This window comes from Tasmannia lanceolata, unplaced genomic scaffold (assembly GCF_043159265.1).
Source record: "Tasmannia lanceolata isolate RefF3 unplaced genomic scaffold, GAP_Taslan_0.1 ptg000029l, whole genome shotgun sequence".
NCBI classification, from domain to species: domain Eukaryota; kingdom Viridiplantae; phylum Streptophyta; class Magnoliopsida; order Canellales; family Winteraceae; genus Tasmannia; species Tasmannia lanceolata.
The window spans coordinates 5712162-5780501 of record NW_027518706.1 but is presented as its reverse complement, the minus strand read 5'-3'; the positions used below and the strand labels follow the sequence as shown (position 1 = coordinate 5780501).

The following is a 68340-nucleotide window of genomic DNA, read 5'->3' as shown; positions in this document are numbered from 1 at the left end:
AGTGAACTTGTGATGCGCCAACTGGGATCTTTGGCGGCAGTCATTTATCTGGAAATCCTTGTGAGGCCGATGCCAGAAAGTGGCTACTTGACCCCCACCCTTCGTCTGAACCAGTGGAATGAAAACAAATACCTAACTCTATGTTTTTTTTTTAATTGACATTGCATTAATAGTCAAAAAGTATTGGGCAGGGACAAGATGTCCCACACATGATACTTAAGAGTGGTCCGCAGACCCACTACAAAGCCTATTAGATAGGTGGGATAACCGGCAACACGACTAACATGGACTCCCTAAGGACTCCTTCCTTTGCTAGAATATCCGCCGCCTCATTAGCTGACCTCCTACGATGCTCAATCCTTGGCTCCAATAATCTTATTAAGTTCAAAATCTCCATAATTAATGCTGTAACCACAAAATTTACAGATGCTGTAACCACAAAATCTACAGATGCAAGAGGAGACAATGTGTTATACCTTCGTGGATGAGTAGTTGCTAAATGTTCGGCTTTATCACACTCCTCAGAGTGTTATACCTTCATTCAAGGGTGGTTGCCGATTGTCCAGCTCTAGACAATCTTGGCAAATGGTTCACCCAATCTTTGAAATGGCAAAGGGGTTGCGCACATGGTTTCAGGCTGTGGCAATGATGCCCAGCGGTAGTGGGATCCAATCGAACAGGGGCCTGTCCAATTGGCCAACTCCAGAGTATTTTGGTCCGTTTTGAAAGGTTGGATAATTTTGAAAAAAAATGCACTTTTCATGGTACTTTTGCTTCTTTCATTGGAATATATTTTATCTCATGGGTCTTTGGGGTGTTTTACTGCTCTAGCTCATTTAAGAAGCACGATTTGATTCATCATTGGAGTGTTGGGCCATTTTTTGTTGAAAAACATTAGTCATGGGTTTTTTGGAAATTTATTTACAAAATTTCTCATTATTTTCTAATAATATTAGAGATTTTATTGAATAATTACTTCTCCAAATTTTTCAAAAATTATAATTTTTTAACCATTTACATGATTAGCATTTCTACACAACTATTTTGAATAAAAAAACTCATGGTCATAGGTACTAAAAAGGCCACCTGTTATTTGGGTGACATGTACGAGACCACTTGATTTAAAATAACATTCCTATATACTCTGTCAATAAATATAAAAATGTTATCCAGTAATTTTTTTGGTTCAAGATGCTAATTTAGCCTTTGTTGCACTACATTATATACCTAATAAGTGAGAAATATTTTATAAAAGTCATTGAGGATAGACAGGATGACAAAAATTGATAAAATTATTACCTAGAGCAATGTACCCAATAGTTCCCTTTAATCCAGTTGTGCTGCTTTGATCTTCAGATGAGCTCTGAATGATTCTTGGATAAAACTTGGCTAACCCAAAATCACCCACATGAGCATTCATGTCTTCATAAAAAAAAATGTAGCTTGGCTTTAGATCACAATGAGCAATCGGTGTATGGCAATGATGGTGAAGATAATCCAGCGCAGAAGCTATGTCAATTGCTATGTTTAATCTTTTAATGAACTTTAAACTTCCTAATTAATTTTGCCCATCTAATTTTGAATGCAACCACTTCTCTAGACTCCCATTTGGCATGAACTCAAGCACGAGAGCTTTGAAATCATTACCTCCATAATCGATGCTTGAACAAGAAGTTATGATCTTCACAAGATTTCGATGACGAATGTTTCTCAATGCGTTGCATTCAGCTATGAAACTCTTTGACGCCCCCCTTAAGTGAGGGTTGAGCACTTTGACAGCAACAACATTTTCAATGCGACTGAGGATTCCCTTATAAACTGATCCATAACTTCCCGTGCCTATCAAATTGGCTGACGAAAACCCATCTGTTGCTTTACAGAGCTCTGCATAAGAAACCTTTAAATGCCGGCCCTCCATAGAAGATAGGGAAGATGGTTTCTTCCTTGACTTTCTTACCCAGTAAAGTGAAGCAGGGACACACAAATAAGAAAATCAAACATACAATCGCACTTACTACTAGGATGGTTACTCTAGAAACATGGGCTTTTCCTCGTCTGTCATTAGCTAGCACTGGGCGTGTAGGCAACTTTAATTCTGGGATACCACCACAAATATTATCATTTCCCGTGACTGAAATTGCACTGGCATTTCCAAAGACCCCTTGTTTTGGAGCTTCACCCTCAAAATGATTGAAAGACAAGTTTAGATACTGTAGAAACTTAAACCCCTCTAGATATTTTGGAATCTTTCCTGAGAAGTTATTGTATGAAAGATCAAGGGCTTCAATGGATGTTAATGTAGTAAAAACTGACGAAACATCTCCTTGGAAGGCGTTACCCTGCATATAAAGTTCTCGCATGCTCTTACAATTTGCAAGAGTCCTTGGGATTTCACCTGACAATTTGTTCTGAGAAACATCCAATAGCGTTAGAATTTCCAAGTTACCTACTTCTGATGAGAGAGAGCCAAGAAAAAAAATTTGAGACAAATCGAGTGCAATTGATAGCGAAGAAAGGCCAATAATTTGTTTTGGTATCGTACCTCGATGGTTCTTTCGAGAAAGGATCAATTCTAAAAGTTTTGTACAGTTTGCAAGAGATAGAGGTATGCTTCCTTGCAGGTTGTTATATCCTAAATCGAGGTTGGTCAATTGAGTAATATTTCCAATATTGTATGGGATTTTCCCAGACAGCTATTATTTCCCAAGTAGAGGTGTTGTAGGTTCTGGAGCATCCCAACTGAAGTGGGAATAGAACCCGTGATGAAGGTTGAATATATAGCCAAACTTTGTAAGTTGATGAGATTCCCGATCTGACTAGGGATGTTACCAGAAATTTAGTTTTCTCCTATTGACAACCAATAAAGGTGAGTTGAGAGATTGGCTATGGAGTTGGGAAATATGCCAACAAAATGATTTCTATGTATGAACAACTTATTTAGGTTACTACAGTTGGTCAAAGAAGTGATAAATTTCAAGTCATCAGCTCTACCAAGGCCTAGGTAATTATAGCTCAAGTCAAATCCGAGTAGATTATTTGCCCATCCAATATTTTCAGGCACTGGTCCGCTAAACTGGTTCCCTTCCATTCCAAGCCATTCAAGACTTGAAACATTGGATAATGAATTTGGAATGTGTCCGGTAAATTGATTGCCTCCTAAAAGTAGATATTTGAGTTTAGGAAGAGAGAATCCTATGTTGGGTGGAAGGGTTCCGTGTAACTGGTTATATTCCACGGCAAACTCCACAAGAAACGAGAGATTATTAGAAAAAGAGGAAGGAACCGTACCAGATAATAAATCTGAAGAAAGGTTGATCCTTTTCAAGTTATTAATTCGGGCCAGGTCATCTGAGATGTGTCCCACCAAATTATTTTCAAATAAATAGAGAGTGGTGAGAGATGAAACGTTCCCTAGTTGAGGTGGAATGCTCCCTGTAAGATGATTATGAGATAGAAACAACAAGGATAGCTTCGGTAGAGTGCTAAGTTGGATGGGAATTTTCCCTGTCAACTCATTGAAACTCAAATGGATGACTCTGAGGTCCCTACAATGGGTGAGATTGGATGGAATTTCCCCTCCCAAGGAATTATGGCTCATATTAAGATGTCGCAGTCTGAATAGACGGCCAATATCTTTGGATATTTGGCCATAGAAGCTGTTTCCTTGGAGTGGATTTCCGTAAGGAAGGTGAGGTTGGATATGGCAGGAGATAGAGTACCCACCAAGTTCTGCCCACTAAGGTTCAATACAGTTACCCTTTGATGCCTCTGACCGCACATGATTCCATTCCCCTGGCAGAAATGGAGAGTATGGTTCCATGATGATAAGGCTCCAAGAGGATCACTCATTATACCAACCTTGAATGAGAGCAGAGCCATTCGATCAGTTTCGTTTCCTAGGTTGAAAATTACTACAAGTTATATCAACCTTTTTTGTGAGGAAGAAAAATCATTGCTTTCTTGGATTGGGTCGGCCATCAATTGACTTGACTTCATCAGTTTATTTATTAGGTCTTTAGATTAAATAACATGACTCGCTCAAAGCTTTTGGCCTGTATGGAATCTAGAAAGACGAACAGTTATTAGAAGCATGGTTTTAAATTTCGACCGAAATCCGAAATTTCGGACCATGGGAATCTAGAACGATGAACAGTTATTAGAAGCATGGTTTTAAATTTCGACCGAAATCCGGTGAGGACCGAAACCGAAATTTGGCGAAATTTTGAGAATTTAGGTCCAAAATTTCGAGAAAACCCAATTTTTTTTTTTCAAAAAAAGAAATGTTTCAAAATTTTGTATGATATTTCAGAATTTTGGTCCTTTATGTCAAAATTAATTAAATAACCTTTTTAAATTATTACCAAATTTCGACCGAAATTTCAAAATTTCAGGGGTCCGAAACCGATACTGAAACCAAAATTTTAAACCATGATTAGATGACCCCCCTCTAGTGTGTGTTCAAACTTAAAGCCAATCTGTCAAATGGGACCGAATTACTAAGAGAACATTCGGTTTGACTGATTCAAGGATGTGGCATTACAGTTTCCAATCATGAGAAGGTGGATGATCACCACTTGGACAATGGAGGACCTAAGAATAAGGGGACCCATCATGGGTAGTTACAAAAAAGGTTCCCGGCCTCCAAGAGAACATTGGGTAATGAAGAACGGTTATGAGAATAAAGCTATATAAGGAGACGTTTGTCTCCATGGAAGAGGTCACAAAACCAAATCCAAACATGTTTTTAGAATTTTATCTTTTCTTTTAAGCACTTGTATCCTTTACTTTTCGTAACTGTAGCTATACTTGGATTAAGTTAGCAATGAATTCATCTTCTCTGGTGATTCTATCTCTTTAACTAAACTATCCCTCGCACTAGCGTTCTGTCTGTGTCACTTTTGTCATTTAGCTTGAGTCCAACGATCTGCTGACCCTGAGAGTCTCTATGTTTAGAAGTCACGAGTACACCTGAAAAGTCCTTTCCATCTGTGTAAGTACAGAGGAACCCGCACACACTTTCACAAGCTCCACACGCACACACCAATATTATTTATGTATAATTGATACCATTGATCTTATAGACCGTCAGAAAACTTCCCACGTAGCTCTGATACCAATTAATTCAGAGGCGTTGAGGAGAAGCACTTTTAGGATAAGGGGCTAGGATCATCCGATCAAAATGGGTTCAAGGGCAATGGAGCACGGATGTGAATGTTGATCAGTTCAATGGATCCAATCACTTGTCCGTGGTACATTTCGGCATGAAAACCAAAAACGGTTACTACACACAAGTGTAGATAAGTTATCTACACACTAGCTTAAAATACAGTTGAGGGCGTATTGTTTGGGTGATCCAAAGCATTCATTTGATGGGCCATCACATAGATAGGGTGTCCACAAAAAATCAGCTTCTTAGGATCATCCCAACCCTACGTCCATTTTACCTCCACAAATCGTAGGGTTGAGATGATCCTATGGAGCTAATTTTTTGTGGACACTCTATCTATGTGAGGGCCAATTAAATGAATGCTTTGGATACCCCAAACAATGTGGGCCCCCACTATATTTTAAGCTAGTGTGTAGATAACTTATCTACAGTAGTGAGTAGAAACCTTTTTCTCAACCAATATTATATATTATCCAACGCTCTGGCCAATAATTTGGGAGGCCCAGATCATTTGACACATTGCCATATTATATAGTAGAGGCACAGGTGTAAGAACCATTATACTGTGTCCCCACCCCAATTTTTAGGGTGGGACTATTCCCTATGTCATTAAAAAAAGATAAAAAAAAGAACCATGATGCTAATTATAGGGGTGCCACTCGAGCCCGGTTCAGTCGGTTTGTGACCAACCTAACCGAAGCAGAGGTCACATGATCTCAACCCTAGCCCGACCCAATCCGAACCGCAGGTTGAGGAGGGTCAACTCTAATCCAAACAGCCTATAAATCTATCAACCCTAGCCCAACCCATCTAACCCGATAGAGGGTCGGGTTCGGCTTGGTCGCGACAAAAACAGAAACAAAATATTAAAAAAATGTATATTAGGGGGCGAGGGTTAACTCTAACCCAAACAGCCTTTAAAAATATCAACCCTAATCCAACCCATCTAACCCGATAGAGGGTCGGGCTCGGCTTGGTCGCGACAAAAACAGAAAAAATAAATATAAAAAATGTATATTACGGGGACAACATCGGGTTCGGGTCAGGTCAGATGGCGAAGACTTCAAAACCTAAACCCAACCCAGAATTAAATCGAGTTGGCTTTTACCAGCCCAACCCTAGGTAGGTTAACCCATCAGGTTCAGGTTAGACCCTACGCAAGTTGCACCCCTGACAAATTCGCATTACAATTGCTAGAAGACCAGAGGCAACCATGGGCATCTCATTTTGGCCTGCAAAAACACAAGAATACCTAGAAGAAGGGAAAATCCCATTTAGCGAAACAGACCCGCATTTTGGCCTGCAAAAAAATAAGAATACCTAGAAAAAGAAGCTTCCGCCTATTCTCAGAAGAATGAATTTTCGCCATCTTTTTATGGCACGGATTCAATTCGGGTGATTCTCATTCTCCCATTTCTGCCTGTTTCATCTGCTCTTCCAGCAAGAGAAAGAGAATAGTTGCCGAACAAGCCCCATACAAATAACTACTCCAATCTCATTCATCATATAAAATCTCTTCCTATATTTCCTACATTTAATCTTGGCAGACAAGAATTTAGGATTAAGTAGATACAGGATCACATTATGTATGAACACCAGCAAGTAAGGGTATATCATATCAAACAGTAAGCAAACTATGTATCACACAGTAAGAACACACTGTATTTTGCTCAGATACATACATCATCATCATCTCTGTGTACCTTTTTTTTTGTCATCATCTCTCAGAGGTCGGCCGAGGTGGTGCCCTGAATGACTGAACCTCGTCACTGTCCTCCCACGAGCACGTCTTTAAACCGTGAAATGGGGCCAAGCATCCAATTTATATCTTCTGCAAATGTTTTTTCTTTTTTTTTCAAATGGCAATAATTATATATAGCAAATTTAGGAGGCCAAGATGGACCACCCATATCTACAATAGGAAGAAAGAAAGAAACAGGAACGAAGAAAAAACAAAATACAGAGAAAACCCCTTCTCAGGGAGGAAGGTGGTCGAACCACATAATAGAACCACCGGAGACACCACGCTTAGCTAGCGCATCCGCCTTATCATTTGCCGATCTTCTGACATGTTGAAAGCCGACAGCGGATCCCGCAGTTAAGTCCTCAATCTCATAAAAAATGAAAAGAAATCTCCACGGAGGAGCCACCCCACCTTTCAGCCAACGAATCACATTTAACGAATCTCCCTCAACAATTGTCTGATCCATCAACCTTCTATCAATATTAAAAATGCCAAAATGTGCCGCCCTCACTTCCGCATATGAGGAATCAGACACACCAATAGAGCCGTAGTATGCCCATACAACATCCCCCTTATCATTGTGACAAACCCCTCCCACTCCTGCCGGATTGCCGGAACTCGCACCATCGAAATTAACCTTATACATGTTTTGAGCAGGGGGCTTCCACCTTTGCAAAATAAGATCTCTGCGCTCAACACTAAAGCACACCTCCCGCCAACCTTCCCAAAGATCAAAAGCCGATACAAACCAGAAGGATGGGAGGCATCTCACCCAAGATATATATAACTAAGGTGATGATCTTCAAGTAAATCCAATGAGGATTCATGGCTTTCCCCTCAAAGACTCTAGAGTTCCTCTCCTTCCATATAGACCACCACATAGCTTGTAAACAAAAATTCCACAAGATTTTTCCTTTTTCCTTCCAAGGAACCCCTCCCCATTGGTGCAATAGCGACAGAATAGATTCTGGAAAAACCCAACAAATCCCAAATCTCATGAAGATGAATTGCCATATGATCCTAGTGAACGAACAATGCATAAACAAATAATCCACAGATTCCCTATCATGCAGACATAGTGGGCAATGATCAATAAGTCACATACCACGGTTTCTCAGAAAATTAATAGTTTGTATTCTATCACGACAAACCGCCCAACCAAAAATACAAACTCTAGGTGGGCAGTGAAATTTCCATACCTTTGCCGAACATGAAGGGTTAGAAATGGGCATAATACTTTTATAGAAAGATTTAACCGAGAAAGTCCCAGAAGGTTCCTCAATCCAAAGCCTTTTATCCTCCCCATTCCTTTTAATGTAACAACCCTCAAGAAGGGCCCGCAGGCTAGAGACCAATTCCACCTCCCACTCAAAAAATGATCTAAACCCAGGGTTCCACACAAGAACACCCTCATTCCACTCAAAACAATCGCTAACAAAGGCCTCCCTATTTGAAGCCATATTGAATAATCTCGAAAATCGACACTTAAAGGACACATCCCCACACCACACATCCTGCCAGAATGATATTCTATCACCCCTATACACTCTAAATCTAACCTTTAACTTGAAAAGAAAAGACATTTTTAGAATGTCTCTCCAAACCGACAACCCTTTTTTTGCAAACAAGTCCAAGGATTCCCATCTCCCCATATCACATCCATACTTACTACTAATGACCTTGACCCACCAACGATCATGCTCATCCCCAAATCTCCATAACCATTTACCCAAGAGCGCATGATTAAAATCTCTAATTCTCCTAATACCCAAACCACCCAACTTGATGGGGACACAAACCTCCTCCCATTTGACCAAAGCAATTCCTCTCTTATCCTCATTCCCACCCCACAAGAATCTCCTCTGGATCTGTTCAATCCTAAGGGAGACACTAACAGGGCATTTAAATAAAGACATGAAGTATATATGTATATTGGACAACACCACCTTAACCATCACAAGCCTACCCTCACGAGAAACAAGATTCCTTTTCCATGTACCTAATCTTCTCTCGATCCTCTCAACTATAGGAACCCACAGATCTTTATTCGGTCTACCAACCCTAACGGAAGGCCCAAATATGAGGAATGCAACGAGTCCAGCTGACATCCCAGAATCACAGCAATTTCCTCAGCCCTCTCCTCAGGAATATTCAAACAAAGCAAAAATTTTAGACATGTGGAAATTAGATTTTTGGCCCGAAATGAGCTCATAGCATCTAAAAATGGCTTTTAAGTTTCTCACTTGCCCAATCTCCGGCTCACAAAATAATAATGTATCATCAGCAAATTGCAAGTGGGAGACCTCCACCTCCTCCAAGCCGATCCTGAATCCTCTAAAAAGATTAAGGCCACTTCCCATCGCCAGTAACCTACTAAGGATTTCCGCCACAATGACAAACAAGAAAGGGGATAAAGGATCCCCTTGTCTAAGCCCTCTAGACGACTTGAAGAAACCCTTTGGAGATCCATTAATGAGAATAGAAAACCAAGCAGATGACACACAACTCTTCATCCACGAACGCCATAGACATCCGAATCACATACGCTCAAGAGAGTAATCCAGACATCCCCAATCCACTCTATCATAAGCTTTCTCCATGTTCAACTTACACAAGATGCCTTGCTTACGAAGTTTACGATATGAGTCAATAGCCTCATTTGCAATCAAGGAGCAATCTAAAATTTCTCTTTTTTCTACGAAAGCACATTGATAATCTGATATGATTGATGGAAGTACCATTTTTAAGCGATCCGCTAAAACTTTAGCCAAAACCTTATAAAGGCATCCAACAAGAGTGATAAGCCTAAACTCCGTTATCCTACTAGCACCTTCCACCTTAGGAATTAGAGCAATGAAAGTAGCCCCCGAACCTCTATCCAACTCCATACCTTGATGGAACTCATGAAAAAACACCACTAGGTCACCCTTGACATATTCCCAACAAGATTGGAAAAATGCCAAACAAAAGCCATCGGGCCCGGGAGCCTTATCTCTACCCAAAGAGAAAACAGCCCTCTCAATCTCATCGACCTCAAATGGATCCTCCAATTTCCTACTCTGATCACATTCTAAATGGTTAAAATCCACCCCGTCCGGAATAGGCTTCAATATACCATCTGATGTATATAAGGCATTATAAAAGCTCAATATAGCACTCGAAATATCTTCCTTTCCGGAAACCACCGCCCCATCCACCATGAATGAGACAATCCTATTACCCCTTCTTCTAGCACTTGCCGTAGCATGATAGTAAGCTGTATTTTTATCACCTTCCTTCAGCCACTTGACCCTCGACTTTTGCCTCCAGGATATCTCTTCATGTAAAAGAATACTTTTATGTTCTTCCCGAAAACGCCCCAATTCCCCCCTAGAAACAATGTTCCCCAACCCCTCTTCCTCTAAATCTCCTAGATCTACAGTCCTACTTTCCAACCAATTCTTTCTACAAGAGTCAGACACTCTTTTCTCCTTAATCCATTCCTTCAAAATCTTCTTAACAAATCTCAATTTTCTCCCTATTCTTACGTCTGCAGGCCCCTCAAAATTTTCAGAGGCCCACCATTTTCCCATCCTTTCTTCCATATTCGGATCCTGGAGCCATGCAATCTCAAATCGAAAAGGTGGGGGGCCCTAAGATTCTAACCTCGGAACCAGAAGAATAGGACAATGATCTGAAACCGAATGAACCAGGGATTTTTGTATCACCTCAGGAGTCAAGCTCATCCACAGCGGACATACAAGGAACCTGTCAATCCTACTGTGACTCTCCCCTCTATTCCACGTGAACCGAGCCCCAGATAACGGAAGATCGATTAACTCATGCTTAGAAATGAAATCAGGGAACAAGACCATATTTCTATTAGACCTCGTGCAAGCCACCCTTTCACACACAAATCTAATTTCATTAAAGTCTCCACCTAGACACCAAGGATGGGACCATCGCGCCCTAATCCCATCTAACTCCCCCCATAACAACCTTTTCTCCACCCTTAGAGACCCAGAGAAAACAACCCTCACCGCGTCTTCCACCCTTTCCAGAACTACAGACAAGGAGAACTCTGCAAATGTAATAAATGCAAACATCAACATTTTCAATTACCAGATTTGGGCTGAGTATAAAACACTCCACAAGATAGAAAATGTATACCAAACTGTAACTTCATGGTTAGAACTTCGAAATAATCTAATAAACCCCAGTTTCAATGTTTGTTTTGGATTCTGACTCCAAAACTGATTATTAGACCGAAAATTGCATTTGATTTTGAGTGCAATAATAAGTTTTGGAGCCAAAATCCAAAAATGAACAAAGCCGATGGATTCAGAGGCTGAGTCAAGCAATTATGAGAATCATTAAGGCCCTGTTTGTTTTTTATTGGAGAATCGATTTTGAGTAATTTTCAGTAATCAGTTTTGGACTCTTAATTGATTCTCAAAATCCAAAACAAACCGGACCTAGTTGTGATATCATTTGTTGTGCTGGCATGTGACAGTTTGATATATTGTTACATGACTAAATGGGTGCACATTGGCTGAGATTAATCTGTTTAGATATTTGTTATTTTTTTATATGTTCTCTAGTTGTTTAGTATAAGTAGGAGTCTTAGAGACAAGGTTTATCTAGATTAGGGGTTTTTTATATATAGCATGGACAAAGGAGTCTTAGAGGCAAGGGTTATAGATATTTTTAGATATGCTTTCTTAAATTCAATGAAGAAACTTGTTCAAGAAAGTGTGTCTTTGTGCACAAAGGAGGATTGACCCTTCGCTCGAAGTGAATCAAGAGACCAATCTTCCCTCTAAAAAGATCAAATCTGTTCTTAACTGAATCGGGCTCGTAACAGATACAGGGCAACATGGTATCAATTATTTACAGGAAAGGAGGTAAAGTTGGGATGAAAGAAACTGGAGCCTTGCTGTTCCCTCCATTCATACCTTGTTGGAGCAGAAGGGAAACTTTTTTCTGATACGGGTTTCACATGAAAGCCAGTCGCGAGTAATGGTTTTTTAGAATTCTGGTTTTTATTGTGGAATGTATATCATGACATCTAGTCTTTATGTCGCGAATAGTGCTCATTGAAACTCCTTCGTCATGGAAAACTCTCTTGTGAGTTTCCTATTCGAAATCTAGGCTTAAGAAAGTTCCCTTAAGAGAACTTACCCATGTGTCTAAACTCTAAAATCAACAATCATATGGTATACCTGACATGACTCATTGCTCCAGTTCACACTTCTAGAGTAAGCACATAATAATACTACCATGAGACACAGATTTCATCTTAGTGGCCATAAGTTCAGCTTAGGTTCATTGTTCAGGTGCTTGTTTCAGATGTTTGTTCTGTAGTCTTCCTGTCCAAGATGCCATGCTTTTGGCTAGCATTGGTAGTGAAGGGAAAACCAATGAACTCTGCTATTTCTCAATCTTTTTAAAGTGATTGTATGTGGGAGAGTCAGGAAGAATTACAAAGGAGTCATCTAAGTTGAAAAAACCTAAGATTATTTCTTGAATAACAATACTGAGCCCATAGAAAGTTTTAGGGATGCTCATGAAGCTGGTATTGGGAAAGCCAATTAAGCATTCAAGTCTGTGGTAATAATATTAATATCCACTATAAAAACCATGTTGCAATTGTTGCCACAAAATAAGTTGGGATTTAATCATCTAGATATGATATTCCCATACTCAACTCAACTAAGCCTTTTGTCCCAAACTAGTTGGGGTCCCATACCATGACATAATAGCACAAAATTTACAGATTAGAAACTAAATAAGATTGAACTTGGAAAAAGGTGTAAGTACTAATAATACATTAATTACACCATCTGGAGACTTATATACTCAAAATTTAAATTACAAAAATGCAACGGTAACAAATCATGAGAGTTAATTAGGCAAGATTCTATCAATGTTAAAAAACTCATACTCGTACAAGAACTTGCCCAATGTAAAACTGAGTCAACTAGGGAATGTCTATGACTGGTGCAGTGAGATTTTTATTGACTTGGACGAGCAAAAGGTGTTTTTGGTCAAATTCGTAAAGCCTGTGGAAAGTACCCGGCTGCTTTCTGGCCCTTTTGATGAAACAGTGAGATGGCAGTTTATTCAACAAAGATAAGTATACGATACCAATAACGAATCAGATCAGGTAGGGCCTATATTTTATCTAGGTATCATAGCAGATAGCATTTCACCTCTTATCACCATACAATACAATAATTACATTGCTCCCCACTTGGGTTTTGTTTTTGTCTTTTGAATGGCAACAGTTTTATTAATAGATAAGATCTAGATGATCAGATACAATTCAAACCAATGAAAAGAAGATGATAGAAGAAAGTAAATTGGTCCACCACGATTCTATCAACTCCGGCTCTAGAGAACCTATCAGCCTCACCATTAGCTGGCCTCCAAAGATAATGAATACTGATCAAGTGCCCCTCTATCCAATCCATATCTCTTCTTTTGCGTCCGCACTTCTCCATAGAAAGTACACTGACCTAATCCAGGGGATCATACTAAGGGAGTATCTTTCAACAATGAGACGGTCAAGGTCCTTTTCTTCCAAAGGACGAATGCACGTCAATAGGGCCCGTACTTTTGCATTGGTCGCATTCGAGCGCCAAAGGAATAAAGAGGGCATACTTGGTCCCACCATCTGACACATATAAGGCCCCCAACGCCGGATGCCCATGGATTCCCTAGACTCAACCAATCAAAGTTAAGATTAAAATAACCTGGGAGAGGGGAAGTCCATGTGAGAGTCACCCTAGGCGAGGGGGTCCTACTAAGACGAACACAATCCCAAGATCATCTGAAAGAATTGCTCTCGATGCTCTGAATTCTGGAAGGACGCTAGCCCATTGAACTAACAAGGAGAAGACATGCTGGCTAAGTCGATGACAGTTCTTGGCCACCCCTTTAAAAATATGGTGATGCAGCACCGTGAAGAAAAATTGAGGAAATGGGAGAGAAATAGACGAAAGGGAATAAAATTAGAAGAATAGGGGAAGAAGAGACGAAAATAACCTGAAGAAGAGACGAAATTAGGGAGAAGTAGAAGAAGAATAGAAGAAGAGTAGACGAAGACTTGAGGAGAAGAGGAGAGGAAATTGGAGGGGAGAATCTCAATCAATTCAATTAATCATCAAAGTTAACAACAAAGCTGTAAAGAGGCCTATAAATAGGCAAATACATCCTTAAAGATAGAAACCTACTAAAATAAGAATTCCTAAAAGACTAAACTTCATAATTCTAAATTACATGGAAAAAAAATCCTGGAAACTAAAATAACATGGAAATAAATTTCTAAAAGTCCTATTGGGCAAATATGCCTCTTATTGGGCCTACAATATGCATCATTCTCCCCCACTTGAAAAGAACTCGCCCTCGAGTTCTAATCCGCCTGGATCAAATAGGTAGACGACTCACTCAAGTACCATGAGTCTCAATCCTCCGAACTCTGGAATGCTGGACAACGCTCGTAATGACTGGGAAAATGGTATGGAATGCGAGCGTAGTAATACAGAAGAAATCATCCATGCATAATCATAAAGACGCGAACCTCTCTTGACAATCAAATAAGCTTGGAAGATGGCAACATACTCGTCCTGGATCGGCGTGATCGGCAAAACAACTATAGGTGGTACCAATCGGGGAACATCCTCCACATAATCAACATCAACTGGTAGCTCAGTAGGCGCAGGAGAATCAACATGAAAGTCATCCGCTGGTATCTCATCAGGCTCAGTAGAATCAGTGATACAATCAACGTCTAGGGCTGAAGCTGGGTAGTGATGTCAAGCTGATGGACCTCATGATCAATCTGCGGAACAAGATCATCTGTGTCGGCAAAAGTCTCGGCAATCTGAGCAATCGGCACAAATATAAGGCAATCCTCTGTAATATGCTCGCGATCATCTGTTTCAGGTAATGGCTCAACAATCATGTCACTTGGCGTTGACTCAGGACGATGCTCGATCAACTCTGTCAAGGAAAAACCCTCACGTGGATCTGCCACAATATCTGCCTCAGAAGTGTGAAGCTGTCTCTGCAAATCTGACTCACATATACGACGCACTGAATTTTCAGCTACAATTTTAGCTTCGTATATATAATGACGGTCTTCTTTTAGTCGTTCAAGGAGGGCTTCGACTTTACTTTCAACACTACACAACACTCTGTATTCTCGTTCACGATTCAATCTTTTTTTATTTAAATAGTCGAGCGCATAAATATTCATAAACGCATCACGAACATCCTCCCAACGACAGATTGGCTGCTCACGTCTTCTATGGCGGTTCGTTTCAATGTGGCTCCATGAGCATCGGGCTTGTCGTCGCACAGTTTCTTTAGCCCAGTAGATGGTCTAGCGATGATCATGGCCATTGTACTCGATCATGATATGCGTCTAAAGCATCAATCCAACGTAAACATGCATCCTCATAATAGCGAAAGTGAGTGTGGCCATTCCAATAGTTTTCGTCATACCAATCAAAAAACGGAATAAATGGTGGAGTCATAGAGATCGATGATGGAAACTGAAATCAACCGTCTGCTCTGTATGGCATGTCGAAAGAAACACATTATCTGTTGCGGATCTGAATCAGAAAAATGAGATGGGTAGAGAGAGAAAGTAGAGAAAGAGAGAGAGACTAGAGAGAGAAGGAAGGGAGAAAAAGGAAAACAGATAAGTGAATTTCTGATTTTTTTTGTTTTGTTTTGTTTTGTTTTTCTCTTTTCTTTTTTTTTCTTTTTTTTCTAGAGAGGGGGGTGCCTCGGTTAAAACAGGGGGGATTAATTAGTGTACAAATATTGTAAGTGGGGTGCCTAGGGGAAGAAGGGGGTGGTAATAATAGGCCCTGTTTCTTTTTTTCACTTTCACTCACGTGACAAACTTTGGGCTGGAAAATAGCCTGTTTTTACTTTCGTTCTTTAGTAGCGGAGATGGTAACTTGCAAGGCAAGTTACTGTTGGTACTTCCACTTTCTAAATGACAGGTCTAGCAACTTATCTGTTCTTCTCTCATAAAGAATGGTAATTTATTGCTGGACCCACATGGGAAGCCTCCCTTTATTTTATTTTAATCACACGTACACAATGAAACTCTTCCCTGTATTTTTAACGTACCCAAATAAAAAGGAAAAGATAAAGTAACTTTATACATACTTTGCCATATCTGCTACTTTATCTTCTACAAGAAAAAAGTAACTTTCTAACTTTCTGTGTACGTTATTTCACCCTTTACCTTCTTATGTAACTGTACTTCCAAACAGATATATATGATTTGATGAAGGCTACTTCAACAAGTGAACTGGTGGTCCCTACCATCCATGAACTCGTATGGATTTTCTTGGGACTGATTAGATGGGGTTTATGAATGAAAGATGAAGTGGGGTAGTTCTGTGAAAACAAAGAAGGGGCGTGAGAAAGGAGATTGATCATGGATGGGTTAGGATCGGTTAGTAGGGACTGATTTTGGGTGAGAATCTTGGCTGAAAATAATAAAAAAAAAAAAGGGTTTACAACGAACCTGTATTTCTGAGATTGAGGCTCGATCTTCGAAGGCCAATTTTTTTAAGTCTTTGATCTTTGGCTCTGATACCAAATTGATGCAGCACCGTGAAAAAAAATTGAGAAAAGGGGAGAGAAATAGCGAGATTCAGAACCACTGTTTAAACAATTGGAAAGTTTGGCAGAAGACAATTCTCAGACCACTCTAGCCAATTAGGTAACACAAATTGCATTTAAACACCTAACTAAAATAATTAAGTTATAAACACCTCTAAACTAGAATACAAAGGAACATTGAAGACAAGAAAAACTGCTTTCACAGTGTGCACTATCATGTTATGAAGCCTTAGGCTTAAGTAGGCCAGTTCTTCAAAATAGTGATCTGTGGAGTGCCCTCCATTTTGATGGAATAGACAACATACATTCAGGTTCTACCTTTTCTTACGAACACAACAATCAATTTCACATGAGGAACACTAAGACATTAAAAAGTACAGGCGAAATCATGATTCTAGATTTGTTTAAAGGCTATTTTTGGCAAAATGCCTTCTCCGATGGTCCCTAGTAAATCCCTTCTAACTTTTTCATGTGTTTGTCAGAAGAAGATTTTTTTACACCCCCTTTTCTATCACTTCCAGCCCCTTTTGTTTGTCTTTTTCCTGAAATTTTTTCTTCAAGTCTTTCCCTGAAAACTGTGGATGGAAATGATGAGACCTTAGGGGGTGGAAATATCATTTCCTGAATTTATTGTAGTAGCATTTTTTTAAAAAGTAGTTGCATTCATCAACCTCTGGAATCAAGAATATCAGAATGCATTTTTTTATTATTAATGGAATCATGTTATGCAAGCTCATGTCTGAGAATCAATTTTTTCTATTTTCTAGAGCAAAATGACGTTTGCCTTTGACGAAGACTTAAGGAGCTGAGGTTTAAAGCTGATAACCTAAATTCTCGGTGGCAACAAATAGTCGCATCTTATAATTAAGGATTTGTAGGAAAAAATTGGTCAAGTACTTGTTAAAATAATGAGTAAAAAAATAAATGACTCATACCGGTAATCTGAGCTCTTTCACTTTTATTATGACTATAATATGGCTAGCCAATTTCCAGTTCGGGCCACTTGGCCAGCTGATTGCCCATAAAGAGCCAGCAACACCGCGGGTTCGCAGAGCCTGACCCACCTAGTCTGCCCGGCATTATGGTTTCCCACTTGTGTTTTTAATCTATGGTCCCTTGAAAGTACATATGTCCATGTATGCAAACAGATAGAAAGCATGCAAGGACATGCATCCATGTCTCTAGCAAAAGGGGATACCCACAAGTGATGCACAGAAATAAAGAGATCATTAAAAAGAACACATACATGCACATATAGTAAAATCCAACCAACAAGAAATATTCAGATGGCTCCAAGGATGTGGTCCTGAACACATGTATGTGCAGTTCTGGGCAACATAAACTAGATGCATCGATGGACAGGAAAAAGTCAGATTTGCCCTTGTTTTTTTGAAAGGTAACAGTAAACATTCCATTCACCAGAAAAATCAAGTTACAACTCGGAGGGGACAAGTTGACCCAAAAGAGAAATAGAACATGATCGCCTGCGATCAGAGTACAAGTAAAATATCAAAAGCCTAGGATACATAAAGCCTAAAATCCCAAGGTGTTATCATGCAAAAATCAAGAGGCTACCCGACACCATCGTGATGGGTATTAAGCACCACAGCCACGGAACGTAGATCAACCCCATCCTTCGCAAGTCAGTCAGCCATTTCATTGGCCGACCTTCTCATATGTTGTATTTTGGGGCAAATAACACGAACCAAGTCCTGTATTTCAGCGGTGATGTCTTCAAGTTTCCAAGCTAAATTGGAGAGTCGGAAACTGGTGATGGTGTGACTACAAGATAAATTGTAGATCTGATTAGCCAATGGGTCCAACCTGTTGACATCCCTAATACCTTTTTTTTTTGAAATAGATACCGATTTAATTAAGGATAAAGAATTACAAAAGCACTTCGACGGAGCACGCGCACACTTGGGGGGGAGGGGGGGGGGGGGGGGGGGGGGGAGGGAAGGGAGGTGGGGTGGGGTGTAAAAATTGCCCCATACACATGAGACACTTGATGCTTCTGATTTGGCATTTTGGCCGAGCGATCAGCCAATTCATTAGCCCTCCTAGGAATGAGAGAAAATGAGAATACATCATGCAAAAGGATTCAGAGACATGGTTGGCTCCACGCATGAAACACATCACATTAATGGATATTCATGCATAGACTACACGAACAGAGGGAAGAATTCATCCTTCTCTCCTCTTGAGAGGGTGAATTGCTATTATTTGTGGATATGGTACAGACATGAGTGTCGCGTATTGACACGGACACGGCAAACCCCCAAAATTTAGAAACGGGGATACAGCTAAAATAGAAAGTAGATATAATCATAATTTGTGGAAATGGATTCGTATGTCAAGTTTTGACATGGATACGAGCTGTCCGGCATGACGATATCTAAAAATCTAAAAAAGGTGAAACGTACATACATATAAATTACCAATTACTGTATAATTTGTAACAATATAAATATGATAATCATTTAACAAATTAATAAATCTCAACTATAATCTAAAACAAACATGAGATAATCAAACAACAACACATTCATCAATTTAATCTAGTTCTCTTTCGTCTCCAATATACAGCGAGTAAGGGAGACCAATATGATATAATGAACATTGTATTGGTCCGATTGGAGTAAGAGTTTGTTTAGAGTTTTAGGTTTAGGGGGGGGGGGGGGGGGGGGGGAAGTGGGATGGGATGGATATAACAACAAATATTAGTTAAAGAAGAGCCGAAAAAGAGTTTATAATAAAAGAAGAGTTAATAATAAAAGAAGTATATACAATATTCTATAATAAAATAGAATGTCACACTTGGCACGGTACAAAAACGTGTCCACACTCCCATATTAAGTCTAACACTTCTAGCATCACATTTAAATGTGTCTAAAGGAGTGTCGACGGGTGTGGACACGACATGACACGTGTGTCGGTAATAAATTCAAAGTGCCAGCGAAATCATAGGTGAATTGGTACTGCATCCAATCTCCGAAAAAGTCCCTATTGTTTCGATTAATCAAATTTTGGAATGGGATATGGACTGAATCCCTATGAATAGGAGCAAACCTTATTCCATGGTTGTGCAGACAATGGCATAAGAAATATAAACCACTTAAGAAATGCATACAGATTCTTGATTTGAAGGCCAGAAAACGTTTGTAGGTGGCAAATTTGGAATCATGAATGCTAACCGTTAGGAGGTTCTTCGGCAATAATTATGTCCGGGTCAATGTTGGCATGGATAATATGACCATCAGTGCCACGGCGAACAGTTCCTTTTATGCTCATCAAGCAGTGTTCCTACTCCACAGAATGAGGACACAAATTATAACAAGATATTTATCCATAAAACAAAAAATGAAGATATATCCACCAAACAGAAAATATTAATGCAATTATAACCTACCTTAGAGGGCTGAAAAAGAGTATGCAAATCATGACGCGGTCCTGGAGTCGCATTCAACCTGTTTGTCTTCACCCAACATATATCCTCACATCTCCGAAATCCCCACAAAATTACCAATGAGAAAAAAATACCATACAGACAAAAAAGAAGCACATAAGAGGGAATGAAAGGGTCTATTACAGTTGAAAACATTACTGCATTCCAGCAGGGGGCAATGCAATGAAGTTTTTTTTTTGTCTGTATTCTGTGTGAGCATAAAGTTCAAAGCAATTCATTTTCCAAAAATAAATAAATAAATAAATGAATAAATTCCAAAGCAATGCAATGAAGTTGAGAGATGTTAAGAGATGTTATCATATTAATGCTATCAGATATTTTCTATAGGGTCCTCTCTTAGCTGTGGTAATCAAGATCAATACTCAATTCAGATGTAAGTGAAATAGTAATTCCTGTAAAACTCAACTAACACACCTTCTTTAGGCAAAGGCGTCCCTGCTCAAGACCCACGCCATCACCAACCCAAAGGAAGATAAATGAAGGAGTGTCAGCAATTGCCTGAAAACATGGTAAGAGCAGGGTTAAGGCTTCAGAGAAAAGCACAAGGTTATAAAATAATATGAATGGACAGCAAATTTGCATATGTAATTATGTAAATAGATTTGAGAGAAAATAAAGACATCCAAAAGCCATATCATATACGCCAACACTGAAGTGAAGAAACTTAGGACAAGTAAATGGTGTACCTCAATTTTTAGATTTTGTATTTCTTCTAGTGTCCAGTACTCCAGAACCTGAGAGAACCCGATGGACATATTCCTCCCATGGGGGATCGACAAGAATGACATCGAACTTGGTGCCAAAAAATTCAGGGGACAACACATGCTCACGCAGGTCGCACTTGTAATACATGGGTGGGGATGAAGATTTGGCCACAATTTCATCTTTCCTCTGAATAAGTTCCCTCAGCTTTGGGTAATCCTCCACAACACTGGTAAGTTCTAGCCCCCTGATGAAATTCTGTGGTCGCATACCAGTATCCACAAAATTTTGGGAGTAGTCATTTTGCTCTCCCCTTGAAGGAGCTTTACCAGGGGGAGCACTAATCCTAGGTGGACCCCAACCCATTGGAGCATTATCATGAGGTACTCCACGTCCAATTGGTCCTATTATATTAAATCCAGGACCAGTTATGCCAGTAGATACTCCTCTTCCAGGGCCAAATTGATTAAAATACATTGCATGGTTTGGGCCAGTCCCCATATTAGGAAGGAATCGCGGTCCTGACAATCGTGGTGGTGGTATGGGAGAAAGTCCAGGTGGGGCAGCCAACGCATTCATATCAAAACCTCGAGGTCCAGGCCAAACAATTGGCCCTGGAGATGGAGGAATGAAAATCGGTATAATTGGTGGGCCTGGAGCTGCGGACATGTTTGGGCCAATGGGCAGCATGGGTCCAGGTGGCAAGCTCAAGTGACCAAAGGGAGGTCCCACCATAGGCACTGGGATTACATGTTGCCCGTCCCTCCCCTGAACCCCTCCTCGTCTTCCTCTCCTGCCTCCTTTTCTTCCTTGAAGAATGCTCGTATTGAAAGACCCCGGTCCCTGGTTATTTCCAAATGGAGCAGTGAACCCCTACTAGAAGTCTGGCCTTCACTAGTATGCCTAGAAAACATGGATCCAGACTCCTCTCTCTCATAATCGAGAGACTTGGGCCTGATCTCTATCACATCCGAATACTCATTTTTAGTTCCAACACTCGAGGTTTTCATGCCTTCAGTCCTGGTTCTGTCTTTTCTATAAGAAGGTCTACCATGAAGCTTCTCATTATCCATTCTATCCCGTTCACGCCTCTGTGAGTCCCATTCCTTTTTATAGTCAAAATCACCATCCCCATCTTTTGCCTCTTTATCATTCCTGCTCTGCTGCCTCTTCCTCCAACTATCTTTAGAACCTCCCCAATCCCTATCTCTGCCTTTGGATCTATCATTTCCGTAAGCTTCTTTTTCACTTTGCCTCCCTTTGTGGATAATACTTCTTTCATTGTCAGATTGAGAGAAACCTCGATCAATTTCATCCGACTCTTGACGATGTCTCTCAATTCTCTCCGGGCTTCGTGACCTTTTAGTGCGCCTCACTTCCCTACCACTTCTATTTGTATTATCTAACCTCTCTCGACTTTCCGCTTCATCACGGCCACTATGAGCAAGGTCTCGTTGCTGTCTGTTCTTCTCAGTTTTCTCTCCATGGGCTCTGGAGCTCAGCCTATGGGCGCTAGACTCAACATCCTTCACCATTTTCTCTCTGACACTCATCTGCCTATTGTCTCTAACACCTTCTGATCTTTCTTCTTGTGCCTCTGACATGCCTCTACTTTTACTCCTCTCTCCATCAACCCTTCTCTCTTGTTTCTTGATCTAACACCCTTATCAATGTTTGAATCTAAAGCCCTCCTTTTACTCTCTTGTGATTCAATTCTTGCATCAACATTTCTCTCTCTAGAAGACGCATGCTTATGATCCAAATAACCACCATCATCGGCCTTTCTGACAGATTCAGATTCATCCCATCTTCTCCTCGGATTCCTTTCCCGTTCACGACTTCCAAGACCTTTATCTCTACCACTTTCCATCCTTCCTGAATACCTCGAATCCCTATCCCGCGCATGTTCAAATGACCCATCATGGGGATTATCCGCCTTGCTTCTAATTTTGCTCTGAGAAGCCTCTTGAGAGGACGTCTTTGTGCTCGATTTCCTCAGAGAGTTCCTCTCATTTTCATCAGCTAAACAATATACTTCACTCCTTACAACATCCCTGCCCTTTCTACTAATTTCCGATTCTCTATCCTGATACACACTACTCAATATCTTCACACTCTTCCCCTCATGGGTTTTCTTCATTATCTTCGAAAATGATTCCTCGTCCCCACTGGCCCCTCTGCTTGAGCCCCCTAACTTTTTCCTAATGTCATTTTTGTCCCCGACACTCTTTCTTTTTCCACCATCTTCCCATTCTTCGTTTTCTTCTGGAATGTTGCGCTTTCTAGAGTTGCTTAACCCGAGCTTCCTATTACCAACAATCTCCCTATCTTCCTCTTCTTCAACCCTTCATGTCTGAATTCTCCTCCAAATCCTGTTCCGTGTAACTCCGAATTGATTCAAGTGCATCCATTACAAAGAAAGACTGTCAAATACAATTGATTTATATTCCTTTCTATATCCTTAATCAAGATACAATTGCAACTTCAACAATGATTAATCCACACAAAAATCACACCATCCGTCTAAGCGAAGACACGAAAAGGAAATTGATTCCTCTAGTCCAAACCAAAACCCTAAAGATTGTAACAAACCCAAGAAAACTGACAAGAATTGATCCTACATATAACCAAACACTTAAAATGAACTCAAGCAAGACCCACATTTTCAAAAATAAAATAAAATCAACCAAGACCCATAAAATCAATTGAGCCCATAAAATCAACTCCGATCAGACTTTACAGATAGGAGAGTTAGGATCATCATAAAAAGTGTATTCATAAAAAAAATCACTTCAGCCCACTTGATTCGAAGATCCAAACTGTTATTTTTTTTGGGTACCAGTGTAAATAAGCCTTTCCCATAAAATCAACCCCATAGGATGATCCAAACCTTCCGATCGGGGAGTTAGGATCATTATATGGAGATGGTTTTTGGGGAAAGGCCTATTAATATTGGACCCCATTAAGTGAACGGTTTGGATATTTGAATAAGGATCGTAATGAATTTTCTAATAAATATGTGTTATATATGGTACTGATATTGAAACCTATGCTTACAGACCATGCAAGCAATGCAAGGTCTTCCAAAACAAGAAGTTTGAAATTTTGTCTTCAACTTAGAAGAGTTGACAGCAGAGGAGAGACAAGATGCATATGCTAATCTTGTGACTATCGATGTGGAACACTTCAATGTGATTAAAGAGCTTAATGATAAAGAGAAACGGAAATGGATCTAACTTCTAAGCCAACGCCCACCAACCTAACCGGCATGGCTTCTTTTTTGCAAAATCACATAAAAAGTCCTACCAATCAACATGCATAGTTCTGATTAGGGCTGCAATAGGGTCGAGTTTTTCAAAACCCTAGCCCAACCCTGGATCCCATTATCTCGGTCCTGACCCGCCTTGACCCTGAGTTAGGGCTGAAGAACCTCAATCCATGGCCCGCCCTCCAGGGCTCAGTGCTGGCCCAGGCCCGCCCTGATTGGCCCTGATTGGGCAGGGCCGGGCCGGCCCTAATTGACCCTAGTGCACATACCTGTTAACTTATTAAGAGTGCCAAAAATAAAGCAACCACTTATCATATAGAACAAAATGATCAATAAACAGAGAAAGGGAACAAAATAAGAAAATATGAATTCAACAACATGACGGGCAACGGAGACAATTAATAATAATAATCTAAAGAAACATCAATCCAAGATAATAGAAAACATTAGCAAAAGAAACATGCATAGATGGTTCAATTCTATAATAGAAAACTCAGGGTCGGGTCGGGTCAGGGTGCCCGAGGCATTAACCCAGAACCTGACCCGACCTGAGTCAGGGTCTAAAAAAATGAACCCTGACCCGCCCTCGGGGTTGGAAAATCCAGCCCTGACACTGTTCGGGTTCAGGGCGGGTCACGGCTGACAGGGCCAAATTTGCACCCCTAGTTCTGATATTGATGAATGTTTTGTTCTTCATTTGTTTAATTTAAAGATCAATTGACTTTTATTTACATGTTATGTGCTTTCTTCACTGAACGTTGGAAGAAGAATTTGGAAAGCAGGGTCACTGAGCCTAGCCTGCACTTGTTAAGCTTGGCATATTAATTAAATACTCCCTGTATACAAGAATCTGTCTAGATATGTCAACGTATGACTGAATATTCTCTCAATTTCATTGCAGTACTTGGATACAAAAAAGGCATGGTTCAGCACATTGCGCTACTTTCTTAAGGGTTATTGTTTGTTGTATAAATGTATCCCAGCTGCATTTTTTTTTTGCTATACATACATGTTTCCCAGTTGCACATTGCAGTACTTTCTTAGATTCAAATGGGATCCATGCTTCTGTAGCAAGTGATTTCAAAGTCAGACCCTTCTTCTTGTTTGCCTAAGTAAGCAGTTGAACCCTTATACATATCTCATGAGGAACTCATTATAGAAGTTCACACCACACATGGGAATTTGGCTCCAAGTCGCCCAGCTTTTGAATGACCCAACTGGTGTTGGATGCCATGAGGCAATCGATCAGCCCCTCTTTCAAGTTAATTGAGTTGTGATTAGCAGTCTTTATAGGACATGTAATCTGTGTATATGAATAACTACTTTGCTGTTTTCTCCGCATTTTTAGTTTTAGCTTCTCATGATGAACACTAAAAAAGGTGGTTGCTATATCATTTTGCCATATTGAATACTAAATGGAATCCCTCTTTGAATGCGTGTGACCATGTTCACGGATTGGAAAGGGGCCCTGAGCATAGTTAACTGATAATGGTATAAAAATTCAAATGAAAAATCAGTTTCCTACTCAATATAGCCATTGAACCTGCTAGTTCAGCTCCGGAAATTTATTTGTCAGCTGAATTCAGCCATTTCTACAAGTACTTTTTGGTTAACAAACGGATAAAGATAGTTATATACCTTTCTGTTAACTTGGATGAATGGGCATGTGAAGACTCTGTATTTCAATTTCTAAAACTTAAACATATATGCTTGCATATTTGATGAAGATGTAAAAGTTCAAAGAAAGAAATTTTTTTTCACTAACTTTAAAAAAAAGGGTTTTTCACCATCATTTGTTGGGTTTGTCACTAATCTAATCTCTCTCCATTATCTGCATTTCTTTGACAGGTAGAGGTTGTTCAACCTGCCTTTGCACTGGGAAAGCCTCAACTTCAGGGACTCCTATACATGAATGGAGCATGGTAATGGAGATGCACCGAGTCATGGTCGTTTTTGTACATGACAACTACTTTGAGAACAACCAATTTGTTATATACTTTTAGATCAAATTAAAGTCTACCAACAATTCATGTTAAAAGGGGGGCACATAATCCTACGCGCGGGGGTGGGGTGGGGGATCATCTCCCCAAACTAATTTGTAAATAGTTGTAGACACCCAATTTTGTCAAGGTGGAACTAATGGTAGGTTGTCGCGAGGAAGAATCTCATGTCGAGTCCTAGAGCACCGGTTCCTTTTCTCTCAATCTCTCTTTAGGTTATTGAAACAGGAAAATACTTTTCGAAAATGATTTTAACTCAGAGATGCAACAAAAGCATGTCTTTACGCATCACCCGCCTTTTACGGCAGAACCAAAAAGCCCGTTATCACATGGCATGTCAGCCGAGAAGTTAATTTTGAGTAAAAAACATCCGTTTTTACCCAAAAATACTTCGTGTCCTAAAAGCTAACGATATTAGATTCATTAGAATATCCCCGGAACGAGAAATCCAACGGATTTGACCGCGCGCGATTCGGAGTCCAATCGGAGGAGTTATGGTCAGCCGAAATTCCCCAAAAGAGATGAAAAATCACAGTTTTCGAAAAAACACAAAAGACGGGAAATCACATTTCCCCATACAACCGACATGGCACTGATGGGACTCCAAATTTCGTAAATTGTGAAATTGGATTTTCCAATTTCGCAATTTGCAAAATTTGAGTGGAAATTTACAAAAATACCCCCCCAAATTCTATAAATAGAGGGCGCGTAAGCGTAAATCAGATTTTAACTTCTCTCTGGTTTAGATTTTTAACTTCTGGATATTTCTCTTCTGGTTTTTCAGTTCAAAACCTTTTCCTGATTTCCAGAAAACCCTAATTTCTTTACTTTAGAAGAGAGAAAGTAGAGAAATTCTTAGGTAGCTCACACTGGGCGTCAGCATTCCGCCGAATTTCCGAAGATCCATAGCGACATCTTTCAAATATTGTTGTTCTTCCGCCGAATTTAATAGAACTACGAGCTATTTTTTTCAATAATAGCGTCGTTGTACAAATAAATCCTATGTCCAATTCACTTGATATTGATTCATATAGGCTCCAAAGGGTTTTCTAACTCCAAATGGCTTTCCAATTGAGTTTATGAGTGTTAGAATTATGTTTAGAGGGTTAAGGAACATATATATAGGCTAGGGTGAAAACTAGTCGTTTGAGTGGCATTTTAGTAAAAACTACCAAGTTCGAAGAACTAAGCAGATCTCGGCGCACACTTTCTATCTGTTCTCTCTATTCTTGTTTGTACAATGGTTCTATCTTTAGCTAGTTGCAGTCTTGTGCGATGCACGGGGCGAAGAAAAAATTATGATCTTACGGATTTGTACAAATCAATTTAGAAATGTTCCTATTTTTATGGGATTCTTTATTGGGAAATTTTATTGCGTTAAATATTTTTTGGAAAACTTTATTGCGTTAAATGCGTATTTTGCAATTTAGATGAAATCAAATCAGAAAAGTTCCTATTTTTTTGGGCCTCTTTATTGGAAAACTTTTTTGCGTTAAATGTTTATTGGAAAAAGATACTTTACTAAGGTTTCGTGTGATAGAGGAATACGTGTGAAAAGGCGTTTCATTTTCCTATTTTTGTTTAGCTACTCTTAAAGAACTTTTGGAATTTCAAAAGTGTAAAAGGGTGTGCAACATCCCCTTAAAGAGTTTTTAAATTTCGGAATGCAGTGGGGGTGCCACGTGGTGCCACCCAGCTTACCACATTCAGCTTTATATATATAGATAGATAGATTTGTGGATTGTTGTTTGATTTGCCATTAAGTTTGAATTCCACATTATTTCTGGCAAAAGTTTTTAAGACCCAATTTACCCCGCTCTTGGGTTGCCATACCCTCACTTTGTATTTTCATAATAGTAATCTAGTTACCACAACAATTGTCAGTAAAACGTGATTCGGCAAAAAAATAGGAAAGATAAAATTTCGAGTTTTATACGCATTGGTTAAAAAAAAGGAAGTAAAAAAACGGAAACACAAGAAAATGAGTTAAGAATTTTGTCATTTACAAAATATGGTGGGGTCAAATAAGAAAGTTGGCCCAAAAAATATGTTTAAAAAGTTTAAAACGCCTTTAAAATGTGTTTAAAACATTTGGCTTAAAAAAATGGAGTTTTATTCGTAGTAAAAGTTTTAAATGGCACACTAATAAAATACCTTTTGTTTTTTGGAAAAAAAAAAACGCCGTTTAAAACGGAGTTTTGCGAACAATGGTCAGTATTGGATTGGATTTATCCATATCCCACGTGTAACTGTTGTAGTTATCCATGAGACATGTCAGTTGTGATTACTTAGATAGAATTTCCATTTTTAAAGAACTGTCAATTGAAGAGAGCATTCATTCGTTTCTTATCATCCTTATTGACCACCACAAATTAGCTTAAAATAATGGGATTTTTGCTGATTAGTCCCTACATGACAAAATAATTGCTTATTAGTCCCTCAGAATAGCATATTAGCTGAGCAGTCCTACTTTTAGAAAATATTTGCTAAAAGGTCTCTAAAACTCACGAACTTCATTTTTCTCGGTTAAATTTTTTAAAATGACAAATTTACCCCCCAACCCATTTAATCAGTTTTAGCATTTTTTGATTTCCCTTCCAATATTTTTGGAAAAAAAACTAGAAAATAAGCAACAATATTATCTCTTCCAATATTCTCGTTAAAAAAACGTTAAAAAAATCATTTTAGGAATTAAACAAATTTAAAATCCCTCTAAAATAAATTAAATAGGGTCAGTTTGAGATATCTTTTCTTTATCGAAAAATAAAGTAAGAAATTATAGGAATATTTTTTGTTTCTAACTTTTCTAAGAAATTCCTATCTTGGTTGGATTGCAAGAAAATATCTCTGATGGAAAATTATTTCTATTGAAATTTTTTTCCATTGAGGAATTATGTCTGATTAATTTAGAGGGATAACATCATAAACCAAAGGTCCCTAACTGAAAAATTGAATAGGGTTGGTTTACCTTATCTTTTTTTATGTGTAAGAAATAAGAAATTTTAGATTTTTTTACCTTTCCAAACTTTTCCAATAAAATTCCTACAATCCAACGGGGCCTAAGTAGAAGGCATTTTGTATTACGGTAGGGTTTTCGCTTTGTTTTGGGAATAAGAACTAGGGTTTGGCTTCTAATCTAAGAAGAAGAAGAAGAAGAAGAAGAAGAAGGGAGAAGGTCAAAGGGAAAGTCAATATTGGAAGAGATAATATTGTTGCTTATTTCCTAGTTTTTTTCCAAAAAAATTGGAAGGGAAATCAAAAAATGCTAAAACTAATTGGGGCGGGGGGTGTAAAATTGCCATTTTAAAATTTTTAAAGGAGAAAAATGAAGTTCGTGAGTTTTAGGGACCTTTTAGCAAATATTTTCTAAAAGTAGGACTGTTCAGCTAATATGCTTTTCTTAGGGACTAATAAGCAATTATTTTGCCATGTAGTATCAGCAAAAATCCCTAAAATAATCGCTGATGTTTTTACATTTGCCAGTGGTAAGGACCACCTGTCACATTTTTGTCACATTTTAGCAAGGGAAATGATATAACCACAACCATGTTTTAATAGTTGTACTTTCCCAGCTTGTCTTTTCTTTTAAATTTTCTTCTGGGAACTGTAATAACCTTTTGACAGCTCTTTAAATATTAAAAGACAAGATGCTTTAGTGGAATTATCAAAACATGGTAGTGCTGATATCATTTCTTAGCAAGCAATTGCCCATTTTTGTTACATGTTCAAGCAATTAGGATTATTATATTAATGTGAGTTTTGTGCAGTGACCATTCTACTCATTTTCGTCGACCAATATTATAGATTATCAGTTTACATGTGTGCCACTTTAAATATAAAAAAAAAGCTGCTTTTGTGGAAATATCAAAACATCGTAGTGCTGTTATCTTTTCTTAGCAAGCTATTGCCCAGTTTTGTTATATGTTCAAGCAAATAGGGTTGTTAAGTTAATGTGAGTTTTGTGCAATGACCATTCTAATCTTTTCGTTGACCAATATCATAAATTATCAGTTTACATGTGTGCCCCCTGGATGATTGAGATAGTTTTAACAAGACATAAAATAACATATATTGCTTTGTTGAATCTCAGATTTATCCAAAATTATTTGGTGACAAGAATACTCGAATCTTTATACGTTAGACTGTGAGCTTCGAAAAAACTCTTAACTCGACCATTTAATGTATCGTATTGGTTTAAAACTAGACCTGGGCTTTGTGCAAGTTAGCCCTTTCATCAACAATCGGTAACAATATGATGTTGAAAACTCTTGTGTGCAAGGTAGTGTTGTTGTTTTAAGCGTAATAAATAACTAAGCTTAGATCTGTCGTATCTAACTTTTAAAATTTATGCTTTTATAAAAAAAATTCATCATTTTGGGTTTTTCCACACTCAAACATGCTTGTTTCTAAAATTTGGAAAGGAGAAGTGTCACTAAAATTTCTTATTTTTTTAAAACAAGAAAAAAGGTAACTTAAAACAACACTATTCGATTTATATTGACAGGGACCATCAATTTATGATGACATCCCCCTAAATTATCAATAATCAAATTATTTCCCTCTAAATTGTGGGAAGAAAAAATTTGTGTAGGCTCCGTTTCTTTCGACGTAAAATTGGACATAAAATTTGTTTTATGTTCATTTTTACAACATAAACCAAATTTTACGTTGAAAGCGGAGCTGTAAGAAAAAATTTCGTGTGAAAGTTTTTTTTTTGTGGCAATCCAAAAAGGACCTTAAGCGCGCGCTCTCTCTCTCTCTCTCTCTCTCTCTCATATGAATATGATAAACATATTGAACTTAAAATAATATAAAAGATAAATAAATAAATAAAATTAAAACACATCTTTAGGAGGTCATACACGTTGACAAAAATGGAAATTCCAATGGGCGGATTGTGAGAAATCACAATGACAATGTCAATGGGTGATCCTCCGTTTATAATTTAGGTTCACTCTAAATCTCTCTCATTAGACATGTAGAATGAAGATACGAACACAATTTCTTTATTTGTTGTTTGTTCTTATCAAGTGGGATAAGATAAGAAGTTAAAGATAGGGAAAGATAAATGCGCCCCTTTTCATTACTTAGGAAGAGACAAATAGAAGGAAGTAATGATAGGAAAATAGGGCTGCAATTAATCACACGGAAGAAAAGAAAAGGTTGGTTTGACCTCTTGCATTGCAATGCTTCCCTTAGGATGTAAACATGCTTTTGAGGCTGGCTATTGATACAAACAAATTAAAAAAGCTCATCCTCAAAGAAATGGAAGGCAAGGAAAGAAGTAGCTTCTGGCTTAAGGAGTTAATTAAGTTACTTAGGATTCCTGATATGGATTTGAATATAGAATCACACCTAAAAAATAGTTTCAATTGGAGATGGTTTTAAACTCCAATTGAAGAGCTTTTGTTTTGGTCAACACACTATCATGAAAATGGAAATGGAAATGGAAGTGGGAGAGTGAGGAAAAACAAACTATAAATGGTTTTTGTCTTTTGTCACCTGCTGTTTGTTTTGGGGAAATGATTTCAACACACACATCTTTTGACACAGGAGGCTCATGTTTCTTGTCTTTTATATTTAAAGAGCTTTAAAAGGGCTTTTACTGTCCCCAAAAAGGACTTACCTGACAATTAAATGCTAAAAGACAAGATACATGCGCGCATGTATCAAAACATAGTTGTGCTGAAATCATTTCTCTTGTTTTTACTTCTCTTATAGTTTGACAGAGAACCCGTCAACCTCAAATCTCAATTAATCACTCCTCAATGGATTGGAATTGAAAACTTTTTCCTTATTTTCATGTGGTTAGAGTAGAGTAGAAGGTGGTGCTGTACCATTCACCCTTCCTAAAACAGGGTATTCTTCACGCATCAGGACAATAGTTCTAGGATTTATTCTTCCTAAACCTGGTTTTATATTACACATCACGGAGTAATATAAAATGCCCTTTATTCCTCATGATTAATCATAGTTAGCAAAACTCTGTTTAAAACGACATTTTTTCTTTTTGTTTTATTGTGTGCCGTTTAAAACTTTTACAAAGAATAAAACTCTGTTTTTTAGGCAAATGTTTTAAACACGTTTAAAATGCATTTTAAACGTTTTAAACACTTTTTTTCGACCAACTTTCTAATTTTAGCGCCACCATATTTTGTAAATGACAAAATTCTAAACTCATTTCTTGTGTTTCTGCTTTTTTACTATGGTTTTTTCAACCAGTACCGTATTAAACTCGAATTTATTTGTCCCGTTTTTTTTTGGTTTTGCCAAATCACGTTTTGCTAACTATGGGATTAATTGGTTTGTGCGTGATGAGTCCAATAAAGGGAAAAAAATCAAGGGGTCGCCTAAAGGAAAGAAAAATCGATGAGAAAGCAAAACAAAACCTAAAAAATTCAAAGGAGAATAAAAAGAAGAAAAAGTAGGAGAGTGTTTCTCACCAAAATAGGCATGTCTCACTCCATACAAACTTGAAGAGAGGGTTTCTCCAATACTGAATGTGAAGAAACCCATTCATCACATACAAATTCAAATGAAAGCAGAAAAAAGGATAATGAAGAATAAAGCCTTCTTCCACAAACTTATATTTAATTTCCAACATGTAGCTACCTTGTTTTAATTAAAGGCTTGGTAATCATCTTCCATAAATCTCCTAGGAAGGAATGATCAATGTATTGTAATGGAAACCTTCACACTCAAGATTTGATAGTAATTTTGTATTAATAGGTGAAGAAAATATAGATATGAGAAAAAAACATTACTTGCAAGTGGAAGCACCAAACAAAACGCATATAATATAACATTAACTTACAAATACATCAAAGAAATAACATGTAAAATAGTAATCTTTGTCCAATGGGAAACAAAACGGATGTAGAAGTGAATTTTTTTTTTCGTAGTATCTAAAAAATTACTTAGGTTAGATAAACCTTCAGTGACAAATAAGGCCCTATTTCATCATTCTCTGTGGATCCCAGCACCAAGATATATGTTTCTAATAGAACACATTTCCTTTACAACGTCTCCCATCTCCATTCGTTCTCTCAGAGATTCTGCAGAACACACCACTCCAATCCTCACTAAAGATACCAAACAGTCCTGCAAACGACGTATCTTGTCATTGTAATTCTCAGTAATGTTTGTGGCTCTTCCTTCATTATCATCTACAAGAACTAATGGATCCAAAATCTCCATCACTCGATCCGGCCAAGACAACTGGACAAATTTGTGAAGACTTAGGCCATCCTTAAACATTTCATCTGTGGGGCGCTTTCCAGTGAATATCTCTAATAAAAGAATCCCATAGCTATACACATCTCCAGTTGTGGACACATGACCACCTGCCCCATATTCTGCAATTCCACACATCTTTTACACTTTTTGTTGTGATAAAGGATATAAGATGCCAGTTGGAAACTAAAAGCAAATATGAGGTTTGATTTTGAAAAAAAGGTGAACATTTTATCAAAGAGATGATAGATAATTGAATGATCTCTTCACATTTAGAAACCTAAGTTTCATGGAAAGAGTCTAGAATTTTTAGAGAAACACATAAGAAACGATTTAGCACAATGAAAGAAAATATAGATGTTTTGTCCTATGTTGCATTGCCGATTTGTGGTTGTAGAGAATATCTTTTTTCATATTCTAAGGGTGTTTGTTCCTTCTACTTATAATGCTCATATTTTATAACTATAACTACAAAATTGGCGTCATACAAGAAAATTTTTATGATTTGTTTAAGGAGCAATTTTGAGATTTAAAGAGACAATAGTTGTGCCCATATCTTGTAACTAAAACTACAAAATTGCCCTCTACTTGGTAATGGTATACAAGGTCATTTCTTATGATCATCCCAAATAATTTTGGGATTTAAAAAGGGACATGAGTGAACATGTAGATGAAATCAAGACCATTGATCTTGTAAAACATCATCGGGTGACTCACATGGTCTTAGTACCATCCTATATGGATACCCAACAAGGTGTATACAAGGGATTACAAAAGTAAGAGTTAGATTTTTAGATGAACGGCCTTGTTGGTGTTTGGATTTTGAAAATTTATTTTGAATCTAAAACTGATTATTGTCTTCTGGTTTGGAATTTTTTCTATGGCGTAATTTTTTTTACACCATATGCATAGAATGGGTGGGGCCCACCCACTTTCCACATGTTTTGATGGGTGAGGCCTACCATTTTATTCATGTTTTGATGTTGTGCATGCATCCCACTATCTCCACCCAAGCCTATGCATAAGCTGGGTCCCAACTAGAAAAAAGGACGGATATATCACTTCCCCTCATGTTTTGATGGGGGCGTGACCTATACTTCTTTGGGCTACGAATGCTTATTTACTCATAAATCTTATGACTTGTGAGAGCTTCAAAATTAATTTGGAAGACAATGAGGTGAGGATTGAACCATCATCTCGTATCTTTAGTAACTATGATACATCAAAACATGAAAAATCATTGGATTTAATTGAGTAAATTTTTTGTGGGCAGAAAAAAATATAAATAATTTTTAAATTGAAAGTAATTTGAATTAAAATTTGTGTAATTTTTTTTTTACTTTAAGATAATTTATTGATTATTATATAACAACTATTTTTTGCCCCCTTGTGGGGCAAATTCCTAGCTCCGCCTCTGGCATAGGTAAGAGTGTCAGAATCTGACACGGTTATCTATTGTCAAATTCAGCAAACCTCAAAAAGAATGATTTGTAGATTCGCCAAAATATTTTAATCAATTGTCAAATTTTAATTTTTTACATAATAATATTATTTTAACTAGTAACATATTTAAATTTTGATAAGTTCAGTAGATATAATATTTGGTTTTTTTAAGAAAATTACTAATAGGATGGGTAAAATTCAAAATGTGTGATAATTATGAAGTTGTGGTAGTAGCATCCAGTAAAACAGAAAACAGATAAAAGAGATCTAGAACTGTCTTAGAGACTCGTGCAATTTGAGACGTATGTGTCCCACACGGGTACTTCACCCATTTAGAAGAATCAATATAACATGGGTTTCGGCCAATCAAGTCATGTAAGTGATGAATTGCATTCCACTATGTATTACTAAAAAATGCTAGCCAATTTTGGACCATGATAATTTCTCAACATGATTTTTTCATCTAAAACCAACCAAGTCTCAGTGATTACACAAGCAAAAGCACTACAAAAGTAGATTAAATTTAATTTCATACTACTTATATGGTAAAACATAAGTAGAAGTAGAAGGAAAGTGAAATGATGTCATTTTCTAAGTACAAACAAAATAGTTGAAAATGTCAAATCTTTAATTTCACTTTCATGTTGACTTGGGAGAGGCAACTTAAAAGGCAATTGTTGAAAAATCCATTAAACACAAGGAAGTAGAATGAATAGTGCACACCAACCAAACGTGTCTCGGAAAGGGAAATGGCATCATTTAACCTTCCCTTCCAAAAGAAACATTATTTCAGTCACAACATTAATCCAAAAGTCTCGTATTTATTATTAGGAATTATGAGAAACCTCCTTGACTTATAATGATCAAACACCTTAAATTTAGGATAATTGACAAATGGAACTTAGGATAGTTACCAAAAGGCTACAATTATTCGCATGACCATGTTTTCATTATGAGTAAGACTCACATTGTTTTACACTTTTCAATGAGCTACTGAGAGTTTTGTTTGGAATTGTAACAACCTTTGATAGCTGGCTAAACAATAATCATTCCTTGGATTTGTCCACATGCTACTCTTGCCTTGCCCTAGCCTCTGCATTCCTGATTCTAGATTGGCCATATATAACGTATGGCAACTATAAATATTCCTCCATCTTTTCTCTTCCGATCGAGGATTGCCATAAATTCATTCCTTGGATCTCTCTCTCTCACACACACACACACACACACCGCATTCTTACGATCCTAGATGGAATGAGGTAATGCATCACTTATTACCCTAGGATCACCAAATAGGGATTATGAGCCCTAAGTCCCTGACATGACTCTGTATAGAACCATCTAACCAGACTAGAAAAGTGCTGCTTGTCATGTGCTCAAGCTCTTTTGGAGAACATAGTTCATCTTTCTTCCAAACCACTTTTCTTTGAAAAAAATCACCAAAAGTTGAAATATTTGACTAGGGATTAATAGAAACAACTATTTATTAGAAAGAAAGCAAGGGTTCTGAGTGTCAGAACCATCCTCCACTGACATCTAGAGGGAAGTGTGTGCACCTTCAGCAGATGGCGTGGAGTGAACTTGTGATGTGCCAATTGGGAACTTTGGCGGCAGTCATTAATCTGGAAATCCTTGTGAGGCCAATGCAAGAAAGTGGCTACTTGACCCCCACCCTTCGTCTAAACCAGTGGAATGAAAACAAATACCTAACTCTATGTTTTTTTTTTTTGAAAATTGACATTGCATTAATAGACAAAAAGTATTGGGCGGGGACAAGATGTCCCATACATGATACTTAAAAGTGGTCCGTAGACCCATTACAAAGCCTGTTAGATAGGTGAGATAACCGGCGACACGACTAACATGGACTCCCAAAGGACTCCTTCCTTTGCTAGAATATCCACCGCCTCATTAGCCGACCTCCTATGATGCTCAATCCTAGGCTCCAATAATCTTATTAAGTCCAAAATCTCCACAATTAATGCAGTCCCACAAAATTTACAGATGTAGTAACACAAAATCTACAAATGCAAGAGTAGACATTGTGTTATACCTTCGTGGATGAGTAGTTGCTAAATGTTTGGCTTTGTCACACTCCTCAGAGTGTTATACCTTCGTTCAAGGGTGGTTGACGATCGTCCAGCTCTAGACAATCTTGGCAAATGGTTCACCCAATCTTTGAAATGGCAAAGGGGTTGCGCACATGGTTTCAGGCTATAGCAATGATGCCCAGCGGTAGTGGGATCCAATCGAACAGGGGTTCGTCCGATTGGCCAAGTCCAGGACGTTTTGGTCCTTCTTGAAAAGTTGGATAATTTTGAAAAAAGGCACTTTTCATGGTACTTTTGCTTCTTTCATTGGAATATATTTTCTCACATGGGTCTTTGGGGTGTTTTACTGCTCTAGCTCATTTAAGAAGCACGATTTGATTCATCATTGGAATGTTGGGCCATTTTTTGTTGAGAAACATTAGTCATGGGTTTTTTGGAAATTGATTTACAAAATTTCTCATTATTTTCTAATAATATTAGAGATTTTATTGAATAATTGAATAATTACTTCTTAGAATTTTTCCAAAATTATAATTTTTTAACCATTAACATGATTAGCATTTTCTACACAACTATTTTGCATAAAAAAACTCATGGTCATAGCTACTAAAAAGGCCGCCTATTATTCGGGTGACATGTACGAGACCACTTGATGTAAAATAACATTCCTATATACTTTGTCAATAAATATAGAAATGCTATCAAGTAATTTTTTTGGTTCAAGATGCTAATTTAGCCTTTGTTGCAGTACATTATATACCTAATAAGTGAGAAATATCTTATAAAACTCATTGAGAATAGACAGGATGACGAAAATTGATAAAATTATTACCTGGAGCAATGTACCCAATAGTTCCCTTTAATCCAGTTGTGCTGCTTTGATCTTCAGATGAGCTCTGAATGATTCTTGGATAAAACTTGGCTAACCCAAAATCACCCACATGAGCATTCATGTCTTCATCCAAAAAAATGTTGCTTGGCTTTAGATCACAATGAGCAATCGGTGTATGGCCATGATGGTGAAGATAATCCAACGCAGAAGCTATGTCAATTGCTATGTTTAATCTCTTAATGAAGTTTAAACTTCCTAATTGATGTTGCCCATCTAATTTTTGAATGCAACCACTTCTCTAGACTCCCATTTGGCATGAACTCAAGCACGAGAGCTTTGAAATCATTACCTCCAAAATCGATGCTTGAACAAGAAGTTATGATCTTCACAAGATTTCGATGACGAATGTTTCTCAATGCGTTGCATTCAGCTATGAAACTCTTTGAAGCTCCCCTTAAGTGAAGGTTGAGCACTTTGACAGCAACAACATTTTCAATGCGACTAAGGATTCCCTTATAAACTGATCCATAACTTCCCGTGCCTATCAAATTGGCGGAAGAGAACCCATCTGTTGCTTTACAGAGCTCTGCATAAGAAACCTTAAAATGCCGGCCCTCCATAGAATTAAGGGAAGATGGTTTCTTCCTTGACTTTCTTACCCAGTAAAGTGAAGCAGGGACACACAATAAGAAAATCAAACATACAACCGCACTTACTACTATGATGAGTACTCTAGAAACATGGGCTTTTCCTCGTCTGTCATTAGCTAGCACTGGGCATGTAGGCAACTTTAATTCTGGGATACCACCACAAAGATTATCATTTCCCGTGACTGAAATTGCACCGGCACTTCCAAAGACCCCTTGTTTTGGAACTTCACCCTTAAAATTGTTGAAAGACAAGTTTAGATACTCTAGAAACTTAAACCCCTCTAGATATTTTGGAATCTTCCCTGAGAAGTTATTGTATGAAAGATCAAGGACTTCAATGGATGTTAATGTTGTAAAACTGACAAAACATCTCCTCGGAAGGCGTTACCATGCATATAAAGTTCTCGCATGCTCTTACAATTTGCAAGAGTGCTTGGGATTTCACCTGACAATTTGTTCTGAGAAACATCCAATCCCTCTAGAATTTTCAAGTTACCCACTTCTGATGGGAGGGAGCCAGTAAAAAAATTTTGAGCCAAAACGAGTCGTATTGATAGTGAAGAAAGGCCAGTAATTTGTTTTGGTATCGTACCTCGGAGGTTATTTTGAAAAAGGCTCAATGCTAAAAGTTTTGTACAGTTTGCAAGAGATAGAGGTATGCTTCCTTGAAGGTTGTTAGATCCTAAATCGAGGTCAGTCAATTGAGTAATATTTCCAATACTGTATGGGATTTTCCCGGACAAACTATTATTTCCCAAGTAGAGTTGATGTAAGTTCTGGAGCATCCCAATTGAAGCGGGAATAGAACCCGTGATGAAGGTTGAATATATACCCAAATGTTGTAAATTGATGAGATTCCCGATCTGACTAGGGGTGTTACCAGAAATTTGGTTTTCTCCTATTGCGAACCGATAAAGGTGAGTTGAGAGATTGGCTATGTAGTTGGGAATTGGGCCAGCAAAATGATTTCTCTGAATGGACAATTCATTTAGGTTACTACAGTTGGTCAAAGAAGTGATAAATTTCAAGTCGTCAGCTCTACCAAGGCCTAGGTAATTATAGCTCAAGTCAAATCTGAGTAGATTCTTTCCCCATCCAATATTTCAGGCACAGGTCCGCTAAACTGGTTTCTATCCATTTGAAGCCATTCAAGACTTGAAACATTGGATAATGAATTTGGAATGTGTCCGGTAAATTGATTGTCTCCTAAAAGTAGATATTTGAGTTTAGGAAGGGAGAATCCTATGTTGGGTGGAAGGGTTCCGTGTAACTGGTTTTCTGTCACGGCAAACTGCTCAAGAAACGAGAGATTATTATAAAAAGAGGAAGGAACCGTACCGGATAATGAATTTAAAGAAAGGGAGATCGTTTTCAAGTGATTAATTCGACCCAGGTCATCTGGGATGTGTCCTACCAAACTATTTTCCCTGAAATTGAGATACATGAGAGATGAAACGTTCCCTAGTTGAGGTGGAATGCTCCCTGTAAGATTATTATTATAAAGAAACAACCAGGATAGCTTCGGTAGAGTGCTAAGTTGGATGGGAATTTTCCCTGTCAACTCATTGAAACTCAATTCGATGACTCTGAGGACCCTACAGTGGGTGAGATTGGATGGAATTTCCCCTCCCAAAGAATTATGACTCATATTAAGATGTCGCAGTCTAAATAGACGGCCAATATCTTGGGATATTTGGCCATTGAAGCTGTTTTCTTGGAGGTGGATTTCCCTAAGGAAGGTGAGGTTGGATATGGCAGGAGATAGAGTACCCACCAAGGTCTGCCCACTGAGCAAGTTCTGCCCACTAAGGTTCAATACAGTGACCCTTTGATGCACGTGACTCCATTCCAGTGGCAGAAATGGAGAGTATGGTTCCATGATGATAAGGCTCCAAGAGGATCACTTGTTATCCCATCCTTAAAAGCGAGCAGAGCCATTCGATCGGTTTCATTTCCAAGTAAGGTGGTGGTGGTTGCAGAATTCGAGTGTACTACGTTCATGGCTAGGAAGAGATTTACAGAGAAGATGATTGACCAAAGCACACTAAGAAGACTCATACCTGGTAGCTCCATCCTGATTGAAGCTCTTCTTGTGCTGGGCTTATTTTTATTTTATTTATTTTTTGTCTCCCAATTTCATTTGATCACACTCGACCTTTATACAGAACGAAATGATGATCACACCAGAATAAGAGACCCTCTACTTTTTATTTAAGAAAACAATTTAATATTTAGTATTCGACTGAAAATGGTTAACTACTTGAAGATAAATTCAGCCCCTCTAACTGGCACCAGCCGCCCCTCTCACACTGATATCGACACATACATTTTGATACTGACACCACTAACACACTAATATCCACACTTATCTATTTTGATACTGGCACCACCCACACAGTTATCTATTTTGATACTGACACCACTCACACCGGGACCATTTTTCCACCGTCACTTCACGCGGCAGATAAATTAAGTTTGAAAAAGACACGAATACCCTTTATTTATCGAGTAGTATGGCCTATGGTTAACCCATCAAAAAAAAAAAAAGGTATGGCCTATGGGTGGCATTATGATCTTCCCACCCCTCCTTTGGATTTATGGAATCTTGTGGAAAAGTTTGGAAAGGGGAAAAAAATTAAAATTGCCTACTCTTTACTCATGGAAAAAATTACTTGAACCCACCTTGTTCAATTTTTATTTAGAGAGACCTTCAGTTTATGATGATATTCCTCTAAATTAACCATGATCATATTATTTCTCTCTAAATTGTGGGAAGAAAAAAAATTCTAGAGAAAATTTTTTCCAACGGAATTTTTTTTCTTTCAATCCACAACAATCCATTTCTTTCACTAAAATAATTTTGTCCCTCGATGTACTGTTTTCGTTTTGCTGTTGGGCGTACTCTTTTTTCTCCCAAAGGGGTGGAGGCACATATAGCATGAGTGGGCCATGGCCCTCCAATGAGTTGCAAAATCCCTTTTATGGTTTATGGCTCTACATGCATGCTTAGCTAGTTTAGTGGCTTTATATGCAAGCTTAGTGGCCATGGGCCCCCCAATAATCAATTCAGGCAAGTGTAAATTTGTCGATTAAATGAATTTGTGTCGATTAAATAACACGGCTTGCGCAGAGCTTTTGGCCCTCTTTGTTTTGGATTTTTAGAATCAATTTTGATTCCAAAACTGATTATTGGATGCAAATTGCGTTTAGTTTTGAGTCCAGATGATCTGTTTTGGATCAAAATCGATTCACAAAATCCAACACAAAAACGGAAGAAAAAAATTTCTAGAGAAAAAAATTTCCATCAGAAAAGTTTTTCTTTCAATCCAAACAGAGCCACAGGAATCCATTTCTTTCACTAATAGCATGAAATTGTTATGGTGGTAAGGGCTAAAAATCTATTCTAATAGGGCGGGGCCTGGGAAAGGCTAGATGTACGCAGCCTTACCCCTACTTTGCAAAGAGGACGTTTCCGTGACTCGAACCCGTGACCACCAGGTCACAATGGAGCAACCTTAAAATTGCGCCTACGCTCGGCCTCGACTAAAATCAATTCTAAATTTCCAAAACAAAAATGGGCTAAGAATATTCCATTGCTAACCATTTTTAGGGAATGAGAGTTTGCATACGTATCTGTCCACACGGATTGTAGAGCATTGGTTTTACTAGCTTAAAGGACCTATTGGTTTTGGGTTTTTAGAATTGATTTTTAGTTGAAAACTGGTTATGTCGATTCTCATAATCCAAACGAACAAGGAAAGCAAAATGAATCATATGAAAAGGGAAATCGATTTTAGGCGAGGCCTGGGAGGGTGACTGATAAATTCACACCTAAAGAATTCAGTTAGGCGAATTTATCGTTGAAGGGGCAACTTTATCAGCTCCCATCGAAGGCAAAAAAGTAGTAATTGGTGTTGGGGATTTTAAAAATAAAAGTGGTGTTGAAAATAAAAAGGTTTTAATATTTTAGAAAAGAGGTGGTTTTTAAAATGAGGAAACCTCACCAAACTTATGGTGAGCTAGCTTGCCCAATCACATGGGTCCCACATTTTGGGGAGTGATCCAAACCATTCATTTGCAAGGCCTTATCATAGATAGGGGGTGTACCAAAAATCAGCTCCATAGGATCATCCTAACCGCTCTATTTGTGGAGGACAAAAATGGGGCAGATTTGTGTCTGTCCATTCTTGTCCTCCACAAATGGAGGGGTTAGGATGATCCTATGGAGCTGATTTTTGGTACATCCCCCATCTATGTAAAGGGCTTTCAAATGAATGGTTTGGATCATCCTAACAAAGTGGGCCCCCATGTGATTGGGCAAGCTAGCTCACCATAAGTTTGGTGAGCTTAAAATATAAGATTTGCAGGCAAAACATACAAGACGAATTTTTTTGTCTCCCAATTTCATTTTAAAATATTCTTGACTCGAGTAGCGTTGGTCTTGCTCGTGTTTCACGACTTTGCTCCTTCATAACTATGTCCAAATATTCTTCCTAAAGTGTAAAAGTATTTTTTAATGGAGAATAAATTGGAGTCCTTTTCACCAAAGGTTTGGCAGCTAAGTATGAACTTGAAAAAGATAGATGAAAAAAGAAGTGAGAAATAAGATGGAATAATAGTAATGATGGCAGTCTCATTAGAAAATCTCCCTCCTTCCCCCACCATATGTTAACGCTCACAAATTTTCGTGACTAACCTTTGTAGTTAGGTCAATAAAGTACATGCCACGCTGGCATTTATTGGGTGTGTGGAGGAATGTGCCTATATGGGAATCTAGTAAGATGAACAGTTATTAGAAGACCCCCTCTAGTGCGTGTGTTCATATTTAAGCCCATAGTTGCCAAAAACTCCTTGGACAAGTGTGGAACCTGTTTCCCCTAAAATGCGTTTCTCGCGTGTGGGAAACCCGTTTCCCCTAAAATGTGGGAAACCCGTTTTAGAAACGTTTCCTAAACATGATAAAAAAAATTGGAGAAATATTTCCAAAATGCATGGGAAACATATGAGAAGTTTATGTAAAACATGTGTCAAAAAAAGAAATGTTACAAAATTTCGATCCGAAATTTCAAAATTAATTAAATAACCTTTTTAAATTATTACCAAATTTTGACCGAAATTCTGAATTTCAGGGGTCCGAAACCAGTACCGAAACCAAAATTTTAAACCATGATTAGAAGACCCCCTCTAGTGTGTGTTCAAACTTAAAGCCAGTCTGTCAAATGGGACCGAATTACTAAGAGAACACGGTTTGACTTATTCAAGGATGTAACATTACAGTTTCCAAACATGAGAAGGTGGATGATAACCACTTGGACAATGGAGGACCTGAGAATAAGGGAACTCATCATGGGTAGTTACAAAAAAAAGTTCCCGGCCTCCAAGAGAACGTGGGGTAATGAAGAACGGTTACCAGAATAAAGCTATATAAGGAGACGTTTGTCTCCATGGAAGAGGTCACAAAACCAAATCCAAACATGTTTTCAGCATTTTATCTTTTTTTTTAAGCACTTGAAACCTTTACTTTATGTAATTGTAGCTATACTTGGATTAAGTTAGCAATGAATTCATCTTCTCTGGTGTGTCTATCTCTTTAACTAAACTATCCCTCGCACTAGCGTTCTGTCAGTATCCCTTTTGTCATTTAGCTTGAGTCCAACGATCTGCTGACCGTGAGAGTCTCTATGTTTAGTCGTCACGAGTACACCTGAAAAGTCCTTTCCATCTGTGTAAGTACAGACGAACCCGCACACACCCTCACACCCTCCACACGCACACACCAAAATCAGATGGTCACACTGACTGACGGCGCAGGAGCGCCCCTCCATACACACCCTCTCTCTCTCTCTCTCTCTCTCTCTCTCTCACACACACACACACACACACACACACACATTTTATGGCTGTATAAAGTAGACACTTCAAATGAGGAAATCCGTACTCGTCAGGTCCATGAAATATAGTGGAAATGTGAAGCTAGTGATGAAGACAAGTGAGGGTCTGAGGGTTTCCATTCAAGGGGCTTACACAAGTAAGGGAGATAGGGGGAAGCTAAAGCTACACTTTTTTCTTTGCTGAATGCGAGGTGGGAAATATTGTAGGGTTAGGATTTTCTCTGTTCAGAAAAAATAAATGTGTTTTATAGGATTCTATATTTAATTGCAGAATGGTCTGATTTTGAATATTGGGTTGTGATTTAATGGGTTGTTGAATCATTATGTTTCTGGTTTTCTTCGAGTTGGATAAGCTGGGTTTTGCGGGGACCCCTACCAATTTATTAGATAAAGAGAGAGATAGAACAATAAAAGCACAAAAACAACCCTTACTCGGAACATGCGAGAGAGGGAAAAACCAAGGCGCGGCACATATGAGAGACAAACACTAAGCCTAAGAGCTCAAAATGCTCAATATGCTCAATACTTGAGAATTACATAATATGCTCAATACTTGATTCGGTGTTGCTTTGTGATGAAGGACAAGGCTATCAAATATTTTATCTAAAATCTTATGCTTTGAATGCTCTCTTTTGGTTCAATCCCTCTGTTTTGATTCAGATCTTCACACTAATTTCCACATTGTTAGGTCCTACATAATTACTTGCTGAAGAAAGCCCTGTATTATTCTTCTTTTCATTTTCATTTTTCTTTTTATCGACTTGCTAATTTCTTTAAGTTAGCTACTTTCTTTAAGTTCACTACATCAACATTTATGAATCTTCATTGCTTAAACTTTGCTCTGCGGAGGATTTCTTTACGATCTGCAGGATGATCAGCTTCTGTTGTTAGGATACAGTTGTCCAACACTAATTTGGTGGCCTTAGAGATGGTATAATTTTTACATTTATATATACATGCCCCCCTTCTTTTTTGTACTATGATTTTTTCGTTATATGTTATTACTTGGCATGAGTTAGTTGATGTTGCAGAAGCTATAATTATCAACTTTTTTTTAATATGTGCAGCCTTTGAGTTACAGAATATATAGGGGTGGCATGGGGTCATATTCAGGTTGTCCAAGATATGATAATCTCTAATCTTTGTTAGGTCAAATTGGGTCTTGATTTTAGAGAGAGAGAGGGATTAAGCTTGATTACATTCTCTTTTATGATGTTAAGGAACTTGGAAGAAAGTTTTGTATATTTTGTATTGATTTGCTCTCCATTTATGTCGACAAAAGCCACTCAGACAAATTGTCACTGTCTTGATACTCTATAATTAACTCAGTTTTGGAAGATCTGCTCCCTATCTTAATAGAAATATCGCATAGATATTCCACGATTTTTTCAATTCATGGAATAAGAAAGATCGGAAGTGAACTATCAGTTTTTACATTGATATTCTGGTTTTAGTTCTGAGTTCTGACCAAGGTTTTAAATTTCGGTTTCGGTACCAATTTTGGACCCCACTGAAATCCGAAATTTCGGAGAAATCCGAAATTTGGTATTTCAGATCGAAATTCTGGACCAAATTTCCGAAATTTAAGCCTAAATTTTGTAACACTTCTTTTTTAAAAAAAATAAAAATGACATTTTCTCGAAATTTAGGATTTCGGCCGAAATTTAAAACCATGGTTCTGATAATGTTTTGGTTTGGCTATATTGGGTAAAAATTATTTACCTAGTCGGATTTTTTTATTATCTTACGCACATTGCTTTGCTGGCATTAAGGATTTTGGAAAATGGGAAACGTTACCCAGCTTGGTTTTTTTTTGGCATTTCCAGTTGTTGGAATAGGAAATGTACGCATTCTAAATGTAAATTTTTTTATTGGAAGTATTATTGGAGAGGTTTCTGTTGATGTTCATTTCTAAGCTTAGGATGCAGAGATTTTGGTAAATTTAGAATGTTTGAAATTGATTTATTGGATGGAAAATTGTACCCAATTTGGGTTATTTTCCCTTTTAATACATAGTAGCTTTTTAAAATGAAAGGCTACAAAAAATGTCGAACTATGGCATATCCATTGTGTTTATTGTCTGTTTTTTTTTCAGCCAAGGCAAGCTAAGGATAGTTTGCACCTCCAACATCCCCACGGGCATGGGATCATGGACTTGACCATTATATTTACCATATTTTAAATTGAAATTATTTGCGTTTGTCCTCTCTATGAATTATTTGGCATCACCTTGAAGACCACCCTGGAAGATCGACTCCCCTTCCTCCTTCGACTCTAAATTCAAACGCATCGATCCTTCACCCTCAAAAGTTTCATGAATATATATATATATATATATATATATATATATATATATGGAGGAAAGTGTTGGTGAGCTTAAGCTCACCAAACTTATGGTGAGCTTAAGCGCCCAATCACATTGGGGCCTACTTTGTTAGGATGATCCAAAGCATTCATTTGAAAGGCCCTTACATAGATGGGGTGTGTACCAAAAATCAGCTCCATAAGATCATCCTAACCCATCCATTTGTGGAGGTCAAAATGGACAAACATTATTTGTCCACAAATCTGCCCATTTTTGTCCTCCACAAATGGAGGGGTTAGGATGATCCTATGGAGCTGATTTTTGGTACACACCCTATCTATGATAGGGCCTTGCAAATGAATGGTTTGGATCACCACAGAAAATGTGGGACCCATGTGATTGGGGTGCTTAAGCTCACCATAAGTTTGGTGAGCTTAAGCTCACCGACACTTTCCTCATATATATATATATATATATATAATTTTTAAAATTTTATTTTATTTAAAAATTACAGAATCCACGAATCCTAGTTTTTGGGGCTTGCAGAATCCGACACCTCGAAATCGTGTCGGATCCCAACACACGAATCCTAATCCATGCAACATAGGTGTTTATGCACCTTTTGGAAATATTTTTCGATGAGCCAAAACCTTTTTTGGCTATTTCATGATTTAGAAGACTAATCAGGATACACTTTAAAAATTAAGGATTTGTAGGAAAAAATTGGTCAAGTACTAGTTAAAAACATGAGTAAAAAAATAAGAGACTCATACCAGTAATCTGAGCTCTTTCATGTTTATTATCACTATAATATGACTAGCCAATTTCCAGTTCGGGCCACTTGGCCAGCTGATTGCCCATAAAGGGCCAGCAACAACGCGGGTTCGCAGAGCCTGACCCACCTAGGCTGCCCGGCATTATGGTTTCCCACTTGTGTTTTTAATCTATGGTCCTTTGAAAGTACATATGTCCATGTATGCAAACAGATAGAAAGCATGCAAGGACATGCATCCATGGCTCTATGCAAAAGGGGATACCCACAAGTGATGCACAGAAATAAAGAGATCATTAAAAAGAACAAATACATGCACATATAGTAAAATCCAACCAACAAGCACCATTCAGATGGCTCCAAGGATGTGGTCCTGAACACATGTATGTGCAGTTCAGGGCAACATAAACTAGATGCGCATCGATGGACAGGAAAAAGTCAGCTTTGCCCTTGTTTTTTTGAAAGGTAACAGTAAACATTCCATTCACCAGAAAAATCAAGTTACAACTCGGAGGGGACAAGTTGACCCAAAAGAGAAATAGAACATGATCACCTGCGATCAGAGTACAAGTAAAATATCAAAAGCCTAGGATACATAAAGCCTAAAATCCCAAGGTGTTATCATGCAAAAATCAAGAGGCTACCCGACACCATCGTGATGGGTATTAAGCACCACAGCCACGGAACGTAGATCAACCCCATCCTTCGCAAGTCAGTTAGCCATTTCATTGGCCGACCTTCTCATATGTGGGCAAATAACACGAACCAAGTCCTGTATTTCAGCGGTGATGTCTTCAAGTTTCCAAGCTAAATTGGATATCAATTTAATTAAGGATAAAGAATTACAAAACCACTTCGGCGGAGCACGCGGGCACTGGGGGGGGGGGGGGGGTGGGGGGGTGTGGAGGGTTGTAAAAATTGCTCCATTTTTTTTATTTTTTGAAAGCCAATGGGTCCAACCTGTTGAATAGATACCCTTTTTTTTTTAAATAGATACCAATTTAATTAAGTATAAAGAATTACAAAAGCACTTTGCTGGAGCACGCACACACTTGGGGGGGGGGGGGGGGGGGGGGGGCATGCGTGGGTGTAAAAATTGCCCGATACACATGTGAGACACTTGATGCTCCTGATTTGGCTGAGCGATCAGCCAATTCATTAGAGCTCCTAGGAATGAGAGAAAATGAGAATACATCACACAAAAGGATTCAGAGAGATGGTTAGCTCCACGCATGAAACACATGACATTAATGGATATTTATGAATAGACTACACGAACAGAGGGAAGAATTCATCCTTTTCTCCTCTTGAGAGGGTGAATTGCTATGATTTGTGGATACGGTACAGACATGAGTGTCGCGTGTTGACACGGACATGGCAAACCCCCAAAATTTAGAAACGGGGACACAACTAAAATAGAAAGTAGATATAATCATAATTTGAGGATATGGATTCGTGTGTGAAGTTTTGAAACGGATATGAGTTGTCTGACATGACGATATCTAAAAATCTAAAAATGGTGAAATGTACGTACATATAAATTACCAATTACTGTATAATTTGTAACAATACAAATATGGAAATCATTTAACAAATTAATAAATCTCAACTATAATTTAAAACAAACATGAGATAATCAAATAACAGCACATTCATCAATTTAATCTAGTTCTCTTCCGTCTCCAATATACAGCGAGTAAGGGAAACCAATATGATATAATGAACATAGTATTGGTCCGATTGGAGCTAGAGTTTGTTTAGACTTTTAAGTTTAGGAGAGAGGAGAGGGGAAGGGGGGAGGAGGGATGGGATGGATATAACAACAAATATTAGTTAAAGAGGTGCTAAAAACGAGCTTATAATAAAAGAAGAGTTAATAACAAAAGAAGTATATACAATATTCTATAATAAAATATAATGTCACACTTGGCACGGTACAAAAACGTGTCCACACGCCCATATTAAGTCTAACACTTCTAGCATTACATTTAAAGGTGTCTAAAGGAGTGTCGACGGGTGTGGACACGACATGACACGTGTGTTGGTAATAAATTCAAAGTGCCAGCTAAATCATAGGTGAATTGGTAAGTGGTAACTGCATCCAATCTCCGAAAAAGTCCCTATTGTTTCGATTAATCAAATTTTGGAATGGGATATGGACCGAATGAAAGGGTATATTACAGTTGAAAACATTACTGCATTCCAGCAGGGGACAATGCAATGAAGTTTTTTTTTTGTCTGTGTTCTGTGTGAGCATAAAGTTCAAAGCAATTCATTTTCCAAAAATAAATAAATAAATGAATGAATAAATTCCAAAGCAATACAATGAAGTTGAGAGATGTTAAGAGATGTTATCATGTTAATGCTATCAGATATTTTCTCTAGGGTCCTCTCTTAGCTGTGGTAATCAAGATCAATACTCAATTCATATGTAAGTGAAATAGTAATTTCTGTAAAACTCAACTAACACACCTTCTTTAGGCAAAGGCGTCCCTGCTGAAGACCCACGCCATCAGCAACCCAAAGGAAAATAAATGAAGGAGTGTCAGCAATTGCCTGAAAACATGGTAAGAGCAGGGTTAAGACTTCAGAGAAAAGCACAAGGTTATAAAATAATATGAATGGACAGCAAATTTGCATATGTAATTATGTAAATAGATTTGAGAGAAAATAAAGACATCCAAAAGCCATATCATATACGCCAACACTGAAGTGAATAAACTTAGGACAAGTAAATGGTGTACCTCAATTTTTAGATTTTGTATTTCTTCTGGTGTCCAATGGACATATTCCTCCCATGGGGGATCGACAAGAATGACATCGAGCTTGGTGCCAAAAAATTCAGGGGACAACACATGCTCGCGCAGGTCGCACTTGTAATACATGGGTGGGGATGAAGATTTGGCCACAATTTCATCTTTCCTCTGAATAGTTCCCTCAGCTTTGGGTAATCCTCCACAACACTGGTAAGTTCTAGCCCCCTAATGAAATTCTGGGTTCGCATACCAGTATCCACAAAATTTTGAGAGTAGTCATTTTGCTCTCCCCTTGAAGGAGCTTTACCAGGGCGAGCACTAATCCTAGGTGGACCCCAACCCATTGGAGCATTATGATGAGGTACTCCACGTCCAATTGGTCCCATTATATTAAATCCAGGACCAGTTATGCTAGGAGATACTCCTCTTCCAGGGCCAAATTGATTAAAATACATTGCATGGTTTGGGCCAGTCCCCATATTAGGAAGGAATCGCGGTCCTAACAATCGTGGTGGTGGTATGGGAGAAAGTCCAGGTGGGGAAGCCAACGCATTCATATCAAAACCTCGAGGTCCAGGCCAAACAATTGGCCCTGGAGATGGAGGAATGAAAATCGGTATAATTGGTGGGCCTGGAGCTGTGGACATGTTTGGGCCAATGGGCCGCTTGGGTCCAGGTGGCAAGCTCAAGTGACCAAAGGGAGGTCCCACCATAGGCACTGAGATTACATGTTGCCTGGTCCCACCATAGGCACTGGGATTACATGTTGCCCGTCCCTCCCCTGAACCCCTCCTCCTCTTCCTCTCCTGCCTCCTTTTCTTCCTTGAGGAATGCCCGTATTGAAAGACCCCGGTCCCTGGTTATTTCCAAATGGAGGCAGTGATCCCATACTAGAAGTCTGGCCTGCACTAGTATGCCTAGAAAACAAGGATCCAAACTACTCTCTCTCATAATCGAGAGACTTGGGCCTGATTTCTATCACATCAGAATACTCATTTTTAGTTCCAACACTCGAGGTTTTCATGCCTTCAGTCCTGGTTCTGTCTTTTCTATAAGCAGGTCTACCATGAAGCTTCTCATTATCCATTCTATACCGTTCACGCCTCTGTGAGTCCCATTCCTTTTTATAGTCAAAATCACCATCCCCATCTTTTGCCTCTTTATCATTCCTGCTCTGCTGCCTTTTCCTCCAACTATCTTTAGAACCTCCCCAATCCCTATCTCTGCCTTTGGATCTATCATTTCCGTAAGCTTCTTTTTCACTTTGCCTCCCTTTGTGGATAATACTTCTTTCATTGTCAGATTGAGAGAAACCTCGATCAATTTCATCAGACTCTTGACGATGTCTCTCAATTCTCCCAGGGCTTCGTGACCTTTTAGTGCGCCTCACTTCCCTACCACTTCTATTTGTATTATCAGATCTCTCTCGACTTTCCGCATCATCACGGCCACTATGTGCAAGGTCTCGTTGCTGTCTGTTCTTCTCAGTTTTCTCTCCATGGTCTCTGGAGCTCAGCCTATGGGCGCTAGACTCAACATCCTTCACCATTTTCTCTCTGACACACATCTGCCTATTGTCTCTAACACCTTCTGATCTTTCTTCTTGAGCCTCTGACATGCCTCTACTTTTACTCTTCTCTCCATCAACCCTTCTCTCTTCCTTGTTGCTTGATCTAACACCCTTATCAATGTTAGAATCTAAAGCCCTCCTTTTACTCTCTTCTGATTCAATTCTTGCATCAACATTTCTCTCTCTAGAAGAAGCATGCTTATGATCCAAATAACCACCATCATCGGCCTTTCTGACAGATTCAGATTCATCCCATCTTCTCCTCGGATTCCTTTCAGACCTTTATCTCTGCCACTTTCCATCCTTCTTGAATACCTCGAATCCTTATCCCGCGCATTTTCAAGCGACCCATCATGGGAATTATTCGCCTTGCTTCTAATTTTGCTCTGAGAAGCCTCTTGAGAGGACGTCTTTGTGTTCGATTTCCTCAGAGAGTTCCTCTCATTTTCATCAGCTAAACAATATACTTCACTCCTTACAACATCCCTGCCCTTTCTACTAATTTCCGATTCTCTATCCTGATACACACTACTCAATATCTTCACACTCTTCTCCTCATGGGTTTTCTTCATTATCTTCGAACATGATTCCCCGTCCCCACTGCCCCCTCTTCTTTTTCCACCATCTTCCCATTCTTCGTTTTCTTCTGGAATGTTGCGCTTTTTAGAGTTGCTTAACCCACGCTTCCTCTTATCAACAATCTCCCTTTCTTGCTCTTCTTCAACCTTATAACCCTTCATGTCTGAATTCTCCTCCAAATCCTGTTCTGGGTAACTCCAAATTGATTCAAGTGCATACATTACAAAGTATGATCCAAACCGTCCATTTGATGGGCCACAACGTTAATAGGATGTGCCCAAATATTCATTACATGGGATTATCCTAGCCCTCTAATATATAGAGGTGTACATATTATGTTCCCACATAAATGAATTTTTGGGCACGACCTATCTTCATCTTGGCAGATCAAATGGACGGTTTAGATCATCCTGTGGTGCAGCCTGTACAATACAATTTTTCTAATACGGGCTTACATCATGTAAAATCTTGTGACTCCCTTAATCAAATGGACGGTTTTGATCGTCTTGTGGTGTACTATTTTTCAAATACAGGAAGATTCTGGATTTTCATAGAAGAGGGGCAACTTTATGAAAAACTCTTAATCCTATAGATTTTGAAAAAAATTCTGGATTTCAGGCCCCCCACCCCCCCGACCCCCTTCCCGACCCTCTTTGGCTTCGTCCCTGCTTCCTGAATTCCTCGAGTCCCTATCCCGTGCATTTTCAAATGACCCGTCATGGGGATTATCTGCCTTGCTTCTAATTTTGCTCTGAGAAGCCTCTTGAGAGGACGTCTTTGTGTTCGATTTCCAGAGAGTTCCTCTCATTTTCATCAGCTAAACAATATACTTCACTCCTTACAACATCCCTGCCCTTTCTAGAGTTGCTTGACCCGCGCTTCCTCTTATCAACAATCTCCCTATCTTCCTCTTCGTCAACCCCATAACCTTTCGTGTTTGAATTCTCCTCCAAATCCGGTTCCGTGTAACTCCGAATCAATTCAAGTGCATCCATTACAAAGAAAGACTGTCAAATATAATTGATTTATATTCTTTTCTCTACGCTTAATCAAGATACAATTGCAACTTCAACAATGAAATAACGCTAAAATTCATCTAATAAGAGTGTCTAACAAGATAAACCAAATAAAGCATTAGCCCCGAATCGACAACTCGTTCCAAAACCTGCAATAAAAAGAAACAGAAAATCAAGCATCCATGGCATTTTAAACCAACTGATTAACTCACACAGACACGCATGCGCACAAAACTACCGCAACCCCAAAACCCTAACACTAATAAATAGAAAAGAGAACCCTAATAAATAGATAAAAAACCAACCAAAACCCTAAACAAATAGAAAAAATAAAATAAAAAATCACACCATCTGTCTAAGCGAAGACACGAAAAGGAAATTGATTCCTCTAGTCCAAACAAAAACCCTAAAGATTGTAACAAACCCAAGAAAACTGAAAATAAATGATCCTACATATAACCAAACACTAAAAAAGAATTCAACCAAGATCCACATTTTCACAAAAAAAATAAAAAATCAACCAAGACCCTATATAGTAAACTCGATTCAAATTCAAAGGAATCGAAATCCTATTACATAAACTAAAATCGTACAAGATGGGAAATATTCTATCTGCACGTATAAAAACCTGAAAATCTTCATCAGAATCAAATCCAAAAAAAAAAAAAAAATCTAAAATCTCTTATAGTACAAAAGGAAAGAAGAAGAAAGAAATGAGGAGAGTGAAAAAGAGAAGGGTACCTGGAATTCTATATGGGTCGGGTTGCGTTATCCGCGGGTCATGCGGGTGCGGGTCAAACGTGTTGACCCACATCCATACGGGTCAGAACTTAGGTGACCCGCATCCACTGCGGGTGGCCAACCTGTTGGTTTGAGTACATTTTTTTTTGGATGAATAAGGAAATTATAGCAGAAAAAAAAAAAATAGAACAAGAGACTTAGAAAAATGCAGGAGTACCCCCATTGCAAACGAACCCTTGTCTCTTTTATACTAGGTTGCATTTCCTCTTAATCTAGACCGTCAATTTCTCTTTTTCTTTGATCTCACGGCTCGTATGGATTGTTTCTCAATGAAGTAACACAAATGCGGGTACCCACGGGTTCACCCGACCCAACCCATGTTTTGGTGGGTTGGGTGACCTGCGGGTCAATTTTGACAGGTCACTCAAATGCCAACCCATACCCACAAATTTGCAGGTGATCAGTTGCGTCGACCCACGGGCATGGGTTGATTTTGCTTGGTCTAGTTCTCACAAATAGTACTCTCTCCTCTCTCTTTGAGCACAAACAATCCAAAGAAAGAATGGTTTAGATCTTTCAAGAAGGTGGACATCATAAAAGGTCTATTTACGAAAAAAAAATAAAAAATCAATTGTCCCACCTGATTCGAAGATCCAAACTGTTCATAGGATGATCAATTGGGCCCACCTGGCCCATAAAATCAATTGAGCCCACCTGCCATAAAATCAACTCCGTAGGATGATCCACTCCGATCAGACTTTACGGATCGGAGAGTTAGGATCATCATAAAAAGTGTATTTATAAAAAAAATCACTTCGGCCCACTTGATTCGAAGATCCAAACTACTATTTTTTTGGGCACCAGTGTAAATAAGCCTTTCCCATAAAATCAACCCCATAGGATGATCCAAACCTTCCGATCGGGGAGTTAGGATCATTATATGGAGATGGTTTTTGGGGAAAGGCCTATTAATATTGGACCCCATCAAATGAACGGTTTGGATATTTGAATAAGGATCGTAATGAATTTTCTAATAAATATGTGTTATATATGGTACTGATATTGAAACCTATGCTTATAGACCATGCAGGCAATGCAAGGTCCTCCAAAACAAGAAGTATGAGATTTTGTCTTCAACTTAGAAGGGTTGACAGTAGAGGAGAGACAAGATGCATATACTAATCTTGTGACTATCGATGTGGAACACTTCAATATGATTAAAGAGGTTAATGATGAAGAGAAGCGGAAATGGATCCAACTTCTAAGCCAACGCCCACCAACCTAACCGGCGTGGCTTCTTTTTGGCAAAATCACATAAAAAGTCCTACCATTCAACATGCATAGTTCTGATATTGATGAATGTTTTGTTCTTCATTTGTTTAATTTATAGATCAATTGACTTTTATTTACATGTTATGTGCTTTCTTCACTGAACGTTGGAAGAATTTGGAACTCTGAGCAGGGTCACTGAGCCTAGCCTGCACTTGTTAAGCTTGACATATTAATCAAATACTCCCTGTATACAAGAATCTGTCTAGATATGTGAACGTATGAATGAATATTCTCTCAATTTCATTGCAGTACTTGGATACAAAAAAGCATAGTTTAGCACATTGCACTACTTTCTTAAGGGTTATTGTTTGTTGTATAAATGTTTCCCAGCTGCATTTATTTTTTGCTATACACACATGTTTCCCAGTTGCACATTGCAGTACTTTCTTAGATCCAAATGGGATCCATTCTTCTGTAGCAAGTGATTTCAAAGTCAGACCCTTCTTCTTGTTTGCCTAAGCAAGCAGTTGAACCCTTATACATATCTCATGAGGATCTCATTATAGAGTTCCACACCACACATGGGAATTTGGCTCCAAGTTGCCCAGCTTTTGAATGACCCAACTGGTGTTAGATGCCATGAGGCAATCAATCAGCCCCTCTTTCAAGTTAATTGAGTTGTGATTAGCAGTCTTTATAGGACATGTAATCTGTGTATAGGAATAACTACTTTGGTGTTTTCTTTGCATTTTTAGTTTTAGCTTCTCATGATGAACACTAAACAAGGTGGTTGCTATATCATTTTGCCATATTGAATACTAAATGGAATCCCTCTTTGAATGCGTGTGACCATGTTCACGGATTGGAAAGGGTTCCTGAGCATAGTTAACTGATAATGGTATAAAAATTCAAATGAAAAATTAGTTTCCAAAATATAGCCATTGAACCTGCTAGTTCAGCTCCCGAAATTTATTTGTCAGCGGAATTCAGCCATTTCTATAAGTACTTTTTGGTTAACAAAAGGATAAAGATAGTTATATAGCTTTCTGTAACTTGGATGAATGGGCATGTGAAGACTATGAATTCCAATTTCTAAGACTTAATCATGCTTGCATATTTGATGAAGATGTAAAAGTTCAAAGAAAGAAATTTTTTTTCACTAACATTTAAAAAAGGGGTTTTCACCATCATTTGTTGGGTTTGTCACTAATCTAATCTCTCTCCATTATCTGCATTTCTTTGACAGGCAGAGGTTGTTCAACCTGCCTTTGCACTGGGAAAGCCTCAACATCAGGGACTCCTATACATGAATGGAGCATGGTAATGGAGATGCACCGAGTCATGGTCGTTTTTGTACATGACAACTACTTTGAGATCAACCAATTTGTTATGTACTTTTAGATCAAATTAAAGTCTGCCCACAATTCATGTTAAAAGGGGGGGCACATAATCCTACGCGCGGGGGTTGGGTAGGGGGGATCATCTCCCGAAACTAATTTGTAAATAGTTGAAGACACCCAATTTTGTCAAGGTGGAACTAATGGTAAGTTGTCGCGAGGAAGAATCTCATGTCGAGTCCTAGAGCACCGGTTCCTTTTCTCTCAATCTCTCTTTAGGTTATTGAAATAGGAAAATACTTTTCGAAAATGATTTTATCCCAGAGATGCAACAAAAGCCTGTCTTTACACATCACAGGCCTTTTACGGCAGAACCAAAAAGCCCATTATCACACGGCATAGCCGAGAAGTTAACTTTGAGTAAAAAACATCCGTTTTAACCCAAAAATACTTCTTGTCTCGAAAGCTAACGATATTAGATTCATTGGAATCTTCCCGGAACGAGGAATCCAAAGGATTTGATCGCGCGTGATTCAGAGTCCAATCGGAGGACTTACGGTCAGCCGAAATTCCCCAAAAGAGATGAAAAATCACAATTTTCGAAAAAACACAAAAGACAAGAAATCACATTTCCCCATACAACCGAAATGGCACTGATGTGACTCCAAATTTCGCAAATTGTGAAATTGGATTTTCCAATTTCGCAATTTGAGTGGAAATTTACAAAAATACCCCCCGCTGAATTCTATAAATAGAGGGGGCGTAAGCATAAATCAGATTTTAACTTCTCTCTAGTTTAGATTTTTTAACTTCTGGTTATTTCTCTTCTGGTTTTTCAGTTCAAAACCTTTTCCTGATTTCCAGAAAACCCTAGTTTCTTTACTTTAGAAGAGAGAAAGTAGAGAAATTCTTAGGTAACTCACACAGGGCGTCGGTATTCCACCGAATTTTCGAAGATCCGCAGCGACATCTTTCAAATATTGCCATTCTTCCGCCAAATTTAACAGAACTACGAGCTATTTTTTTCAATAATAGCGTCGTTGTACAAATAAAACCTATGTCCAATTCACTTGATATTGATTCATATAGGCTCCAAAGGGTTTTCTAACTCCAAATGGCTTTCCAATTGAGTTTATGAGTGTTAAAATTCTATTTAGAGGGTTAAGGAACATATATATATATATATATATATATATATATGAGGAAAGTGAAGCTACACCGCCGGCTTAAAATACAATGGGCCCACATTGTTTTGGTGATCCAAAGAATTCATTCGATTGGCCCTCACATTGATAGGGTGTCCACCAAAAATCAGCTCCATAGGATCATCCCAACCCTATGATTTGTGGAGGCAAAAATGAACGTGTAAAAACCTTCACAAATTTGTCCATTTTTTGCCTCCACAGTTTGAAGGGTTGGGATGATCCTATGGAGCTGATTTTTGGTGGACACCCTATCTATGTGAGGGCCAATCAAATGAATTCTTTGGATCACCAAAACAATGTGGGCCCATTGTATTTTAAGCCGGCGGTGTAGCTAAGTTAGCTACACCGGCGGTGTAGCTTCACTTTTGCCAAGTTCCAAGAACTAAGCAAATCTCGGCGCACACTTTCTATATGTTCTATCTATTCTTGTTTGTACATTTGGTTCTATCTTTAGCTAGTTGCAGTCCCGTGCGATGCACGGGGCGAAGAAAAAATTATGATCTTTCGAATTTGTACAAATCAATTTAGAAATGTTCCTATTTTTATGGGATTCTTTATTGAGAAATTTTATTGCGTTAAATATTTATTGGAAAACTTTATTGCGTTAAATGCGTATTTTGCAATCTAGATGAAATCAATTTAGAAAAGTTCCTATTCTTTTGGGACTGTTTATTGGAAAACTTTTTTGCGTTAAATGTTTATTGGAAAAAGATACTTTACTAAGGTTTCGTGTGATAGAGGAATACGTGTGAAAAGGCGTTTCATTTTCCTATTTTTGTTTAGTGACTCTTAAAGAACTTTTGGAATTTCAAAAGTTTAAAACGGTGTGCAACATCCTCTTAAAGCGTTTTTAAATTTTCAGAATGCAATGGGGGTGCCACATGGCGCCACCCCAACTTACCACATTCAGCTTTATATATATAGATAGATAGATAGATTTGTGGATTGTTGTTTGATTTTCCATTAAGTTTGAATTCCACATTATTTATGGCAAAAGTTTTTAAGACCCAATTTACCCCGCTCTTGGGTTGCCATACCCTCACTTTGTATTTTCATACTACTAATCTAGTCACCACAACAATAGTCAGTAAAACGTGATTCGGCAAAAAAATAGGAAAGGCAAAATTTTGAGTTTTATATGGCATTGGTTAAAAAAGAAATGAATTAAAAAAACGGAAACAAAATGAGTTTAGAATTTTGTCATTTACAAAATATGGTGGGGTCAAATAAGAAAGTTGGCCCAAAAAAACAAGCAATTGCCCATTTTTGTTACATGTTCAAGCAATTAGGGTTATTATATTAATCTGAGTTTTGTGCAATGACCATTCTACTCTTTTTCGTCGACCAATATTATAGATTATCAGTTTACATGTGTGCCACTTTAAATATTAAAAGACAAGCTACTTTTGTGGAAATACCAGAACATGGTAGTGCTGATATCATTTCTTAGCAAGCAATTGCCCAGTTTTGTTACATGTTCAAGCAAATAGGGTTGTTAAGTTAATGTGAGTTTTGTGCAATGACCATTCTAATCTTTTCGTTGAACAATATCATAGATTATCAGTTTACATGTGTGCCCCCTGGATGATTGAGATAGTTGTAACATGACATAAAATAACATATATTGCTCTGTTGAATCTCAGATTTATCCAAAATTATTCAGTGACAAGAAGACTCGAATCTTTATACGTTAGACTGTGAGCTTTCGAAAAAACTCTTAACTGGACCATTTAATGTATCGTATTGGTTTAAAACTAGACCTGGGCTTTGTGCAAGTTAGCCCTTCCATCAACAATCGGTAACAATATGAGTTGAAAACTCTTGTGTGCAAGGTAGTGTTGTTGTTTTAAGCTTAATAACTAACTAAGCTTAGATCTTTTGTATCTAACTTTTAAAATTTATGCTTTTATAAATAAAAAATCATCATTTTGGGTTTTTCCACACTCAAACATGCTTGTTTCTAACAGGAATTTTCTTGAAAAGTTTGGAAAGGAGAAGTGTCACTAAAATTTCTTACTTTTTTAAAACAAGAAAAAAGGTAACTTGAAACAACCCTATCCGATTTATATTGACAGGGACCATCAATTTATGATGACATCCCCCTAAATTATCGATAATCATATTATTTCCCTCTAAATTGTGGGAAGAAAAAATTTGCATAGGCTCTGTTTCTTTCGACGTAAAATTGGACATAAAATTTGTTCTACGTTTCTTAAGAAAAAATTTCCAGTGAAAGTTTTTTTTTTGGCAATTTTAAAACGACCTTAAGCCCTTTCTCTCTCTCATGCAAATATGATAAACATACTGAATTTAAAATAAAATAAAAGATAAATAAATAAATAAAATTAAAACACACCTTGAGGAGGTCATACACCTTGGCCAAAATGGAAATTCCAATGGGCGGATCGTGAGAAATCACAATGACAATGCCAATGGGTGGTCCTCTGTTTATAATTTAGGTTCACTCTAAATCTCTCTCATTAGACATGTAGAATGAAGATACGAACAAAATTTCTTTTCTTGTTGTTTGTTCTTATTAAGTGGGATAAGATAAAAAGATAAGAAATTAAAGATAGGGAAAGATAAATGCGCACCTTTTCATTACTTCAGGAGACAAATAGAACGGAGTAATGCTAGGAAAATAGGGCTGCAATTAATCACACGGAAAAAAGAAAAAGTTGGTTTGGCCTCTTGCATTGCAATGCTTCCCTTATGATGTAAACATGCTTTTGAGGATGGCTATTGATACAAATAAATTAAAAAACCTCATCCTCAAAGAAATGGAAGGCAAGGAAGGAAGTAGCTTCTGGCTTAAGGAGTTAATTAAGTTCCTTATGATTCCTGATACGGATTTGAATATAGAATCACATGTAAAAAATTGATTCCTCATATGGATTTGAACATAGAATCACACGTAAACAATAGTGTCAGGTGGAGATGGTTTTAAACTCCAATTGAAGAGCTTTTGTCTTGGCCAACACACTATCATGAAAATGGAAATGGAAGTGGGAGAGTGAGGCAAAACAAACTATAAATGGCTTTTGTCTTTTGTCACCTGCTGTTTGTTTTGGGGAAATGATTTCAACACACACATCTTTTGACACAAGAGGCTCATGTTTCTTGTCTTTTATATTTAAAGAGCTGTAAAAGGGTTTTTACTGTCCCCAAAAAGCACTTACCTGACAAGTAAATGCTAAAAGACAAGATACATGAGCGCATGTATCAAAACATAGTTGTGCTGAAATCATTACCCTTCTTTTTACTTCTCTTATAGTTTGACAGAGAACCCACCAACCTCAAATCTCAATTAATCACTCCTCAATGGATTGGAATTGAAAACTTTTTTCTTATTTTCATGTGGTTAGAGTAGAGTAGAAGGTGCTGCTGTACCATTCACCCTTCCTAAAACAGGGTATTCTTCACCCATCTTTTAGGACAGTAGTTTTAGGCTTTATTCTTCCTAAAATTGGTTTTATATTACACATCACGGAGTAATATAAAATGTCCTTTATTCCTCATGTTTAATTATAGTTACCAAAACTCTGTTTAAAACGATGGTTTTTTTCCTTTTGTTTTATTGGTGTGCCATTTAAAACTTTTACAACGAATAAAACTCTATTTTTTTAGGCAAATGTTTTATGCACGTTTAAAATGCATTTTAAACATTTTAAACATGTTTTTCCGGCTAACTTTCTAATTTTAGCGCCACCATATTTTGTAAATGAAAAGATTCTAAACTCATTTTCTTGTGTTTCTTTTTTTTTACTATGGTTTTTTCAACCAGTACCGTATTAAACTCAAATTTTTGCTGTACCGTTTTTTTTTTTTTCCCAAATCACGTTTTGCAAACTATGGGATTAATCAGTTTGTGCGTGATGAGTCCAATAACGGAAAAAATCAAGGGGTCTCCTAAAGGAAGGAAAAATCAAAGAGAAAGGAAAACAAAACCTAAAAAATTCAAAGAAGAATAAAAAGAAGAAAAAGTAGGAGAGTGTTTCTCATCAAAATAGGCCTATCTCACTCCGTACAAACTTGGAGAGAGGGTTTCTCCAAGACTGAATGTGAAGAAACGCATTCATCCCATACAAATTCAAATGAAAGGAGAATGAAGAATAAAGCCTTCTTCCACAAACTTATCTTTAATTTCCAACATGTAGCTACCTTGTTTTAAGTAATGGCTTGGTGATCATCTTCCATAAATCTTGCAAGATGGAATGATCAATGTATTGCAGTGGAAACCTTCACACTCAAGATTTGATAGTAATTTTGTATTAATAGGTGAAGAAAATATAGATATGAAAAAAAAACAATACTTGCAAGTGGCACCACCAAATAGAACTCATATAATATAACATTAACTTACAAATACATGAAAGAAATAACATGTAAAATTGTAATCTTTGTCCAATGGGAAACAAAAGCGGATGTAGCAGTGGAATTATTTTTTCCATAGTATCTCAAAAATTACTGAGGTAAGATAAACCTTCACTGACAAATAAGGCCCTATTTCAACATTCTCTGTGGATCCCAGCACCAAGATATATGTTTCTAACAGAACACATTTCCTTTACAACGTCTGCCATCTCCATTCGTTCTCTCGGAGATTCTGCAGAACACACCACTCCAATCCTCACTAAGGATACCAAACACTCTTGCAAATGACGTATCTTATCATTGTAATTCTCAGCAATGTTTGTAGCTCTTTCTTCATCATCTTCTAAAAGAATTAATGGATCCAGAATCTCCATCACTCGATCAGGCAAAGACAACTGGACAAATTTGTGAAGACTTAGGCCATCCTTAAACATGTCATCTGTGGGGCGCTTTCCAGTGAATATCTCCAATAAAAGAATCCCATAGCTATAGACATCTCCAACTGTGGACACATGACCACCTGCCCCATATTCTGCAATTCCACATATCTTTTACACTTTTTGTTGTGATAAAGGATATAAGATTCCAGGTAGAAACTAAAAATAAATATGAGGTTTGATTTTGAAAAAAAAGGAGGAAATTTTATCTAAGAGATGATAGATAATTGAATGATCTCTTCACATTTAGAAACCTACGTTGCATGGAAAGAGTCTAGAATTTGTAGAGAAACACATAAGAAGCGATTTAGCACAATGAAAGAAACTGTAGAAGTTATGTCCTATGTTGCATTTTTACAGGTACGAGTGTCAGAATCTTCTGACATGGGTATCTAGTGTCAAATTCAGTAAACCTAAAAAAGAACGATTTGTAGATTCGCCAAAATATTTTAATCATTTGTCAAAATTCATAATACTAATATTTTAACCAATAACATATTTAAATTTTATTAAGTTAAGTAAATATAATGTTTTATTTCTTTAAAAAAAAAATTACTAATAGGATGGGTAAAATTCAAAATGTATGATAATTATAAAGTTGTGACAGTAGCATCCAGAAAAGAGATAAAAGAGATCGATTGTCTTAGAGACTCCTGCAATTTGAGACGTACATGTCCCACAAGGGTACTTCACCCATTTAGAAGAATACATATAACATGGGTTTTGGCTAATCAAGTCATGTAAGTGATGAATAGCATTCTACTATGTATTACTCAAAACTGCTAGCCAATTTTGGTTCTCAACATGATTTTTTCATCTGAAACCAACCAAGTCTCAGTGATTACACATGCAAAAGCACTACAAAAGTAGATCAAATTAAACTTCATACTATTTATAAGGTAAAAAATACGTAGAAGTAGAAGGAAATGAAATGATGCAATTTCGAAGTACAAACAAAATAGTTGTAAATATCATCTTTAATTTCACTTTCATGTTGACTTGGGAGAGGCAACTTAAAAGGCAATTGTTGAAAATCCATTAAACACAAGAAACTAGAATGAATAGTGCACGCCAACCAAACGTGTCTCGAAAAGGGAAATGGCATCATTTTACCTTCCTTTCCAAGGGAAACAGTATTTCAGTCACAACATTAATCCAAAAGTCTCGTATTTATTATTAGTAATTATTAGAAACCTCCTTGACCTATATTTATCAAACACCTTAAATTTAGGGATTATGGGCCCTAAGTCCTGGACATGACTCTGTCTAGAACCATATAACCAGACTAGGAAAGTATCACTTTTCATGTGCTCCGCTCTTTTGGAGAACCTAATTCATCTTTCTTCCAAACCACTTTTCTTTGAAAAAAATCACCAAAAGTTGAAATGTTTGACTAGAGATTAATAGAAACAACTATTTATTAGAAAGAAAGCAAGGGTTCTAAGTGTGGGAACCATCCTCCACTGACATCTAGAGGGAAGTGTGTGCACCTTCAGCAGATGGTGTGGAGTGAACTTGTGATGCGCCAATTGGGATCTTTTGCAGCACTCATTAATCTGGAAATTCTTATGAGGTCGATGCCAGAAAGTGGCTACTTGACCCCCACCCTTCGTCCAAACCAGTGGAATGAAAACAAATACCTCACTGTATGTTTTTTATTTTTTGAAAATTGGCATTGCATTAATAGTAAAAAAAGTATTGGGCGGGGACAAGATGTCCCACACATGATACTTAAAAGTGGTCCACAGACCCATTACACAGCCTGTTAGGTAGGTGAGATAACCGGCGACATGACTAACATGGATTCCCTAAGGACTCCTTCCTTTGCTAGGATATCCACCGCCACATTAGCCGACCTCCTACGATGCTCAATCCTAGGCTCCAATAATCTTATTAAGTCCAAAATCTCCACAATTAATGTTGTAACCACAAAATTTACAGATGTAGTAACACAAAATCTACAGATGCAAGAGTAGACATTGTGTTATACCTTCGTGGATGAGTAGTTGCTAACTGTTCTGCTTTGTCACACTCCTCAGAGAGTTATAGCTTCGTTCAAGGGTGGTTGCCGATCGTCCAGCTCTAGACAATCTTGGCAAATGGTTCACCCAATCTTTGAAATGGCAAAGGGGTTGCACACATGGTTTCAGGCAATAGCAATGATGCCCAGCGGTAGTGGGATCCAATCGAACAGGGGCTCGTCCGATTGGCCAACTCCAGGGCATTTTGGTCCTTCTTGAAAAGTTGGATAATTTTGAAAAAAGGCACTTTTCATGGTACTTTTGCTTCTTTCATTGGAATATATTTTCTCTCATGGGTCTTTGGGGTGTTTTACTACTCTAGCTCATTTAAGAAGCACGATTTGATTCATCATTGGAGTGTTGGGCCATTTTTTGTTGAGAAACATTAGTGATGGGTTTTTTGGAAATTTATTTACAAAATTTCTCATTATTTTCTAATAATATTAGAGATTTTATTGAATAATTGAATAATTACTTCTCTGAATTTTTCCAAAATTATAATTTTTTAATCATTTACATGATTAGGATTTTCTACACAATTATTTTGCATAAAAAACTCATGGTCATAGGTACTAAAAAGGTCGCCTATTATTCGGGTGACATGTACGAGACCAGTTGATGTAAAATAACATTCCTATATACCTTGTCAATAAATATAGAAATGCTATCAAGTAATTTTTTTGGTTCAAGATGCTAATTTAGCCTTTGTTGCACTACATTATATACCTAATAAGTGAGAAATATTTTATAGAACTCATTGAGAATAGACAGGATGACGAAAATTGATAAATTTATTACCTGGAGCAATGTACCCAATAGTTCCCTTTAATCCAGTTGTGCTGCTTTGATCTTCAGATGAGCTCTGAATGATTCTTGGATAAAACTTGGCTAACCCAAAATCACCCACATGAGCATTCATGTCTTCATCCAAAAAAATGTTGCATGGCTTTAGATCACAATGAGCAATCGGTGTATGGCAATGATGGTGAAGATAATCCAGTGCAGAAGCTATGTCAATTGCTATGTTTAATCTCTTAATGAAGTTTAAACTTCCTAATTGATGTTGCCCATCTAATTTTGAATGCAACCACTTCTCTAGACTCCCATTTGGCATGAACTCAAGCACGAGAGCTTTGAAATCATTACCTCCAAAATCGATGCTTGAACAAGAAGTTATGATCTTCACAAGATTTCGATGACGAATGTTTCTCAATGCGTTGCATTCAGCTATGAAACTCTTTGAAGCTCCCCTTAAGTGAAGGTTGAGCACTTTGACAGCAACAACATTTTCAATGCGACTAAGGATTCCCTTATAAACTGATCCATAACTTCCCGTGCCTATCAAATTGGCGGAAGAGAACCCATCTGTTGCTTTACAGAGCTCTGCATAAGAAACCTTTAAATGCCGGCCCTCCATAGAAGATAGGGAAGATGGTTTCTTCCTTGACTTTCTTACCCAATAAAGTGAAGCAGGGACACACAATAAGAAAATCAAACATACAACCGCACAAACTACTAGGATGATTACTCTAGAAACATGGGCTTTTCCTCGTCTGTCATTAGCTAGCATTGGGCATGTAGGCAACTTTAATTCTGGGATACCACCACAAAGATTATCATTTCCCCTGACTGAAATTGCACCGGCATTTCCAAAGACCCCTTGTTTTGGAACTTCACCCTCAAAATTATTGAAAGACAAGTTTAGATATTGTAGAAACTTAAACCCCTCTAGATATTTTGGAATCTTCCCTGAGAAGTTATTGTATGAAAGATCAAGGGCTTCAATGGATGTTAATGTAGTAAAAACTGACGAAACATCTCCTCGGAAGGCGTTACCCTGCATATAAAGTTCTCGCATGCTCTTACAATTTGCAAGAGTGCTTGGGATTTCACCTGACAATTTGTTCTGAGAAACATCCAATCCCTCTAGAATTTTCAAGTTACCCACTTCTGATGGGAGGGAGCCAGTAAATAAATTTTGAGACAAAACGAGTTGTATTGATAGCGAAGAAAGGCCAATAATTTCTTAATTTTGGTATCGTACCACGGAGGTTATTTTGAAAAAGGCTCAATGCTAAAAGTTTTGTACAGTTTGCAAGAGATAGAGGTATGCTTCCTTGAAGGTTGTTAGATCCTAAATCGAGTTCAGTCAGTTGAGTAATATTTCCAATATTGTATGGGATTTTCCCGGACAAACTATTATTTCCCAAGTAGAGTTGATGTAAGTTCTGGAGCATCCCAATTGAAGCGGGAATAGAACCCGTGATGAAGGTTGAATATATACCCAAATGTTGTAAATTGATGAGATTCCCGATCTGACTAGGGATGTTACCAGAAATTTGGTTTGCTCCTATTGCCAAATGATAAAGGTGAGTTGAGAGATTGGCTATGGAGTTGGGAAGTGGGCCAGCAAAATGATTTCTGTGTATGCTCAACTGATTTAGGTTACTACAGTTGGTCAAAGAAGTGATAAATTTCAAGTCATCAGCTCTACCAAGGCCTAGGTAATTATAGCTCAAGTCAAATTTGAGTAGATTCTTTGCCCATCCAATATTTTCAGGCACCGGTCCACTAAACTGGTTATGACCCATTTCAAGCCATTCAAGACTTGAAACATTGGATAATGAATTTGGAATGTGTCCGGTAAATTGATTGACTCCTAAAAGTAGATAATGGAGATTAGGAAGAGAGAATCCTATGTTGGGTGGAAGGGTTCCGTGTAACTGGTTTACTGTCACAGCAAAGCCCACAAGAAACGAGAGATTATTGTAAAATGAGGAAGGAACCGTACCGGATAATAAATTTGAAGAAAGGGCGATCCATTTCAAGTTATTAATTCGGGCCAGGTCATCTGGTATGTGTCCCACCAAACTATTTTCCAATAAATAGAGGTGGGTGAGAGATGAAACGTTTCCTAGTTGAGGTGGAATGCTCCCTGTAAGATTATTATGATTAAGAAGCAACGAGGATAGCTTCGGTAGAGCGCCAAGTTGGATGGGAATTTTCCCTGTCAACTCATTGAAACTCAAACTGATGGTTTGAAGGTCCCTCCAGTGGGTGAGATTGGATGGAATTTCCCCTCCCAAGGAATTATGGCTCATATTAAGATGTCGCAGTCTAAATAGACGGCCAATATCTTGGGATATTTGGCCATTGAAGCTGTTTTCTTGGAGGTGGATTTCCCTAAGGAAGGTGAGGTTGGATATGGCAGGAGATAGAGTACCCACCAAGGTCTGCCCACTAAGCAAGTTCTGCCCACTAAGGTTCAATACAGTGACCCTTTGATGCCTCCGACCGCACGTGATTCCATTCCACTGGCAGAAATGGAGAGTATGGTTCCATGATGATAAGGCTCCAAGAGGATCACTTCTTATCCCATCCTTAAAAGCGAGCAGAGCCATTCGATCGGTTTCGTTTCCTAGTAAGGTGGTGGTGGTTGCAGAATTCGAATGTACTGCGTTCATGGCAAAGAAGAGATTTACAGAGAAGAAAAATGACCAAAGCACACTAAGAAGACTCATACCTGGTAGCTCCATCCGGGTTGAAGCTCTTCTTGTGCTGAGCAAAGACAAGATTTTATTTATTTTTTGTCTCCCAATTTCATTTGATCACACTCAACCTTTATACAGCACGAAATGATGATCAGACCCTATACTTTTTATTTAAAAAAACAATTTAATATTTAGTATTCGACTGAAAATGGTTAACTACTTGAGGAAAAATTCACCGGGCACCAGCCGTCCCACTCACACTGATATCGACACATCTATTTTGATACTGACACCACTAACACACTAATATCCACACTTATCTATTTTGATACCGGCACAAGCCACACAGTTAACTATTTTGACACTGGCACCACTCACACCGGGACAAAT

At 38.0% G+C, this 68340-nt stretch overlaps 1 protein-coding gene and 2 pseudogenes across 2 annotated transcripts; all 3 read right to left on the bottom strand.

Annotated features, from left to right (window-relative positions):
* Window positions 1-19586: 19586 nt before the first annotated feature.
* LOC143859096 (N6-adenosine-methyltransferase non-catalytic subunit MTB-like) lies at window positions 19587-23210 on the bottom strand (annotated as a pseudogene). Its single transcript, XR_013239149.1, has 3 exons — window positions 20691-23210; window positions 19948-20502; window positions 19587-19841 (listed from the first exon to the last, which is right to left on the bottom strand). The product of XR_013239149.1 is annotated as a N6-adenosine-methyltransferase non-catalytic subunit MTB-like (transcript).
* A 26309-nt stretch (window positions 23211-49519) lies between these two features.
* On the bottom strand, window positions 49520-52277 carry LOC143858966 (N6-adenosine-methyltransferase non-catalytic subunit MTB-like; annotated as a pseudogene).
* Window positions 52278-52796: 519 nt separating this feature from the next.
* On the bottom strand, window positions 52797-67995 carry LOC143858965 (uncharacterized). The gene is made up of 5 exons (XM_077369658.1): window positions 66504-67995; window positions 65258-66409; window positions 62181-62533; window positions 53171-53221; window positions 52797-53063 (listed from the first exon to the last, which is right to left on the bottom strand). The coding sequence occupies exons 1-5, from the start codon at window positions 67993-67995 to the stop codon at window positions 52797-52799; spliced, it is 3315 nt and encodes a 1104-aa protein (XP_077225773.1).
* Window positions 67996-68340: the final 345 nt, after the last annotated feature.

Coding starts and splice junctions, on each gene's coding strand:
- LOC143858965 (XM_077369658.1), bottom strand. CDS start 67,995: ATGGAGCTACCAGGTATGAGTCTTCTTAGTGTGCTTTGGTCATTTTTC. Junction 62,534..65,257: donor TATTGGGTACATTGCTCCAG/GTAATAAATTTA, acceptor GTGGAATTGCAG/AATATGGGGCAGGTGGTCAT. Junction 53,064..53,170: donor TGCTTTATTTGGTTTATCTT/GTTAGACACTCT, acceptor TATATTTGACAG/TCTTTCTTTGTAATGGATGC.